The sequence below is a fragment of the Indicator indicator genome, chromosome 38, assembly GCF_027791375.1.
Source record: "Indicator indicator isolate 239-I01 chromosome 38, UM_Iind_1.1, whole genome shotgun sequence".
Classification (NCBI taxonomy): Eukaryota; Metazoa; Chordata; class Aves; order Piciformes; family Indicatoridae; genus Indicator; species Indicator indicator.
This window is the reverse complement of record NC_072047.1, coordinates 670,967-740,486: the sequence shown is the minus strand read 5'-3', so window position 1 is coordinate 740,486 and position 69,520 is coordinate 670,967. Positions and strand designations below refer to the sequence as shown.

The 69,520-nt window shown below is 54.4% G+C and overlaps 1 protein-coding gene across 1 annotated transcript; it reads right to left on the bottom strand.

Moving 5' to 3' along the window:
* Positions 1-13,533: 13,533 nt before the first annotated feature.
* Positions 13,534-55,443, bottom strand: GFRA2 (GDNF family receptor alpha 2). Its single transcript, XM_054396669.1, has 9 exons — positions 55,404-55,443; positions 47,634-47,948; positions 42,278-42,361; positions 36,368-36,716; positions 15,212-15,321; positions 14,962-15,102; positions 14,689-14,864; positions 13,862-13,915; positions 13,534-13,662 (listed from the first exon to the last, which is right to left on the bottom strand). Exons 1-9 carry the CDS (start codon positions 55,441-55,443, stop codon positions 13,534-13,536), a joined length of 1,398 nt encoding a protein of 465 aa, XP_054252644.1.
* Between the last annotated feature and the right edge of the window lie 14,077 nt (positions 55,444-69,520).

The following is a 69,520-nucleotide window of genomic DNA, read 5'->3' as shown; positions in this document are numbered from 1 at the left end:
ACCCCCAGGGTGCTGCTGACCTCAGCAACATCTGGACGATGCTGAAGTTCTCAGGCAAGAGGCTGCTCTGAGCACATCTGCCCGGGCACGTGGCTCTTCCAGGCAGCTGGAAAGCAGAGCCTGGCTCTCAGCACATGACTGGAAGCTGAGTGCATGGAAAAACCTAACCCTGAGGGTGCAGAGCAAGGACATGATCCTAAAGCTGCTGAGCTCATGTCCCATCCCCGCAGGGGACAGTGGTGAGAGCATGGAGGCTGCCCCAGACCCCACATCCCCACCAGCACCCTGGGAGGGGGGAGAGAGATACTGAGCTCCTCGTCCTGCCCTCCAGCCTCCCAAAACACTCCCCCCAAAGCCAGCCAGCAGCTTCCTCCCCTAACCTCTGGCAATCTGCTCGGGGAGGAGCGAGGCAGCCTGAGCTGTGCACCGAGCTCCCTTTCCCCTTTATATTACCCCAAGGACCCAGCTGCTATTATGGAGTCATTAAATTAATAACTCGGTAATGCAGGCAGATATATAAAACAATCTGCTCGGAGAACAAAAGAAATTACCACGTCCCAAACATTCCTAATTTAATTTAACAGCAAATTAAAGCAGCATACATAATTTCACCCTCCAAATGTCAATAGAGCTGCGGTAAACAGAGCCCAGCCCTGCTCCGGCAGGAGAAGGAGCCCTGGGGATGTCCCTTCAGCACCAGCCGCCGGCTGACTGCAGCAGGTCAGCTGCTCCCCCACCCCCACCCCGCACCTTTTAATCAGGCATGAGGGCGGGGGGCAAAGGGCTCTGCAGGGTGAGCAGGAGAGGAGGAAGGAGAGGAGTAAACAAAGTGGGAAGGAGAGGAGGAAGGAGGGGAGGCAAGAAAGTGGGAAGGAGAGGAGGAAGGAGGGGAGAAAGGGGAGGAGGAAAGAGGGAAGGAGATGAGAAAGGGGAGGAGGAAAGAAAGTGGGAAGGAGAGGAGGAAGGAGGGGAGAAAGGGGAGGAGGAAAGAGGGAAGGAGATGAGAAAGGGGAGGAGGAAAGAAAGTGGGAAGGAGAGGAGGAAGGAGGGGAGAAAGGGGAGGAGGAAAGAGGGAAGGAGATGAGAAAGGGGAGGAGGAAAGAAAGTGGGAAGGAGAGGAGGAAGGAGGGGAGAAAGGGGAGAAGGAGAGGAGAGGAGAGGAGAGGAGAGGAGAGGAGAGGAGAGGAGAGGAGAGGAGAGGAGAGGAGAGGAGAGGAGAGGAGAGGAGAGGAGAGGAGAGGAGAGGAGAGGAGAGGAGAGGAGAGGAGAGGAGAGGAGAGGAGAGGAGAGGAGAGGAGAGGAGAGGAGAGGAGAGGAGAGGAGAGGAGAGGAGAGGAGAGGAGAGGAGAGGAGAGGAGAGGAGAGGAGAGGAGGCTTGGTTGGTACCCAGTGGAGAGGGTCAATGGGGTGGTTTGAGGGTAGGATGCTGGCAGAGATGCAGAAGGACCACAAATAGAGGTAGGATTGGGGACAGGACACTCACAGACACATGGAGGGACCATGGACAGAGGTGGGAATGGCGATAGGATGCTGGAAGGGATCCCATCCCCCTCCAGATCCCATTTCTGCACCTTCCTCCTTCCTGAGCCATCCATCCATTGGAAACCCAACCCCGGGATTCACTCAGCCTGGCTCCTGTTTCACTTCTCTGTTTTCTTTTCATTTCCATTTATGCCACCTAATAATTTCCACACACACCACACCCCCCCCCTTCCTCCTCCTTCCTCTTTGCCTTTTGTTTGAAATTAATTTGTTGTAATTTAGGGGAAGGTAATTTTGATTGCTTTTGATTAAATTTAACAAGCGGGGGGGGGGGGGGGGGAGAAAAACAAACAAACAAACAAAAAAAAAAACAACAACAAAACAAGACAAAACCACCAACAAAAAGGCTGCAGCAAGCAGAGCAGCAGACATCAAAGCAAACAAATCCATTTTCTGGGCCTGTTTGTGCATAATTAATAACCACTGTCAGTGCTGGAACAGTGAATATATTTATTATCTTACAATGAAATAGGTGTTGGAGGGATTAATAAAACACAAGCAAGAACATGGGGTTGGGGGAAACCTCCTCCCCTCCTCCCCCCCCAGCCCAAAATCTAAGTGGAGGAGTTGGTGGCTTGTGTGCTAGATGAGATTTGGGGGAAGTGGAGAGGGCTGGAGGTGCTCTGCTAGGAGGACAGACTGGGAGGGTTGGGGTTGTGCAGTGAGGAGAAGGCTCCCAGGAGACCTTCTTGTGGCCTTCCAGGATCTGAAGGGGGCTCCAAGAAAGCTGGGGAGGGACTTTTGAGGGTGTCAGGGAGTGATAGGACTGAAGGGAATGGAGCAAAACTTGAATGGACAGATTGAGATTGTTAGGAAGAAATTCTTCCCCAGGAGGGTGGTGAGAGAGTGGCAGAGGTTGCCCAGGGAGGTGGTGGAAGCCTCATCCCTGGAGGTTTTTGCAGCCAGGCTGGAGGTGGCTGTGAGCAACCTGCTGTGGTGTGAGGTGTCCCTGCCCATGGCAGGGGGGTTGGGACTGGCTGAGCCTTGAGCTCCCTTCCAACCCTGACAAATCTCTGATTCTATGAAATGGGACAAAGTTTCCTTTGGAGCAGAAAGCAAACAGAATCCCAGCATGGATGGGGTTGGAAGGGACCTCTGGAGCTCATCCAGTCCAACCCCCTTGCTCCAGCAGGGCACCCACAGCAGCTTGCCCAGGAGCACAATGCCCAGGGGGGGTTGGAAGCTCTCCACACAAGGACACTCCACAACCTCTCTGGGCAGCCTGCTCCAGCCCTCCAGCACCCTCACACCAAGTAAGTTTCTCCTCCTGCTCAGATGGAGCCTCTTGGGCTCCACTTTGTGCCCTCTGCCCCTTGTGCTGACCCTGAGCACCACTGAGCAGAGTGTGGCCCCAGCCTCTTGCCCCCCACAGCTCCTTTAGCTCTTGCTGAGCATTGCTCAGCTCCCCTCTGGGGCTGCTCTTCTGCAGGTCTCATGAAGTTCAAGCAGGGCAAGTGGAGGGTCCTGCACCTGGGGCAGTACCAGGTGAGGAGGGACCTGCTGGGAAGCAGCTCCAAGGAGAAGGAGCTGGGAAGTGCTGGTGGACAAGCTCGAGATGAGCAGCAGCAGGAGCCTGGGACACAGCAGAGGGGGATGGACTGGTGACTGGGAACACTCTCAGTAGCTGTGGTTTTATGGCTTCCCATAAAGAGTTCTCCTCCCTCTCTCTGGGTTTTAATTACCTAGAAAATAAACCTCCACTCAATTTACAGCTCCTTTGGAGCCAGGAGCAAGGGCCCATGAATATTTAATGTGCTTACAAGTGGCACCAACTGGCCAGCACTTTCCTCTTTCCAGGGGTTGCCTTTGCTCTTAGCACATTTAGGCACCCCACATCTTCACCGTTTTCTCCTCCTTCCTCCCATAAAAATCTCTTAGTAGAAGGCAGCTAACTTCTGGCAAAGGCTGCAAGCCCTTAGAGCAGGGGAGAGGTAGGTTGGACATCAGGAGGAAGTTCTTCACTGTGAGAGTGGTGAGAATCTGGAACAGGTTGCCCAGGGAGGTCCTTAGGGCAGGACAGATTTAAGTTGGACATCAGGAGGAAGTTCTCCACTATGAGAGTGGTGAGAATCTGGAACAGGCTGCCCAGGGAGGTCCTTAGGGCAGGACAGATTTAAGCTGGACATCAGGAGGAAGTTCTCCACTATGAGAGTGGTGAGAATCTGGAACAGGCTGCCCAGGGAGGTCCTTAGGGCAGGGGAGATGTAGGTTGGACATCAGGAGGAAGTTCTTCACTGTGAGAGTGGTGAGAATCTGGAACAGGCTGCCCAGGGAGGTCCTTAGGGCAGGGGAGATGTAGGTTGGACATCAGGAGGAAGTTCTTCACTGTGAGAGTGGTGAGAATCTGGAAGAGGTTGCCCAGGGCTGTGGTTGAGGCCCTGGAGCCATTCAAAGTCAGACTTGTTGAGGCTCTGAGCCAGCCTAGCTGGAGGTGTCCCTGCTGACTGTAGGGGGGTTGAACAAGATGATCTTGGAAGGTCCCTTCCAACCCCAAGCCCAAAGCCCTGCTGGAAGCAGGAAGGATCTTCCCACCCTTCCCAGCCAGGCATGCAGAGACAGAGCTCTCCCTCTTGCCTTTGCTTCTTCAAACAGTTCAGCAGATGCTCAATCCCTCCCAGATTCCACCACTCCAGCCTGGCCTGCAAGAGGTTTTTCCACCCAGCTGCTGCAGGATGTGGTGGGGTGAGAGGGGGAAGCCAGCCAGCTCTGGGAGTTTGAGTAGCAGGACAGGGATTTGGGAAGGCAACAGCTTCACCAGTAGGATTTCTTGGGATAAATCATGGCTGCTGCTTCCCACCAGCTCGAGGCTGGGTGTCCAGGACCCACACAATGACTTTTCTGCCTCTTAGAAATGGAGGGGTGGAAGTCCTGGTGGAAAGGAGGAAGGGAGGAGGGAATGAGGTGGAAAGGAAAGAAGGGAGGAGGGAATGAGGTGGAAAGGAAAGAAGGGAGGAAGGAATGAGGTGGAAAGGAGGAAGGGAGGAAGGAGTGAGGAGGAAAGGAAGAAGGGAGGAGGGAATGAGGTGAAAAGGAGGAAGGGAGGAAGGAGTGAGGTGGAAAGGAGGAATGGAGGAGGGAGTGAGGAGGAAAGGAGGAAGGGAGGAAGGAGTGAGGAGGAAAGGAGCAAGGGAGGAGGGAATGAGGTGAAAAGGAGGAAGGGAGGAAGGAGTGAGGTGGAAAGGAGGAAGGGAGGAAGGAGTGAGGAGGAAAGGAGGAAGGGAGGAAGGAGTGAGGAGGAAAGGAGGAAGGGAGGAGGGAATGAGGTGAAAAGGAGGAAGGGAGGAGGGAATGAGGTGGAAAGGAGGAAGGGAGGAAGGAATGGGGTGGAAAGGAGGAAGGGAGGAAGGAATGGGGTGGAAAGGAGGAATGGAGGAGGGAATGAGGTGAAAAGGAGGAAGGGAGGAGGGAATGAGGTGGAAAGGAGGAATGGAGGAAGGAGTGAGGAGGAAAGGAGGAAGGGAGGAAGGAGTGAGGTGGAAAGGAGCAAGGGAGGAGAGAATGAGGTGAAAAGGAGGAAGGGAGGAAGGAGTGAGGTGGAAAGGAGGAATGGAGGAGGGAATGAGGTGGAAGGGAGGAAGGAATGAGGTGGAAAGGAGGAATGGAGGAAGGAGTGAGGAGGAAAGGGAGGAAGAAGTGAGGAGGAAAGGAGCAAGGGAGGAGGGAATGAGGTGGAAAGGAAAGAAGGGAGGAAGGAATGAGGTGGAAAGGAGCAAGGGAGGAGGGAATGAGGTGAAAAGGAGGAAGGAATGAGGTGAAAAGGAGGAAGGGAGGAAGGAGTGAGGAGAAAAGGAGGAATGGAGGAAGGAGTGAGGAGGAAAGGAGGAAGGGAGGAAGGAGTGAGGAGGAAAGGAGGAAGGGAATGAGGTAGAAAGGAGCAAGGGAGGAGGGAATGAGGTGGAAAGGAAGGGAGGGAGAGAGGAAGATGAACAAACAAACAACGACAACAACAACAACAAAAATCCCCAAAGCCATCCAAGTGGAGGCTACAAAACAGATTAAAGTTGTTATGGCAACTGGGGTGTGTGGGCAGCAGCACTCAGCTCCCAGCACACCCAATTAAAACCTGCGTCAGCCTCAGCAGCTAATTAAACCCCAGGGACTCCCAGCTGGGACAGGACACCTCCCTGCTGGGGATGCCCTTGGGGTCACCCTGCTCCAGAGAGAGCACACAATGGGTTTGGATGGAAAAGATCTCCAAGCTCACCCACTCCAAGCATTCTCTCACTCTGCCAAGGCTGGAGCTAAGCCATGGCCCTCAGCACCACAGCTCCACAGCTGTGAAACGCCTCCAGGGGTGGGGATGCAGCCACCCCCCTGGGCAGCCTGGGCCAGGCTTCCAGAACCCTTTCAGGGAAGAAGTTTCTTCTAATGGCCAACCTTAAACCTCCCCTGGAGCACCTTGAGGCCCTTTCTTCTTGTCCTGTCCCTTGTTCCTTGGAAAAGACCAACCCCCAGCTGGCTCCAACCTCCTCTCAGAGAGTTGTAGAGAGCCAGAAGGTCTCCCCCCAGCCTCCTCTTCTCCAGGCTGAAGACCTCCAGGTCCCTCAGCTGCTGTGTTGGTCTCTTCTCCCATGGAACAAGTGATAGGACATAAAGAAATGGTCTCAGGTTGTCCAGGAGAGGTTCAGCTTGGCCATGAGGAACAATTTCTTCCCCGTGAGGGTTGTCCAGGCCTGGCCCAGGCTGCCCAGGGCAGTGCTGGAGTCCCCATCCCTGGAAGGCTTTCAAAGCCCTGGAGCTGTGGTGCTGAGGGATGTGGTTCAGTGTTGCCCTGGCAGTGCTGGGTTGATGGTTGGACTCCCATCATCTGAAAGGTCTCTTCCAACCAAGACCATTCCATGACTCCATAGGACTCACCCACAGGTGTTCAACTCATCAGCCTCCTCCCAGGACTGGTAGAAAGCCAGAAGGTCTCCCTTGAGCCTCCTTTTGTCCATGCCTGGGGGGGATGTGGGTTTGCTCCCACCATGGGGGGGATGTGGGTTTGCTCCCAACCACCTCAGCTGCTGCTGGGCTACCACCACGGTGTCCTCCAGCATCACCCAGGCTCAGGGAAGGTTTCCCACAGCAGATCTGGGGTGGGAAATTCCAGAGCTGACCACCCCCACCACCTCCCCTTCTCCATGCCCTTGATTTTCTCCCAAAACCAGCAGGCAAGGTCACCAAAAGGACCCTGAGGCCACAGAGCCTGATGGGAACAGCAGAGCCTTTGTTCCCCCTCCTGCCCCTTGCCTGCACCACCAGCTGGGGGGAGGATGCTCTGCAAAATGAAGCCTTTATCCTGGGAGCCCTGGGAATGGGAATCTCTGGAGCTGGAGCACCCAGCCCCATCTGTCAGCCTGGCTCCAACCAAGACACCTTAACCAGTTCACTGCCAGCCTGGGGAGGGTTTTCCTTCCTGGGAGCTCTGGGAAGTTCAGCAGCTCCTGCTCCTCCAAGAAGAGGCAATGGAGAGCCTGGATGGTGATTCCCAGATTGCAACAGGTTGGAAGGGACCCTCCAAGCTCACCCCACTGCAGTCAGCAGGGATCTCCCCACCCAGATCAGGCTGCCCAGGGCCACATCAAGCCTGATCTTGAATACCTCCAGGGACAGAGCCCTCACTTCATCCCTGGACAGCCTGTCCCAGGATTTTCCCACTAAAACCTGCTTTTAGGGTTGGGTTTGGGTTTTGTTGGGTTTTTTTTTTTTGCTCCAGCAAAATCCATCAACAGCTTCTCCATGCGTGCAAGGAGCATTTGCAATCCGTGCTGCATCCACCTGTGACTTCCCAGCTCTCTCCTTAATCCTCTTTGACATCCCAGTTGCTGCTGCTGGTTCTATCCTGAATACAGAGGCAGGGAACTGGGTTTGGCTTCCCCCACCGAGGCTCATTAACAGATGCAAAGCTGCAGCACTCCAGCAGCCACCCAGGAATCATTCAGCAGGACGTGGGTGGGCAGGATGGAGCTCAGCAGGTGCTGAGCAGCTTTGCTCCTGCAGGTTTCTTGCCCAGGCTTTGGTTGTAACAGCAAAAGCTGGCAGCCACCTCAAGTGGAGCTCTCAAATGTTGGGGGTTCAAATGAAGCAGCTAAAGGCAGTGGGGTCCTGCCCTGAGGGAGCCTGATGGGTGTCCCACCTCACCCCCTGAGGGCTCCACGTCACCTCTCAGAGCTCCTGGAGGATGTTAGGAAGATGTTTGGACCTCAGGGAAAAGTTCTTCACTCTGAGGGTGGTGGGGTGCTGGAACAGGCTGCCCAGGGAGGTGGTGCAGCCTGGCTTGGATCAGCAAGAGCCTGGCCAGCAAGACCAGGGCAAGGATTGTTCCCCTGGACTGCAGTGGTGCCAGGGATGGGGCAGCTCCAACCTCTCTGAGCAGCCTGGGCCAGGCTCTCACCATCCTCAGTGCCAAAAGTTCTTTCTTCTGTCTGGTCTGAATCTTCCTCTTGGAGTTCAAACCATCACCCCTTGCCCTGTCCCACCAAGCCCTGATAAAAAGTCCCTCCCCAACTCTCTTCTCAGCCCCTTTCAGCACTGCAAGGCCACCAGGAGGTCTCCCTGGAGCCTTCTCTTCTCCAGGCTGACCAACCCCAACTCTCTCAGCCTGGCCTCACAGCAGAGGGCTTCCAGCCCTGCCAGCACTGCTGTGACCTCCCCTGGCCCTGCTCCAACAAGTCCCTGTCTGTGCTGTGCTGTGCTGTGCTGTGCTGAGCTGGCCCCAGCCCTGCAGGGGGAGGGTCTCAGCAGAGGGGAGCTGGGGGGCAGAATCCCCTGGCAGAGCTGCAAAGATTCCAGCACAAACCATCAGCATTTCTGCTGCTGCTGGTCAGATCCAACCCCTCTCTGCCAGAGCAACCTTGCCTCCAGGCAACAGCCCTGACGTTTGCAGCCAGCCTTGCTGAGAGACAGAGAACAGAGAGAACACAGAGAACTACTTTTTTTTTTTTTTTTTTAACCCCTCTCCTCCTACCAAGATGTCAGGAGCAGGGCTGGAAGGACCAAAGGAAAAAAAAAAAAAAAAGAAAAAAAAAAAAAAAAGGAAAAAAAAAAGCCAGGAATTAAAGATGATTTATTCCCTAGCTCCTTTATCTCAGGAAGAGGAGGATCTCTCTGGGAAAGCTTTAGCAGTTTCTTGCAATTATTGTTTTATACAACATCCCCTTCCCTATCAAACCAAAAAAAAAAAAAAAAAAAAGAAGGAGAAGAAAAAGAAGAAGAAGAAAAAGTGTTTTCAGCACTTTCTCAGATCAAGGAAGTAATTGAGTCAAAATGAAGTAGAAATTATCTCTGAAGTTAATTATCTAGCAGACATGGTTTATACTCAGTCATTTTTCACCCCCTTGCAGTAACTGGAGGCAGAGGCATTTTTCTTGCCTGTAATTAATGTGCCCAGAATGTCTTGGAGAAACCATCAGGGGTTAGGGTTTTGTGTGGGTTTTTTTCTTTGGGGGGGGGGGGGGGGTGGAGAAGAGTTTTTAGCCACCCAAAAGGAGAGGAGGGCAGAATAAGAGGAGGGCAGAATGAGCCCAGCCAGGCTTGAGCAGCTCCTGCAGCAAGGGCAGAAGGATGAGCTGGTCCCAAAGTTGAGGCTTGGGTTGGGATTTGCCTTCAGCAAGTGGAGTGAGGCCAGCACAGGGATCTCTGCTCCAAGCAGGAGCTTCTCTGTGCCAGGGGAAAGGAAACCTGAAGCTTTTGCCAGCCTGCTACAGAGCAGCATTTGGGTTTGCAGAGGCTGAAGCTGTGGCTGGCTTGCTGGCAGGCTATGTGTGCATGGCAAGAGGGCTCTGGGAGCTTCCAGCAAGCAGCAGTGGTTGCTGTCCTCAGGCCAAGGTTTCCAAGCACCTTCCCAAGCCAGGAGGACACAAGCAGCCTCCTTGACGCCTTCCCTTCCCTGTGGCCAGTTTCCACTGAGCAGATTTCTTTCCAGTGCTGCTGAAGGGACCCTTTCAGCTCCGTCCCTGATCCCAGAATCCCCAAATCCCAGCATGGTGTGGGCTGGAAGGGGCCTCTGGAGATGGTTTTGTGCAACCCAGAGCAGGCTCACCTGGAGCTGCTGCCTCTGCAGGAGAAGGCAACTGCCTCTGGTGGGATGTTGGCCTCTTCTGCCAAGTAACTGAGGACAGGATGAGAGGAAATGGCCACAAGTTGCACCAGGAGAGGTTTAGGTTGGATATTAAGAACAATTTCTTTGCTTCAAGAGTGGTCAGGGGTTGGAACAGGCTGTCCAGGGAGGTGGTGGAGTCCCCATCCCTGGAGGTGTTCAGGAAACATCCCTGGAGGTGTTCAGGAAACCTGTGGCCGTGGCACTTGGGGCCATGGTTTGGTGGCCATGGTGGTGCTGTGCTGCTGGTTGGATCTGATGATGAGCTCAGAGGCCTTTTCCCAACCTGGCTGATGCCATGATCCTGTGATGCACCTGCATGAGAGCAGGGCACTGCTGCAGGAACCTACCTGAGCTTCACCTGCACCTCCTCGTGCTGGAGCTGGCATTTTCCTTCCACACCCCTCCCTGTTCACATTCCTTTCCCAAAGGAGAAGACAAACCTTGAGGAAGCCAGGAAGATTCCCAACCTCCAGAGTGACAGAGCAGTGACCCCCAGCAGCGAGACACAGCCAGCCTCTCCCTCTGCCTTTCTCCTTGATTTAATTCCTTGCTCATTTACTGCAGTAATTACATCAGGGAAGTGGAAGGCAGGACACTGGGAGTCCCTCGGAAGCTGCTAATTGCCGCTGGAATGAGGCCATTCGGGTGGGAATGGAGAGAAAAGTGGAGACGGCGACGGCTGTGGCTCCTGCTGCTGCTGCTGCTCCTGCTTCTGCTGCTCCTGCTCCTGCTCCTGCTCCTGCTGCTGCTGCTGCTGCTGCTGCTGCTCCTGCGGCTCCTCCATCCCAGCTCCCTGCAGGGCTGTGCTGCAGCTGAGCCCCACACTGACCACTGCAGCCCAGGCAGGGGCTCGTTAACCACCTCCTTAATTAGCTCGGTGTGATCAGGGGGTGGCACTGAAACCACCTTTTGTTTTTTTCCATCGGGAAGGAGATAATAATCCCGTTTGAGGTGTAGGCAGGACAGGAAGGGTTCTTGGTCACTCCCTGAGCTCTTCTTCTTCTCCTGGGACAGGTCTTGGAGGCAGCTGGCTGCAGCTGGAGGAGTCCAAACATCCTTTTGCCTTCCTGCTCACAGGGATATAGGACCAGAGCCACCTCCCAAAGCACCTCCCCAGATGCTCACCTGCATGGAAGAGAAGGCTCCCAGCTTTCCTGCTTCCCTAAATCCTTTGAATCCCACAGGGTCATCCAAGGCTCCTGGACCTGTCAGAGTCTCCAGAGTTCCACTGAGGAAATTAAAGATAAGAAACTCAATCAGTTTGGGGTTTTTCCCCTTGTTGGAGACCTCTCAAACCTCCTGCTGGCTTCTCCTGTGGTGAGATCATCCCAGAGGACATGGATGGGTGGCTTGAGGAGATGTTTGGTGCCTCACTGGAATTGTTCCCATGGACCAAAAAGGAGCAGTTTCCTGCTTCCACTTTTTAAAATCCTTTTTCTCTCCCTGTTGGAACAGCATCAAATGAACTTCTGGGCCCAAGGATCAAGAGGTTTCTAAACTGGAGCATCCCAGCTCCATCCCCATCCTTGACCTGCAGCTCTGCTCCTCACCACGTGGCTGGCAAGAGGTTATTTTTGTGCCTTTTAAAATGAGCTGCAACTCAATGGGGGAGGGGAGAGGAGGGGAGAAAGAAAAAGGGAGGGGAGAGCTAAAAAAAAAAAATATATATATATTTTTTGTGAAGTGAAGCAGCTCAGGAAAGTTAATGAGGCCAAGGGAGCTGCTGATGGGAGTGCTGGAGGTGTCAGGAGTGCCCCCAGGTGATGACTTATTTAACAGAGGGTGAAGAAGGAGGAGGAGGAGGAAGGCAACACCTGCCCTGGGTGCTTATTAAAGAGCAAAGGAGAACATTGACTTAATGACAGAGGGCAATGGTGCCAGCTCAGCTCTTTTTCACCACCTTTTCCTGCTGGGAAAGCCTTCCCATGCCACTGCAGCTTCCTAGTTGGCAGAGAAGTGCCAAAGCCCAATGGGTTCTACCACAGGTGACCAAACCCCAAAGCAATGCAGCAAGAAAACCTCCTCTTCAAGACACCAACTGCCCTGAATCCTCTTTTTTTCCCCCCTTCTGTTGCAGTGAAGGGAAAGCCATGGAGGGGCCTGGACAAGGAGTGGCACAGGGAAGGGTTTAGTGCACTTGGGATGTGTGGTGTAGGTGTTCCTCAGGATTTTGGGAAGCTATGGAGGCTCCTTGCAGCATCTTGCTTCCATATCTGGTTAGAGAGGATAATGAGAAGGAAAATCCTCTGTTTGTAGGTAGTCCTGGTCCCACCTGCTTTGTAGCCCTTGGGAAGGGGCAAGTCCTGGAGCTGGGACTTCTAGGAGCCTCCAGGTCCGTAGAGCTTCTCAAGGCTGTGGCCAAGGTGGATTTTGGAGGCTGGTTTCTGTTCTTCTGGTCATGCTGAAGCTGTAACTAGCCAAAGCCCAGGAGATCATCTCCTCTGCCTGCATGCCCACATCCAGCACGTGGGATCCGTCCCTCCTGCAGCAGTTTGCAAGGCCCAGAGTTGCAGTGCTTCAGGGCAGGACTGTCCATGAAGCTCCAGGAGAAGCTGCACAAGGTCTCCAAACATCCCTGCAGCATGAGGTCTCCCCAAATCCAAATGAGATGAAGCTTGTCTCTGGCTGAGAGGAGCTGGAGACCCCCAGACTGGGGGAGTCTGGAGAACAGGACTGGTGAGGAGCAGCTGAGGGAGCTGAGGGTGTTCAACTTGGAGAAGAAGAGGCTGAGGGGAGGCTCTCTGGCAGCTCTCTGCAGCTCTCTGCAAGGAGGCTGGAGGCAGGTGAGGATTGCTCTCCCCTCCCTAGTCTCAGGTGACAGGAGAGGAAATAGCCTGAAACTGTGCCAAGGGAGATTTAAACTGGAGATGAGGAGAAACTTCTCTGCTGCAAGAGTGGTCAGGGATTGGCACAGGCTGCCCAGGGAGGTGGTGGAGTCCCCATCCCTGGAGGTGTTCAAGGAATGTGTGCCCATTGCCCTGGTTTAGGGGCCATGGTGGGACTGGGTTGCTGCTTGGACTGGATGACCTTGGAGGCCTTTTTCCAAAGCCAAACAACTCCATCACTGTAAGATTTCATGTATGCATATGGAAAAGGAAGAAACCAGAGAGGAAGACAGAGAGGTTTCCAACCCCTGAAGGATCTGGTCCCAATCCCAACCCAAATTCAACCAAAGGAAAGGAAAAACTCCCCCTTTCCCCCCTTCCCCCCCTCCTTGAAGTGCCAGCTGGCAAACACCAGGAGAGCCTCAGACCTTTGGAGCAGTAGTTTCTTTTTCTCTTCCATTTTTAAAACTCTTTGCCAACCACAGGAAAGAAAGAAAGAAAGAAAGAAAGGAAGAAAAAACAAGAAATCAACCCCCAAAAAAGCCCAATCATGTCAAGAGCTCAAGTGAGTCCCCTTGGAGGATGCAGAAGAGCTTCCCAACGCTGTGTGTCCATCCTCTGGGATGCTCCGATGCACAAAGCTCTCTCCATCCACCTGGCTACCCCCAGCTGACCCAGGGGGTGATGGCTCCTGGAAATAATCCTTCCCCAAAGCTCTGCTGGATGCTTGGTTTCCCTCCCTGGTGCTGCTGGCAGCTCAGGAATCTCCTGTGGCAGGAAGGTTTTTTTCCCCTCTCCTGAGTTGCTTTCGAAACCAAACCCAACGCAGCGCCAAGGGCGCTCCCCCTCCCCCCTCACAAAAAAAAAAAAAAGGATTCAAGGGGAAAAGAAAGGAAAAGAAGGAGAAAACCACCAAAGTTTCCCTGTGTGGGGAGGGTCCTCGTGCTGCCCAGCACGCCAGGGCTCAGCATTCCCAGGATTTCAGTCTTGGGGTCGTTCCCTTCTGGCAGCAGGAGCCAAGGTGCCAGGGAGTGTGGGTGCGGAGCGTCCCCATGCTGCTGGCTGCTGCTGTCCTCACCCCCTCTACAATGCCAGCAGCAGCAGGAGGAGGGGCACAAGGGGCAGGATCCTGCCTGCCCAGTGTCGGCTGCTGCCTCCTTTCTGGTCCACGAAGGTCTTCTGCTCTGGCATGATGTCTGTGGTCAGCTGGGTCTGCAGGGGAGGGCAGAGCAGGGAATCAGCAGGAGCATTCTGGGGGGGGGGAACCATCCAGCCTTGGAAAACAACCTCCAGGCAGTGGTTCCCAGCAGGGCTCTTCTCTGGCACATCCTTCCCAAGCTATTCCCACTGGGAAACAGCTCCCAACCCAGGGACCCTCCCTCCCTGGGCTCTTTCCTTCCCCCAGACCTACCTCTGAGTAGCATAGACTCTGCTCTTTGGACTTGTTTAGCTTGGGTCCATGCTCCTAGAGAGGAGAAAGGAGGAAGGTTGAGGGCAGGGATGTGACCCAAGAGTCCCCAAAATTCCCCTGGGAAACTCTGAGGAAAGCACTTCCCTGGGAGTGGCTGGAAAGCTGCTCAGCAGAGAAAGACCTGGGGGGGAAGCAGGTCCAGAGTGGCTGAAGATGAGCCAATGTGTGCCAGGGTGACCAGCAGGACCAGGGCAGGGCTTGCCCCTCCAGACTGGGCACTGGGGAGGCCACTCCTTGAGGACTGGCTTCAGTTTTGGACCCCTCACTCCAAGAAGGTCCAGAGAAGGGCAAAGAAACTGGGGAAGGGTCTGGAGAACAGGACTGGGGAGGAGCAGCTGAGGGACCTGGGGTTGAGAAAAGGAGGCTGAGGGGAGACCTTCTGGATCTCTACAGCTCTCTGAAAGGGAGTCAGGTGGGGGTTGGTCTCTTCTCCCAGGGTACAAGTGATAGGAGAATAGGAAACAGCCTCAAGTTGCCCCAGGAGAGGTTTAGGTTGGACATCAGAAGAAACTTCTTGACTGAAAGGGTTCTGGAAGCTTGGCCCAGGCTGCCCAGGGGGGTGGTTAAATCCCCATCCCTGGAGGTGTTTCAAAGCCAGAGAGATGTGGTGCTGAGGGCCATGGCTTAGCCCTGGCCTCGGCAGAGTGAGAGATTGGTTGGGCTCAGCACCAACACAGCAGCCAGCCTGAGATGCCTGCCCTGAGCAGGGCTTTGTGCTGCCCAGGACCTGCAGGTGGGTCCTGAGCAGTGCTCCCCTCAGGTCCTACCTGGAGAGAGGTGCAGGTGGTGATGATCCTGGGGTCATAGATGGTGTTGCTGTCGTTGATGTCATCTGGCAGCAGAGGGCTCTGCTCTGTCTTGGCTGGCAGGGTGACAGCCAGGGGGGGGCTCTTGGGGGAGAGGCTGACGTCGGTGCCGTTGCCAAAGGCTTGGATGGCATTTCCTGGGGGGGCAGGAGGGGGTTGGTATGGAGGGGGGAAGGGAGGGGAGGGGGGGAGCCGATAGGAGAGGGCGGGGGAGGGGGCAGGGAAGAGCCTTACGGAGACAAGGGTTTTCTGTGAAGTCCTGGAGGAACTTCTCACACTCCTCCTCCATATTGCCACTGCCTTTGCAGGAGCACCAGGGCGAGATGGTGATGCTGGTGGTGCTGGCATCAACGTAGTTGGGAGTCATGTCAAAGCCTGCCCCGGGGGTGGGGGAAGGAGAAGGGAGAAGGGTGAGTGGGGGTACAGCAGGAGAGGAGAGAGCTTTGCTCACCCCAGCGCCCCCAGACCCCCCACCAGCACTCACCAATGAGCCCTGCATAGGAGCCCAGGCATGCCTGGTAGTTGTCCCCAGGGCAGCTGGTGAGGGACTGGAAGGAGGCTTGGCAGTTGGTGTGGAAATCAGCCAGCCGGGACCTGGAGCAAAGGGGGAGAGGGAGAGGGGTGGGATTTAGCCACTGGATGGAAGGAAATGGCCTCAAGGTGCCCCAGGGCAGGTTCAGGTTGGCCATGAGGAAAGATTTCTTCCCCTGGAGGGTTGTCAAGGCTTGGCTCAGGCTGCCCAGGGCAGTGGTGGAGTCCCCGTCACAGAATCACAGAGGCACAGAGTACCAGAATCACAGTCACAGAGTCACAGAGTCACAGAGTCACAGGCACAAATTTACAGAGTCACAGGCACAGAATCACAGTCACAGAGTCACAGAGTCACAGAGTCACAGGCACAAATTTACAGAGTCACAGGCACAGAATCACAGTCACAGAATCACAGAGTCACAGAGTCAGAGTCACAAAGTCACAGTCAGAAAGTCACAGAGTCCCAGTCCCAGAGTCACAGTCACAGAGTCCCAGAGTCACAGAGTCCCAGAGTCACAGTCCCAGAATCACAGTCACAGAGTCACAGTCACAGAGTCACAGTCACAGAGTCACAGTCACAGAGTCACAGAATCACAGTCCCAGAGTCACAGAGTCGCAGTCACAGAATCGCAGTCACAGAGTCCCAGTCCCAGAGTCACAGAATCACAGTCCCAGAGTCACAGAGTCGCAGTCACAGAGTCACAGTCACAGAGTCACAGTCACAGAGTCACAGTCCCAGAATCACAGTCACAGAGTCACAGAGTCGCAGTCACAGAGTCACAGTCACAGAGTCACAGTCACAGAGTCACAGTCCCAGAATCACAGTCACAGAGTCACAGAGTCACAGTCACAGAGTCACAGTCACAGAGTCACAGTCCCAGAATCACAGTCCCAGAGTCACAGTCCCAGAGTCACAGTCCCAGAATCACAGTCCCAGAATCACAGTCACAGAGTCACAGTCACAGAGTCACAGTCACAGAGTCACAGTCACAGAATCACAGTCACAGAGTCACAGAGTCACAGTCACAGAGTCACAGAGTCACAGAGTCACAGAGTCACAGAGTCACAGTCACAGAGTCACAGTCACAGAGTCACAGTCACAGAGTCACAGAGTCACAGTCACAGAGTCACAGTCACAGAGTCACAGTCACAGAGTCACAGTCCCAGAATCACAGTCACAGAGTCACAGAGTCACAGTCACAGAGTCACAGAGTCACAGAGTCACAGAGTCACAGAGTCACAGTCAGAGTCACAGTCACAGAGTCACAGTCACAGAGTCACAGAGTCACAGTCACAGAGTCACAGTCACAGAGTCACAGTCACAGAGTCACAGTCCCAGAATCACAGTCACAGAGTCACAGAGTCACAGTCACAGAGTCACAGTCACAGAGTCACAGTCCCAGAATCACAGTCACAGAGTCACAGTCACAGAGTCACAGTCACAGTCACAGTCCCAGAATCACAGTCACAGAGTCACAGAGTCACAGTCACAGAGTCACAGTCACAGAGTCACAGTCCCAGAATCACAGTCACAGAGTCACAGTCACAGAGTCACAGTCCCAGAGTCACAGTCCCAGAATCACAGTCACAGAGTCACAGAGTCACAGTCACAGAGTCACAGTCACAGAGTCACAGTCACAGAGTCACAGAGTCACAGTCACAGAGTCACAGTCACAGAGTCACAGTCACAGAATCACAGTCACAGAGTCACAGTCACAGTCACAGAGTCACAGTCACAGAGTCACAGCCACAGAGTCACAGCCACAGTCACAGTCACAGAGTCACAGTCACAGAGTCACAGTCACAGTCACAGAGTCACAGAGTCACAGTCACAGAGTCACAGTCACAGAGTCACAGTCACAGAGTCACAGTCCCAGAATCACAGTCACAGAGTCACAGTCACAGAGTCACAGAGTCACAGTCACAGAGTCACAGTCACAGAGTCACAGTCCCAGAATCACAGTCACAGAGTCACAGAGTCACAGTCACAGAGTCACAGTCACAGAGTCACAGTCCCAGAATCACAGTCACAGAGTCACAGAATCACAGTCACAGAGTCACAGAGTCACAGTCACAGAGTCACAGTCACAGAGTCACAGAGTCACAGTCACAGAGTCACAGTCACAGAGTCACAGTCACAGAGTCACAGTCCCAGAATCACAGTCACAGAGTCACAGAGTCACAGAGTCACAGTCACAGAGTCACAGTCCAGAATCACAGTCACAGAGTCACAGTCACAGAGTCACAGTCACAGTCACAGTCCCAGAATCACAGTCACAGAGTCACAGAGTCACAGTCACAGAGTCACAGTCACAGAGTCACAGTCCCAGAATCACAGTCACAGAGTCACAGTCACAGAGTCACAGTCACAGTCACAGTCCCAGAATCACAGTCACAGAGTCACAGAATCACAGAGTCAGAGAGTCACAGAGTCACAGAGTCACAGTCACAGAGTCACAGTCCCAGAGTCACAGTCCCAGAATCACAGTCACAGAGTCACAGTCACAGTCACAGTCCCAGAATCACAGTCACAGAGTCACAGAATCACAGAGTCAGAGAGTCACAGAGTCACAGAGTCACAGTCACAGTGTCACAGAATCACAGAGTCACAGAGTCACAGTCACAGAATCACAGTCCCAGAGTCCCAGTCCCAGAGTCCCAGTCCCAGAGTCCCAGTCCCAGAGTCAACCACAGAATGAACCAGGCTGGAAGAGAGCTCTGAGCTCCCCAAGCCCAAGCCATCACCCAACCCTGTCAAATCAATCACACCATGGCACTGAGTGCCTCATCCAAGCTTTTCTCCCTGGAGGGGGTTCACAGCTGTGGAGATGTGGTGTTCAGGGCCACGGCTGGCTGCTGCCCTGGCAGTGCTGAGTTAAGGGTTGAAGCTCAAGGATCTCTTCCAACCCAACTCATTCCCTGATTCCCTGACAGGCAGATGGGCTGCAGCCCCCAGCCTGACTCAGCCATTAAGAGAGCAGAGATGGGGCCAAGCTGCTGCCACTGTGGGTGAGAGGACCTGGAGCTCCACAGCAGCAAACCTCACAGTCACAGAGAGTCACAGAATGCTAGGGCTTGGAGGGGACCTCTGGAGCTCAGCCAGCCCAACCCCCCAGCTCCAGCAGGGACACCCACAGCAGCTTGCCCAGGATCACAATGGCCAGGGGGGGTTGGAAGCTCTCCACACAAGGACACTCCACAACCTCTCTGGGCAGCTCTGTGACCCTCACAGTAAAGGAGTTCCTCATGTTGAGGTGGAACTTCCTCTGCTGTAGTCTACATCCATTGCCCCTTGGCCTATCCCAGGGCACAAGTGAGCAGAGCCTGTCCCTGTCCCTTCCTTCTTGACCCCCAGCCCTCAGCTATTGATAGACATTGATCAGATCCCCTCTCAGCCTCCTCCTCTCCAGACTACACAGCCCCAGGGCTCTCAGCCTCTCCTCATAAGGACCTGCAGCGAAGCAGCCAAGCTGCTGCCACTGTGGATGAGAGGACCTGGAGCTCCACAACAGAAAACCTCACAGAGTCACAGAAGGTTGGGAAGGGAGCTCTGGAGCTCAGCCCCTGCTCCATCAGGGCACCCACAGCAGCTTGCCTGGGAGCACAATGGAAACTCTGCAGAGGAGACTCCTCCAGAGAAGGAGACTCCTCCAGAGAAGGAGACTCCTCCAGAGAAAGAGGCTCCACAACCTCTCTGGGCAGCTCAGCTCCTTGTCTGTTGCCTTCTCTGCCCTCTCCAGAGTGAGAGCAGCAGGCATACATTATTTCTTTTGGCTTCCTTCTCTTCCTTCCTTCTTAATTAAATGTCATCTTTGTCCAAGCAGCGATTGAATCATCTGGCACTACCTGCCTGAAGCCATCAGGAGTGATGAAAATGGAGAGGACAAACTCTCTTATTTTACAGCTTCCTCTGTGTGTGTGTGTGTGTGTGTGTGTGTGTGTGTGTCTAAATGGGAGTGACGAGTTTGCAGAAGGGTTTGATGGAGTTCAATGGAACAAATGAAGAGGAGATGGAAGGCAGCAGGAGGGATCTGCAGTGTTAGCTCCGACATCCAGCTGACACTTTCCAGCCCTCCACTAAGGATTGGGATGGGATGGGATGGGATGGGATGGGATGGGATGGGATGGGATGGGATGGGATGGGATGGGATGGGATGGGATGGGATGGGATGGGGTGGGGTGGGGTGAAAGTGCCACCAAACCACATCCAGCACTGAGGAGAAGCAGAAATGTTGCTGCTGAGCCCACAGCCAGAGCCCAACTGCACTTGCATGGACCACATCCTGGGAAAAGAACATCATAGAGCACAGCTGCTTGGAGCTGGACCAGAGCACTGGATGCTCCAAGCAGGAATGCAGTGGCTTCCTGCAGACCTTCTGCTCTTTCCAGCCAGCCATGACTGGGACTCTTTCCAGGTCTTGGGGCTTCACAACCACCAATCTGAGCATCTTCTGTGGAGATGCTGAGCTTCTTGCTCAGCAATGTGCACTCATGGCCAGAAAAGGTCCTCTGGGGGCATGAAGAAGAGTGTGGCCAGCAGGGCAAGGGAGGGTCTCCTCCCCCTCTACTTTGATGAGACTTCATCTGGAGTCCTGGGTCCAGTTCTGGGCTCCCCAGTTCAAGAGGGACAGGGAACTGCTGGAGAGAGTCCAGAGGAGGCTGGGAAGCTGCTGAGGGGCCTGGAGCAGCTCTGGGAGGAGCAAAGGCTGAGAGCCCTGGGGCTGAGAGCCTGCAGAAGAGCAGCCCCAGAGGGGAGCTGAGCAATGCTCAGCAAGATCTAAAGGAGCTGTGGGGGGCAAGAGGCTGGGGCCAGACTCTGCTCACTGGTGCCCAGGGACAGGACAGGGGGCAAGGGGCACAAAGTGACACCCAGGAGGTTCCATCTGAAGAGGAGGAGAAATTTGTTGGCTGTGAGGGTGCTGGAGGGCTGGAGCAGGCTGCCCAGAGAGGTTGTGGAGTGTCCTTGTGTGGAGAGCTTCCAACCCCCCCTGGGCATTGTGCTCCTGGGCAAGCTGCTGTGGGTGCCCTGCTGGAGCAGGGGGCTTGGACTGGATGATCTCCAGAGCTCCCTTCCAACCCCCACCATGATTCTGTGATTCTTCTGAGGCTTTCTTTGTCCTCCAGCATCACCCTCCTGCAAGCTCAAGCCAGGGATGAGGCAAAAGCCACCCCTGCCCTTGGTACCTTCTTCTCCCTGCTGCCCACAGCTGGCTGTGCAGGTCACACTCACATCCTGCCTGCTACAGCCTGCCAGCACCACAAACTGGAGGAGTTTCCCACTCCCACCAGCAGCCTGACCCACTTCCAGCCTCCCAACAGGCTGCAAATTTCCAGGGCAAGGTCAACCTCTTCAGCTGGGTTACTGAAGCACTCCTAAGGAGGAGACAGGACCCCTGGGCACTGCTGCTGCTCTCCTGGACCTCAGGTGCTGATAAATAGCAACAACACAACTGGCAGCACCTCAGGGAGAGAAGCAAGGAGGAGGCTGTGAGGTGGCTGCTCCACAGAGTGGTGGAGCAGGATGGGTTTGGGCTGAAGCATTGATGCCAGGATTCTGCAGCTCCTCTGAGGCAGGGCTGAGGCATGCAACCAACTTTCTTCCCCTCCTTCTTCCTGGAAACAAAACTCACCCATCCCAGGAGGAAGTTCTTTTCACCAGGTCCAGGTTTCTTTTCCTCCAGTGGGATTTAGCCTGCTGGGAAGGAAAAATTCCCCAGGACCAGGTGAAAAAGGGGAGATGAGGGGGGTCCCACCTCACAGGTCAAGGGGGTTTGCTCCCCATTTGTAAGGTGGGAGCAGAAGGAAGAGCTCAGGGTGGATGTTGCAGGGGAGAAAAGCCTCAGTTCAGCTCTTTTCACACACAAATACTCTTTGGAGGAAGGTCCACAAGGGACAGGAGGAGAGGGAAGGGCCTCAGGTTGCACTAGAGGGGAGTCAGGTTGGGAGTTAGAAGAAGCAGATCTTGGAGGAGCAGCTGAGGGACCTGGAGGGTCAGCTGGAGAGGAAGAGGCTGTGAGGGAGACCAGGTTCAGGTCTGAATTTACTCAGCTGCCAGCCTAGCTCTGCCCAGCTCAGGTCTGACTTTCACCCAGCTGTCAGCCCAGCTCTGCCCAGCTCAGGTCTGGCTTTTGGAAGGCAGAGACTGCCCAGCTCCACCTGCTCCCTCAAGCTGCCAGCCAGTGATTTGGCAGTGAATCCTCCTGCCTTGGCTGCCTCTTTTTTCTTTTTTCCTTTTTTTTCCTTCTTTCTTTTTTCTTTCTTTCTTCTTTCTTTCTTTCTTTCTTTCTTTCTTTCTTCTTTCTTTCTTTCTTTCTTTCTTTCTTTCTTTCTTTCTTTCTTTCTTTCTTTCTTTCTTTCTTTCTTTCTTTCTTTCTTTCTTTCTTTCTTTCTTTCTTTCTTTCTTTCTTCTTTCTTTCTTTCTTTCTTTCTTTCTTTCTTTCTTTCTTTCTTTCTTTCTTTCTTTCTTTCTTTCTTTCTTTCTTTCTTTCTTTCTTTCTTTCTTTCTTTCTTTCTTTCTTCCTTCCTTCCTTTCTTCCTTCCTTTCCTCTTTCCTTCCTTCCTTCCTTCCTTCCTTCCTTCCTTCCTTCCTTCCTTCCTTCCTTCCTTCCTTCCTTCCTTCCTTCCTTCCTTCCTTCCTTCCTTCCTTCCTTCCTTCCTTCCTTCCTTCCTTCCTTTCCTCTTTCCTTCCTTCCTTCCTTCCTTCCTTCCTTCCTTCCTTCCTTCCTTCCTTCCTTCCTTCCTTCCTTCCTTCCTTCCTTCCTTCCTTCCTTCCTTCCTTCCTTCCTTCCTTTCCTCTTTCCTTCCTTCCTTCCTTCCTTCCTTCCTTCCTTCCTTCCTTCCTTCCTTCCTTCCTTCCTTCCTTCCTTCCTTCCTTCCTTCCTTCCTTCCTTCCTTCCTTCCTTCCTTCCTTCCTTCCTTCATTCCTTCCTTCCTTCCTTCCTTCCTTCCTTCCTTCCTTCCTTCCTTCCTTTCCTCTTTCCTTCCTTCCTTCCTTCCTTCCTTCCTTCCTTCCTTCCTTCCTTCCTTCCTTCCTTCCTTCCTTCCTTCCTTCCTTCCTTCCTTCCTTCCTTCCTTCCTTCCTTCCTTCCGTCCTTCCTTCCTTCCTTCCTTCCTTCCTTCCTTCCTTCCTTCCTTCCTTCCTTCCTTCCTTCCTTCCTTCCTTCCTTCCTTCCTTCCTTCCTTCCTTCCTTCCTTCTTTCCTCTTTCTTTCTTTCTTACTTTCTCTCTTTCTTTCTTTCTCTCTTTCTTTCCTTTTTTTTTTTTTTTTTTCTTTCCTCTTTATTGCCTGGGCACTTAAAAAGCAGAAATCTGAGATGTTATGGGCTGGCTCCCAACCAGCAGAGGTTTATTCCTGGCTGGAATCTCTGCAAACTCATTGTATACAACGGAAAGAGTGACATCTGGCTTGGATATTTGGGAAGGATTTACCAGCTGCCTTGTCGTGTATCATGAAAAGAAGAACATTTGCCTCAGAGGATGCTACATGCCAGGAGCAGAGCCCCAGGGAGCAACGTGACAAATCTGCCTGGTGCTCAGTGATGAACTTGCCACAGCTCTGGCAGGACTGCACCTCTCATCTGGGGAGAGGAGAAATCCTGTCAGAGGCTGGAGTTGGGATCTCCTGCTGAGGGGAGGAGGAAGGAGGCAGGGAACCAGGGGATGATGGAAATGTTTGGGTTGGAAAAGACCCTGAAGATCATCCAGTCCAACCTTTCTCTCACTCTGTCAAGGCTGGGGCTAAGCCATGGCCCTCAGCACCACATCTCAGAGGCTTTGAAACACCTCCAGGGATGAGGATTCAGCCACCTCCCTGGGCAGCCTGGGCCAGGCTTCCAGAACCCTTTCAGTCAAGAAGTTTCCTCTAATGTCCAACCTAAAACTCCCCTGGGGCAACTTGAGGCCATTTCCTATTCTCCTATCACTGAAGAGCAAAGACCATTCCCCACCTCACTCCAGGCTCCTTGCAGGGAGCTGTAGAGAGCCAGAAGGTCTCCCCTTAGTCTCCTTTCCTCCAGGCTGAACACTTCCAGGTCCTTCAGCTGCTCCTCCCCAGCCCTGTTCTCCAGACCCTTCCCCAGCTTCCTTGTCCTTCTCTGGACCTGCTCCAGCCTCTCAGTGTCCTTCTGGCAGTGAGGAGCCCAAAACTGAACCCAGCACTCAAGGTGTGACTTCAGCAGTGCCCAGTCCAGGGGCACAATCCCTGCTCCTTCTGGCCACACAATTGCTGCTCCATGCCAGGCTCAGAGGATGTTAGGGGTTGGAAGGGACCTCTGGAGATCTTCAAGTCCAACCTCCCCCTGCCAGAGCAGGATCAAGCAGCCTGGTGGCCTTCTTGCTCACAAGGACAGATGAGAAGTCCAAGCCTGGCACTAAACAACAACTCCCCCTGCCCCAAATCAAAGCAAATGGCCTCAGGCTTCTGACTATTCCAGGCAGAAGATCTCCAAGCTGTGGAGATTCCTCTTCACAGGCAATTTACAGGGACCAAGGGAAAAGAAATTAAATTTAAAAAAAGGCTTTAATAGACAGAAGCATCAAGAAGCAGCTTGGAAACATGCATCTGCCCTCCCCCTCCCCCTCTTCCAACCCTCCCACAGAGCAGAGGATGTTCAAGAAGCTGAGACAACAAGCAAGAAAAACTCAGCAAGACATCAAAAACCCACGGGCTTGCTGGGCAGCCTCCTCCCAACATTTGCTCTGCCTGCTCATCCTGCTGGGGATGAATGGTTTGGAAAGCTGGAAATGCTGAGATTAAGGGGGGAAAAAAAGCAAAAAAATGGCTTCAAACTCCAAACAAAGCTGCCAGGAGCCACAGGGATGAGGCTCAGCTATAGAAATGAGAGGGAAGATGGAGCCTAAGTTGATTTTTCTGGATGACCTTCTAGCAAAGGGTAGTGAGGAGTGGGGGAAGGGTGTGCTCGTGGCAGGGAGCTTGGAGTAGATCACAGAATCAGAGAATTGTCAGGGTTGGAAGGGAGCTCAAGGCTCAGCCAGTCCCAACCCCCCTGCCATGGGCAGGGACACCTCACACCACAGCAGGTTGCTCACAGCCACCTCCAGCCTGGCTGCAAACAGGGATGAGGCTTCCACCACCTCCCTGGGCAACCTGTGCCAGTCTCTCACCACCCTCCTGGGGAAGAATTTCTTCCTAACATCCAATCTGAACCTTCCCACTTCCAGTTTTGCTCCATTTCCCCCCCCAGTCCTATCACTCCCTGACACCCTCAAAAGTCCCTCCCCAGCTTTCTTGGAGCCCCCTTCAGATCCTGGAAGGCCACCAGAAGGTCTCCTGGGAGCCTTCTCTTCTCCAGCCTGCACAACCCCAACTCTCTCAGGCTGTCCTCAGAGCAGAGCAGCTCCAGCCCTCTGCTCATCCTCATGGCCCTTCCCTGGACACCTTCCTGCACCTCCAGATCCTTCTTGGAACAGAGGCTCCAGAACTGGACACAGAGCTCCAGCAGAGCTAAAGTGGTAAGAGGTGAGGTTGGGGGTGAAGAAACCAAGAGGACAAACAACCCCCAGCCCCAAGTGCTAAGCTGGGAGCTGTTAATGAAGTGCAGTTTCCCCTTCTGTATTTTCAGGACGTGGCATTTGGATTCCTCAGAGATAAAAGCAGTTGGGAGAGAGGGGGAAGGGGGGGAAAGAGGAGGAGGAAGAGGGTTGGTTTGGGTTTGCTTTTTTTTTTTTTTTTTTTTTTTGTGTGCGTGTGGTTTTTTTTTTATCCTCTTCCTTGTTCTTAAACCTTCTCATTACCCAGGAAGGGAAGAATTAAAGGCATGCATCATTTGATTTTAATTGAAGGACTGTTCTATTTCATTGAACTGCTAACTAAGCTGAACAGGAGATTGTGTTTACATAAGCAAAGCCTGAGTCAGTATGGACTTGCTGTCACATTAAGTCAATACTTATGAAGGCTCCTCTCGTTAATTATTCAGGGAGAATTGACTTATTATTCTGTTAAGAACATGCTTAGCCCTCAGCAAGGTGGCCCCAGAGCTGAGCCTGGCCCTTCAAGCTGCTTTCCAGTACCTGAAAGGAGGCTCCAAGGAAGCTGGGGAGGGACTTTTGGTAAGGGCTTGGAGTGTCAGGGTGAGAGGGAATGGATTTGAGATGGAAGAGGGGAGATGGAGGCTGGAGGTGAGGAAGAAATTCTTGCCAGTGAGGGTGGGGAGACCTTGGAACAGGTTGCCCAGGGAGGCTGTGGATGTCCCCTCCCTGGAGGTGCTCAAGGCCAGGCTGGATGAGACCTTGAGCAAGCTGGGCTGGTGGGAGGTGTCCCTGCCCGTGGCAGGGGGTTGGAACTGGATGAGCTTTGAGGTCCCTTCCAACCCAACCCATTCTGTGATTCTAGGATTCTACAGACTGCTGCCTGCAGAGTCCCCAGGCAGGGGTACCCAAAGGCTGCTGCTCCACTGATCCTCCCCCTCTGTCTCAACAATCCTGGGAAGGCAAAGCAGCCAATCCCTGCTGGCTGATGGCTGGATTTGGCCAAGAAGGCAAAACCCAGCAGCCTGGCTTGCTTCAGCCAGAGTGTGGCCAGCAGGAGCAGGGCAGGGATTGTCCCCCTGGACTAGGTTCAGTACTTGGTTCACTTTTGGGCCCCTCACTCCAAGAGGGACATTGAGGAGCTGGGGTGGGTTCAGCAAAGGACAAAAGGAACAAGTGACAGGAGGAGAGGACATGGCCTCAAGTTGCCCCAGGGGAGGCTGAGATTGGACATTAGCAGAAACTTCTTCCCTGAAAGGGTTCTCAAAGCCTGGCCCAGGCTGCCCAGGGGGTGGTTGAAACCCCATCCCTGGAGGGGTCTGCAAGCTGTGGAGATGTGGTGCTGAGGGCCATGGCTCAGTGCTGGGCTAGCAGTTGAACTCCATGATCTGAAAAGTCTTTTCCAGCCAAAACCATTCCATGAGCCTAGAAGATTTGGAGGCTTCCTTTGCTTACCCATCCCTGATCCAATCACCCACCCTGGGACCCCTCAGCCATGCCCTGTCCCTATCCAATCTCAGGCACTGCTCCTCTCAGCCAGCTCCCAGAGCTTCAATCCAGGAACATTTTTCCCCTTCCTCCTCCTCCTCCTCCTTCCTTCTAGCCCAGCTCCACGCACAGCTGAGCCACACTTCTGAGCAGCTCTCATTACACAGGGTAATGAGAAAGTTGAGCTGCTGCTCTGCTGTTTATCAAGGAAACATCCATTATCTGTGGCATTCTCTCTGTGCTCAACAAAAGGTTTGTGAAGACCAAGGCAGTGGCTTTAAAACAGACCCCAACTGCTCAATCAATACCACAGCCTGGAGCTGTTCCTTCCCTCCCACACACAACCCTCTCCCTCCAGCCAAGCATCCCTTGGGGATCCTGGAGTGGATCGAGCAAGGTTTCACCTCCCCAGGGTATCACTCCTGAATCACCAGAGAATCCCAGGATGGTGGAGTTGGGAAAGGACCTCTGGAGCTCCTCCAGTCCAAGCCCCCTGCTCCAGCAGGGCACCCACAGCAGCTTGCCCAGGAGCACAGTGCCCAGGGGGGGTTGGAAGCTCTCCACACAAGGACACTCCACAACCTCTCTGGGCAGCCTGCTCCAGGCCTCCAGCACCCTCACAACAAACAACTTTCTCCTCATGGAACCTCCTGGGTTCTACTTTGTGCCCCTTGTGCTGTCCCTGGGCACCAGTGAGCAGAGTCTGGCCCCAGCCTCTTGCCCCCCACAGCTCCTTTAGCTCTTGCTGAGCATTGCTCAGCTCCCCTCTGGGGCTGCTCTTCTGCAGGCTCTCAGCCCCAGGGCTCTCAGCCTTTGCTCCTCCCAGAGCTGCTCCAGGCCCCTCAGCAGCTTCCCAGCCTCCTCTGGACTCTCCCCAGCACTTCCCTTTGTTGAAGTGGGGAACCCAGAACTCCAGGACTCCAGGTGTGACCTGAGCAGAGGAGAGAAGAGACGGAGCAGAACCTCCCTTGCCCTGCTGACCACACTCTTCTTCATGCCCCCAGGACACCACTGGCCTCCAGTGCATGAGGGCACACTGCTGACTCACAGGGAACTTGTTGCCCCCTCAGCACCCCCAGCTCCTTCTCCTTGGAGCTGCTTCCCAGCAGGCCAGCCCCCACCTGCAGTGCTGCAGGAGGTGATACCACCCTGGCTGCAGGATTCTACACCTGCCCTGCTTGAACTTCAGGAGGATCCACTCTGCCCAACTCTCCAACACCTCAGCCCTAACTCAGAGGTGAGGAGGATTTTGCCCTGCTGGGGTGCAGCCCAGCACTGCCCTCAGGGCTCACAGGATCACAGAACTGTTGCAGCTGGGAGAGAGAGACCTTTGAGTCTCTTCCAACCATCAACCCCAAAGCCATCAGCTCCCAAAACCATCACCACCACTAAACCACCTCCCAAAATTCCACACCCACACATCCTGCAAGGAGCTGGGCAGGATCCAGCCTCGTTGTTGGTTGTTGTTGTTGTTGTTGGGGGTCTTTTGTTGTTGTTTTGTTGATCTTTTTTGTTGTTTTTTTTTTTTGTTGGTTTTGTTGTTGGGGTGGTGGTTTTTTTGTTGTTGTTCTTGTTTTGTTGGGTTTTGGTTGGGTTTTGTTGGTTTTGTTGTTGGGGATTTTTTTTTTTGTTTTTGTTTGTGGTGTTGGTTTTTTGTGTTGTTTTTTTTGGGTTTTTTTTTGGTTTTTTGTTGTTGTGGTTTTTTGTTGTGTTTTGTTTGTGGTTTTGTTGGTTTTGTTGTGGGTTGTTGTTTTTTTTGGTTTTGTTGTTGTGGTTTTTTGTTGTTGTTTTGTTGTGTTTTTTTTGTGGTTTTTTGTTTGTTTTGTTGTTGTTTTTGTTGGTTTTTTTTTTTGTTGTTTTGTTGTTGGGTTTTTTTGTTTGTTGTTTTGTTTGTTTTTTTTTTTGTTGTTTTTGTTGTTGGTTTTTTTTTGTTTTTGTTTTGTTGTTTTTTTTTGTTGGTTTTGTTGTTGGTTTTTTTTTTTTTTTTTTTGTTTTTTTTTTTTTTGTTGTTTTGTTGTTGGGGTTTTTTTGTTGTTGTTTTGTTGGGTTTTTTTTTCGTTGGTTTTGTTGTTGGGGTTTTTTTGTTGTTGTTTTGTTGGTTTTTTTTTTCGTTGGTTTTTTTGTTGGTTTTTTTGTTGTTTTTTTGTTGTTTTTTTTTTGTTGTTTTGTTTTGGTTTTTTTGTTTTTTTGTTGTTGTTTTTTTTTTGTTTTTTGTTGTTGTGGTTTTTTTGTTGTTGTTTTGTTGGTTTTTTTTTTTGTTGGTTTTGTTGTTGGGGTTTTTTTTTTTGTTGTTTTGTTTGGTTTTTTTTTTGTTGTTTTGTTGTTTGTTTTTTTGTTGTTGTTTTTTGTTTTTTTTTTTTGTTGGTTTTGTTGTTGTGGTTTTTTTGTTGTTGTTTTGTTGTTTTTTTTTTTGTTGTTTTTTGTTTTGGGTTTTTTTGTTGTTGTTTTGTTGTTTTTTTTTTTGTTGGTTTTGTTGTTGGGGTTTTTTTGTTGTTGTTTTGTTGTTTTTTTTTTTTGTTGGTTTTGTTGTTGGGGTTTTTTTGTTGTTGTTTTGTTGGTTTTTTTTTTTCGTTGGTTTTGTTGTTGGGGGTTTTTTGTTGTTGTTTTGTTGTTTTTTTTTTGTTGGTTTTGTTGTTGGGGTTTTTTTGTTGTTGTTTTGTTGGTTTTGTTGTTGGGGTTTTTTTTGTTATTGTTTTGTTGGGGTTTTTTTTTCATTGGTTTTGTTGTTGGGGTTTTTTTGTTGTTGTTTTGTTGGGTTTTTTTTTTCGTTGGTTTTGTTGTTGGGTTTTTTTTGTTGTTGTTTTGTTGGGTTTTGTGGGTTTTTTATAGGTTTTGTGGTTTCTTTTATTGTTTTTTGGGGGGTTTATTGGGGGTTTTTTGCTGGTTTGTTGTTGGTGGGTTTTGTTGCTGTTTTGTTGTTGTTTTCTTGTGGGTTTTTGTGGGTTTTGTAGTTGGAGGTTTTTTGGTTGTTTTGGGGTTTTTTCGGTTTTTTTTTGGGCGGGGGTTGTTGGTTTTGTTGTTGGGGGTTTTTGGTTGTTGCTTTGTTGGTTTGTTGGGGGTTTTTTTGTTGGTTTTGTTGTTGTTGGGTTTTTTTGTTGGTTTTGTTGGTGTTGGGGTTTTTTGGTTGTTGTTTTGTTGGTTTGTTGGGGGTTTTTTGTTGGTTTTGTTGTGGAGTTTTTTTGTTGGGTTTTTTTCTGTGGGTTTTGTTGTTGGAGTTTTTTTGGTTGTTTTGTTGGTTTTTTGTCAGGCTTTTTGTGGGGTTTTTTTGTTGGTGGTGGTGTTGGTGGTGGGGTTTTTTTTGGTTGTTGTTTTGTTGGGGGTTTTGTTGTTCTTTTGTTGTGGTGGTAGTGGTTTCTTTTGTTGTTGTTTTGTGGGGGTTTTTTTTGTTGGTTTTGTTGTTGTTGGACGTTTTTCGTTGTTTTTTCGGGTTTTTTCTGGGTTTTGTTGCTGGGGGGATTTTTTGTTGTTTTGTTGTTTTTTTTGTTAGGGTTTTTTGTTGGTTTTGTCGTGGTGGTGGTGGTTTCTTCTGTTGCTTTTTTTTTTGTTGGGTTTTTTGATGGTTTTGTTGTTGTTGGGGTTTTTTTGTTTGTTTGTTTGTTGGTTTTTTGTGGTTGTTTTCTTGTTTTGTTGGCTTTGTTGTTGTGGTATGGTTTTTTTGTTTTTGTTTTTTTTGTTTTGTTGGGGTTTTTTTGCTGGTTTTGTTGTTGTTATTGGGGGCTTCTTTTGTTGTCGCTTTGTTGTTTTTGTTGTTTTGTTGGTTTTTTTTTTTCCCCAGTTACAAACCGAGGGGGAGAAAACTGAGGGAAATAAAGCATCAGCCTGGTTGGGGATGCTGAGGAGCTGCAGCCAGTGGAGGCTGGGCAATTCTTCAGCAGCACCAGCCTCACTGAAGCATGTAAGACCAGATTATTTGTGTTCCTGACTTGCTGATGCAAGATGAAAAATACAGCAAACTGCAGCTGCTGAAATCAGCTCTTTTTTTTTTTCTCTCTCTCTGTGTGTGTGTGTGTCCTCTCCCCTTCCCTTCCCTTTCCCCTTAGCTGAGGTTTTGATGTTCTGGGAGCTAAAACCTGTCCCTTGCAATCAGACACAAAAGCTCAGGGACTTTGTCAGGCTCCTCCATCGAGGTAGGAAAAAGCTTCCTGGGATGAAAAGGTGCCCAAATTGCAGGCAAGCTGAGGTAGGTGGAGTGGCGCTGGGAGAGCTGGGCAAAGGGGGTTGGGGTAGCTCAGCAGGGATCTGCAGCAGGGTCAAGGGTGTTGGGATTGTTTCCAGGGCAAAAGGTAGGATTTCAGGCCCAAAAGAGAGGTCCTGTGTGGGGAAAGAGAGAAAGAGAGAAGGAAAGGGGGGAAAGAAGGAGGAAATAAAAAGGAGGTGAAAGAAGGGGAGAAAAAAGCTCAGCAAGAGCTAAAGGGTGGGGGCAAGAAGCTGGGACCAGACTCTTGTCAGGGGTGCCCAGGGACAGCACAAGGGGAGATGGACACAAACTGGAACCCAGGAGGATCCTTCTGAACATGAGGAGAAAGTTGTTTGGTGTGAGGGTGCTGGAGGCCTGGAGCAGGCTGCCCAGAGAGGTTGTGGAGTCTCCTGCACTGCAGAGCTTCCAAACCCCACCTGGATGTGTTGCTGTGTGACCTGATCCAGGTGATCCTGCTGGAGCTCCAAACCCCACCTGGATGTGTTCCTGATCCAGGTGATCCTGCTGGAGCTCCAAACCCCACCTGGATGTGTTCCTGATCCAGGTGATCCTGCTGGAGCTCCAAACTCCACCTGGATGTGTTCCTGATCCAGGTGATCCTGCTGGAGCTCCAACCCCACCTGGATGTATTCCTGATCCAGGTGATCCTGCTGGAGCTCCAGCCCCACCTGGATGTATTCCTGATCCAGGTGATCCTGCTGGAGCTCCAACCCCACCTGGATGTGTTCCTGATCCAGGTGATCCTGCTGGAGCTCCAAACTCCACCTGGATGTGTTCCTGTGTGACCTGATCCAGGGGATCCTGCTGGAGCTCCAAACTCCACCTGGATGTATTCCTGATCCAGGGGATCCTACTGGAGCTCCAAACCCCACCTGGATGTATTCCTGATCCAGGTGATCCTGCTGGAGCTCCAACCCCACCTGGATGTATTCCTGATCCAGGTGATCCTGCTGGAGCTCCAACCCCACCTGGATGTGTTCCTGATCCAGGTGATCCTGCTGGAGCTCCAAACTCCACCTGGATGTGTTCCTGTGTGACCTGATCCAGGTGATCCTGCTGGAGCTCCAAACTCCACCTGGATGTGTTCCTGATCCAGGTGATCCTGCTGGAGCTCCAAACCCCACCTGGATGTGTTCCTGATCCAGGTGATCCTGCTCTGGCAGGGATCTTGGACTGGCTGATCTCCAGAGGTCCCTCCCAGTGCCCCCCAGGCTGGGGTACAGTCTATGGTACAGACTGAGTGCTCCTCCTTGCCAGGAGCTGAGGCCATGCAGGGGAGCACAGCAGCTTGAGGGCTTTATCCTCTCCCTTTTGTGCCCTCAGCAGAGCACTGCAGAATGGAGATGCTGCACAGCACCAGCTTCCTCCAACCATGGAGACCCTCAGGTCATCCAGACCCTGCTCCATGCCAAGATGTTGGTTAATATACCCCAGGGCAAAGCATCCAGGAAGCAGCCACCTGCAGAACTGTTCTTGGGCAGGATGCAAGAGCTGCTGGCTTTGATCTTTGACTCTTGGACTTGATCTTAGAGATCTTTTCCAACCTTAGGGATTCTCTGATCACCCCAGCTTTTGCACCAGTGATGGGACCAGCAGCTGCTCAACCTCTAGTTAACCACAGCCCTGAGAAGCTGGAAAGCAGCAGCAGAAGAAAGCTCTGGGAACTTCCAGGAGGACTCCACCTCCATGCTGGACCATTCATCTGGTTGCCCTCAACATCTCTTCTTTTAGGATCATAGACTCATAGGATGTTAGGGGCTGGAAGGGACCTTCCAAGACCATCAAGTCCAACTCCCCCCTGCCAGAGCAACATGACCTCAGGGTGATGACCTCAGGGTGGGTTGTGTCCTGCACCCCGGGGTGAGGGGCAGCTCCCAGCACTCAGCTCAGCACTACTCATGCTGAGATGGCAGCAAAAACCTCCCTGTGAAGTCCTTTCCCATTAGAGAAGCCTTCACCATTCATTAGGCGTTCAGCCAGGAGGCTTAATTAGGCTCTGAGCCCATGCAGGAGCATCAGCTCAGCTCCTGCCACCTCTGCCTTGGGAAGCAGCTCCATGATCTGCTTCAGAGTTCAGTGCCTTGCCAGTCCTGCCCACAGATCAGGAGGGTGAGCAGCAGTTCCTGAGGAACACAGAGATGGGAGGTCCCATGGCAGAGCCCAGCAGAGGCACAGGAGGGGTTCAAAGACTCTCAGACTCATTTGGCTTCAAAGCTCTTCCAGAGAAGGTTGCTCAGAGTCCTAAACATCCTGACCTGCAATGGTGCCAGGGATGGGGCAGCCCCCACCTCATCCAGCCTGGCCTTAAACACCTCCAGGGATGGGGCTTCAACCACCTCCCTGCACAACCCATTCCAGGCTCTCACCACTCTCATGGGGAAGAACTTCTTCCTCATGTCCAGCCTGAATCTCCCCACTTCCAGCTTTATTCCATTCCCCCCAGTCCTATCACTCCCTGATAGCCTAAAAAGTCCCTCCCCAGCTTTCTTGGAGCCCCCTTCAGATCCTGCAAGGCCACAAGAAGGTCTCCTCAGAGCCTTCTCTTCTCCATACTGAGCAGCCCCAACTCTCTCAGTCTGTCTTCACCTCTTCATGGTGGAATTTCACTCCTGCAGCAAAAGGCTTTTAATTAACACTTGGCAGCTCCATGGCCTCTCCAGTGTGCCCCTCCACCACCAAAATTATGCTGCCAGTGCAGGTTACTCCCTTCCATGAGTGGCTGAGAGACTTGGGATTGTTTAGTCTGGAGAAGAGGAGGTTGAGAGGAGACCTTCTGTCTCTCTACACTCCATGAAAGGAAGTCTGGGGAAGAGGAGGTTGAGGGGAGACCTTCTGGTTCTCTACAACTCCCTGAAAGGGAGTCTGGGGAAGAGGAGGCTGAGGGGAGACCTTCTGGCTCTCTACAACTCCCTGAAAGGGAGTCTGGGGAAGAGGAGGCTGAGGGGAGACCTTCTGGCTCTCTACAACTCCCTGAAAGGAGGCTGGAGCCAGGTGGGGGTTGGGCTCTTCTCCCTGGTATCAGGGGAGAAAAGGGAGAACAAGATGGAAATGGCCTGAAATTGTGCCAGGGGAGATTGAAGTTGGAGATTAGGGAAAATTTCTTTGCTGCAAGAGTGGTCAGGGGTTGGCACAGGCTGCCCAGGGAGGTGGTGGAGTCCCCACCCCCGGAGGCCATGGCACTTGGGGCCAGGGTTTGGTGGCCATGGTGGTGCTGGGTTGCTGGCTGGACTGGATGATCTTGGAGGTCCTTTCCAAGCCAAACAAAGCTGTGATCCTGTGATGCATCCACAGCACTGAGTGTCTGCAGGAGCTCTGGCTCTGATGATGGAGAGGTGCAAACACTCCTTGGGCTGCCACTCGGCACAGCCCCCTGGTATCTTTTATTCATGGACCTTGCCTCCTTGTATTGCTTTTTGATAAAGAGCCACATTCCCTCCATCTCCAACCCACTGCTGGCAGCCAGAGGAAAGCTTGAAGCTCTCTCTTATTTATTTATTTCACCATCAAGCTCTGGGGAACTTCATCACCTTGATGGCATAAAGACCCTCCTCCTCCTCCTCCGAGCAAACGTGTTCTTTATGAGGCTGAGCCAGCCTCTGGAGGGTGACAGGAGGGGGTTGGTTTTGGTGTGTGAATAATGAGTTTCATAACAGCAGAAGCTCAGCTTTGCTCCTTTTGCCACAGGGAACACAGCAGATTTCACCAGCCATGAAGTTTCACAGAATCACAACATGGTAGGGGGTCAGAAGGGACCCCTGGATACCATCTTGTCCTATCCCTCTGCCAAGGCAGGGCCAACTAGAGAAGGCCACACAGGGAAACATCCAGGTGGGTTTGGAGTGTCTCCAGAGATGGAGAATCCATCACCTTTCTGGGCAGCCATGGCCTGAAGTCCCAAGTCAATAGACTTGAAATAGGATTGTGCAAGGGGAGACCATTCCAAACCCAGCCACAACCCCCAGCAGCCAAACCCCAAAGTCCTATGTCCTGAAGAAGCAGGCAACAAACTCTGAACAGGGTTCCACAACAAGAGACCATCCCAAACCTGACCACAACCCTCAGCAGCCAAACCCCAAAGTCCTATGTCCTGAAGAAGCAGGCAACAAACTCTGAACAGGGTTCCACAACAAGAGACCATCCCAAACCTGACCACAACCCCCAGCAGCCAAACCCCAAAGTCCTATGTCCTGAAGAAACAGGCAACAAACTCAGAACAGGGTCCTACAACGAGAGACCATCCCAAACCTGACCACAACCCCCAGCAGCCACACTCTGAAGCCCCATATCATGAAGATGCAGCCAACAAACTCAGAACAGGGTCCCACAACAAGAATCCATCCCAAACCTGGCCACAACCCCCAGCAGCCAAACCCCAAAGTCCTATGTCCTGAAGAAACAGGCAACAAACTCAGAACAGGGTCCTACAATGAGAGACCATCTCAAACCCAGCCACAACCCCCAGCAGCCACACTCTGAAGTCTCACATCATGAGGGAGCAGCCAACAAACTCAGAATAGGGTCCCACAACAAGAGACCATCCCAAACCCAGCCACAAGCCCCAGCAGCCATACCCTGAAGCCCCATATCATGAGGGAGCAGCCAACAAACTCAGAACAGGGTCCCACAACAAGAGACCATCCCAAACCCAGCCACAACCCCCAGCAGCCACACTCTGAAGTCTCACATCATGAGGATGCAGCCAACAAACTCAGAACAGGGTCCCACAACAAGAGACCATCCCAAACCCAGCCACAAGCCCCAGCAGCCATACCCTGAAGCCCCATATCATGAGGGAGCAGCCAACAAACTCAGAACAGGGTCCCATAACAAGAGACCATCCCAAACCCAGACAGAACCCCCAGCAGCCATACCCTGAAGCCCCATATCATGAGGGAGCAGCCAACAAACTCAGAACAGGGTCCCACAACAAGAGACCATCCCAAACCCAGCCACAACCCCCAGCAGCCACACTCTGAAGTCTCACATCATGAGGATGCAGCCAACAAACTCAGAATAGGGTCCCACAACAAGAGACCATCCCAAACCCAGCCACAAGCCCCAGCAGCCACACTCTGAAGTCTCACATCATGAGGATGCAGCCAACAAACTCAGAACAGGGTCCTACAACGAGAGACCATCCCAAACCCAGCCACAACCCCCAGCAGCCACACTCTGAAGTCTCACATCATGAGGGAGCAGCCAACAAACTCAGAATAGGGTCCCACAACAAGAGACCATCCCAAACCCAGCCACAAGCCCCAGCAGCCATACCCTGAAGCCCCATATCATGAGGGAGCAGCCAACAAACTCAGAACAGGGTCCCATAACAAGAGACCATCCCAAACCCAGACAGAACCCCCAGCAGCCATACCCTGAAGCCCCATATCATGAGGGAGCAGCCAACAAACTCAGAACAGGGTCCCATAACAAGAGACCATCCCAAACCCAGCCACAACCCCCAGCAGCCACACTCTGAAGTCTCACATCATGAGGATGCAGCCAACAAACTCAGAACAGGGTCCCATAACAAGAGACCATCCCAAACCCAGACAGAACCCCCAGCAGCCATTCCTTTAAGTCTCACATCATGAGGATGCAGCCAACAAACTCAGAATAGGGTCCCACAACAAGAGACCATCCCAAACCCAGCCAGAACCCCCAGCAGCCATTCCTTTAAGTCTCACATGATGAGGAAGGGGCCAACAAACTCAGAACAGGGTCCCACAACAAGAGACCATCCCAAACCCAGCCACAACCCCCAGCAGCCACACTCTGAAGCCCCATATCATGAGGGAGCAGCCAACAAACCCAGAACAGGGTCCCACAAGACGACACCATCCCAAACCCGGCCACACCCCCTCCAGGTCCCCCCCTTCCAGCGCCGCCAAGCGCCGGGAGCAGCCCGGGGCCGGGGGGTGAGCCCCGCGCCTCCCTTACCGGCAGAGGTGATCTGCCCTGCAGGTGCTGCGCAGGTCCAAGCAGTTGGGCTTCTCCTTGTCCTCGTAGGAGCAGGAGGGGACGATGGTTTGCCTCCTGCGCTCGGCGCAGGCCTGGTCCCTGCAGGAGCAGAAGAGCAGGCGGTAGGTGTACTCGCTGGGCACTCGGTCGAAGAACTGCCGCAGGGCTTTGTGGCACTTGCGGCGGCTGCAGTGCTCGCCGGGGGACAGCTCCCGGCTGCAGGTGGAGATGTAGCCGGAGCGCAGCCGCTTGCAGTTGTCGTTCAGGTTGCAGGCTTTGGCCGCGTCCAGGCAGTGGTTGCTCTTGGAGGTGGCGGCCGGCTCCATTCCTGCCCGCAGAGGGAGAGGGAGAAGGAGGTGAGAGAGGTGGAGGGGAGGGGGAGATGGGGAAGGGGCGTTGAGCTGGGGGAGAGGCTGGAAGCATGGGAGAGGTGAGGGAGGATCTGAGGATGATGGGATCATAGAGTCACAGAATCATGGGATCATAGAGTCATGGGATCATAGGATCGTGGGATCATAGAGTCATAGAATCATGGGATCATAGAGTCATGGGATCATGGGATCATAGGATCATGGGATCATAGAGTCATAGAATCATGGGATCATAGAGTCATGGAATCATGGGATCATAGAGTCATGGGATCATAAGATCATAGGATCGTAGGATCAAGGGATCATAGGACCACAAGATCATAGGATCATGGCATCATAGATCATAGGATCACAGGATCACAGGGTCATGGAATCATAGGATCACAGGATCATAGGCTCATGGGACCATGGGATCATAGGATCATGTGATCACAGAATCACAAGATCATGGGACCATGGGACCATAGAATCACAGGATCACAGGATCACAGGATCACAGTATCATAGGATCATTAAAGTTGGAAAAGACCTCCAAGATCATCAAGTCCAACCATCAGCCCAACCCCCCCATGCCCCCACAGTGCCATGGCCACACATTTCTTGAACCTCTCCAGGGATGGGGACTCCACTACCTCCCTGGACATCCTGTGCCAGTCCCTGACCACTCTGGCAGTGAAGATTTTTTTTTTTTCTAATCTCCACCCTAAGCCTCCCCTGGGGCAGAGAATGGTTTGGGGGTTGGAAGGGACCTTCAAGATCATCGAGTTCCAACTCCTTGCCATGCTGTGGGGTTGAGATGCCCTCAACCTGGGGGAAGTTCACAGAGATATAGAATGGTTTGGAAGGAACATTGAAGACCATCTAGTTCCAATCCCTTGCCATGCTGTGGGGTTGAGATGCCCTCAAGCTGGGGAGATGCCACAGGGAAGGGGACTGGCATTGCTCTCCCCCCTGGCATCTCTGGCACAGCCCTGCTGGCCATGGGGAGGGGGCTGGATGCCCTGCTGTGGTTGCCCTGCTCTTCATCTCCCTCTTCCTGTCGGATTTGGAGGCCCTCCTCCAGCACAGAAGGGGTTAACTGAGAGGGGCCCTGGTCAAGCAGCCCTCAGTGCATAATTCATGGCATGAATTTGCAAGATTTTTTCTTCCTCTTGTCAATTATTCAAAGAATAATTATTAATTATTCAGCCTGCTCCCAAGCTGAACAATCTGCCCAGCTCCACAGGGCCTCCCCTGGCCCCAGGTCCTCTCCTGGGCTTCTCCACCACCAAGTCATCCTCAACCAGCCCTACTCAACTGGGCTGAGCAGGGACAAGAAGGACAAAGCTACCACTGGAGCTGGGCACCAGCCAGAGCCTTCAGGCACTGCAGGAGTCCCAACCAGCAGCAAAGAAAGAGGGAGGGAGAAGATGGAGGAAGCCAAACCAGCACCACATGAGCCCCAGGCTGAGTTCTCCTTTCCCTGGTGTTTGTCAGAGTGCTGGATCACCCTTGGCAGCCCAGGTGCTATTTTAGAAGCCACCTGACTGCACCAACCAGCTCATCCTGAAGTTCTAAACCCTCCCTCCCCCTCCATGGTTTCCTTCATTGGCTCCCAGCTCCTGCCAGGGCAGGAGGAGGAGTCTCTAACAGACTCTGCTCATGAGCAGGGTTGGAAGGGACCTTCAAAGGTCATCTTGGCCAACTCCCCTGCAGTCAGCAGGGACATCTCCAGCTAAATCAGGTTGCTCATCAAGCCTGACCTTGAATGTTTCCAGGGATGGAGCCTCAACCACCTCCCTGGACAGCCTATTCTGGTGTCTCCTCACCCTCATGGTGCACAACGTCCTCTTCATGTCCAACCTAAATCTCCCCTGCTCCAGTTTCAAGCCGTTGCCCCACGTCCTACCACTCCAAGCCCTTCTGAACAGTCCCTCCCCAGCCCTCCTGTAGGTCCCTTTCAGATGTTGAAATGCAGCTCTAAGGTCCCCTTGGAGCTTCCCCAGCCTGAACAGCCCCAACTCTCCCAAGCCTATCCCCACAGCAGAGGTCCTCCAGGCCTCTGATCATCTTTGTGGCCTCCTCTGGACAGCTCCATCACATCCATGCCCTGCTTGTGTTGGGGACCCCAGAGGAGGACACAGCTCTCCAGGTGAGGTCTGACTAGAGCAGAGGAGAGGAGCAGGATCCTCTCTCTCTTGCCCTGCTGGCCACACAGCCCAGGACAGAGTTTGCCTTCGGGGCTGCCAGTGTCCATCACTGCCTCATGCCCAGCAGCACCTCCAAGTCCTTCTCTGCAGGGCTGCTCTCCATCTCCTCCCCCTCCAGCCTGGATTGATATTGAGGGCTGCTCCTGAGCCTCCTGAGCCTCTCCTGCCCTGCCTGAGACCTGCAGGGACCTGGCTGCATTTTAACGGAGCTGACTCCTGACAGCTCCAAGGTCTGGGGAGCTCATTAACAAAGCACCAGCATGAAACATTCATGAGGGAGGAAGGAAACAGAGGCCAAGAGGACAGAGCCTGGAGACCCTCTGCCACCAGCTGCCCTCTCTGCCTTGGCCTCTTGGTGCACGGTGCAGAGGAAGAGGAGGATTGATGAGGGAGGCAGCACTGCCTGCTGGCTGCAGGGCTCTGGTGCCCACCCACTTCTTGGGTGCTGCTGCCCATGTGAGCAGAAACACAGCCTGGGGCTGGTGGTGGTGGGCTGGGGGTTGGGCTGGAGGAGCTTGGGGTGTCCTCTGCAGAAGGGGACCTGATTTTCCCACAACCTTCCGCAGCTGGGTGGGAAGCTGGGAGCTGCCAGCCTGGCACTGGGGTCCCAGTTAAAATGCAAAGCTGGAAGCCCACCCTGGTGCCATCCCATGCAAACTCAACCCACATCCCAGCTTTGGGATGCACAAGGGAGGGTCTGAAGCCCCCAAGGACTTGTCTGCACCTCCTTGCTTCCTGGCCTGATCCCAAACAGGGCTCCACGAGGAGCAGGGAGGAGGATTCCTCCTACCATCCATAAGCTCCAGCCTTGCACGAGAGGGATGGAGAAAGGGTGGAAGAAGCACAGAGGCCACCCTGATGGCTACAGCACACCTCTGGAGTGCAACAGGAACCAATTTCTTTCCTGTGAGGGTGCTGGAGGCCTGGAGCAGGCTTCCCAGAGAGGTTTTGGAGTCTCTTTGTGTGGAGAGCTTCCAGCCCCCCCCTGGATGTGATCCTGTGTGGCCTGCCCTGGGTGACTCTGCTCTGGCAGGGGGGGTTGGAATGGATGATCTCTGGAGGTCCCTTCCCACCTCCACCATTCTGTGCCTCTTCTCCCCCTTCCCCCAAGCCTGAGTTTGCCAGGCAAGGTCTCTGCTCCTCCTGCTTTGCTTGTGTGAATAAATCAACCCAGGAGCATTCAATCCCCCACTCCAGGCACTTTGCTTTGCAGACTTCCCAGCAGCTTAAACACTTCCTTGATGCTAATGGAAATCCAAAAAGGAGTGTGGGAGACAGGAGGGGGTGGCATTGTCATCCCCAACCAGTGCTAACCCTCCCTGCAGGGAGCCTGGCAGACTCCCTTCAGGAGCTAAAACGACAGCAAGGGGAGGTGGCAGCATCACAGCCCTCCTCTGAGGTGTCCCTAGGTCAGCTGGGGGGGAGTCAGGGCAAAGCTGTGCAACCCAGGGAGGGGACACAGCATCTGAGGTGTCCCCAAGTGATCTGAGGGGGATCAGGATCAAGCTGCACAGCCCAGGGTTGGGGGACACAGCATCTGAGGTGTCCCCAAGTGGTCTGAGGGGGATCAGGATCAAGCTGCACAGCCCAGGGTGGGGACACAGCATCTGAGGTGTCCCCAGGTCATCTGAGGAGGTCAGGATAAAACTGCACAGCCCAGGGAGGGGGCACAGCATGTGAGGTGTCCCCAAGTCATCTGAGGAGGGTTAGGATAAAACTCCACAGCCCAGGGTTGGGAGACACAGCATGTGAGGTGTCCCCAGGTGGTCTGAGGGGGTCAGGATCAAGCTGCACAGCCCAGGGAGGGGACACAGCATCTGAGGTGTCCCCAAGTGGTCTGAGGGGGATCAGGATCAAGCTGCACAGCCCAGGGAGGGGACACAGCATCTGAGGTGTCCCCAAGTCATCTGAGGAGGGTTAGGATAAAACTCCACAGCCCAGGGTGGGGGACACAGCATCTGAGGTGTCCCCAGGTGGTCTGAGGGGGTCAGGATCAAGCTGCACAGCCCAGGGAGGGGGCACAGCATCGTTGTGAGGCCTCTGAGGTGCTTTGTGTACCCCAATGAGGTTTGGGGAGCCCCAAAACGGCTGTGGGTGGGTTTTGGGGAAAAGGATTAAGAGGAGAAGGAGGCAGGAGAAGGCAAGGAGCTGCTGACCTAATTTGGAAAAGGGGGGGGTGGGGGGTGGGGGGGTGGCAGCAGGGAAGGTTGTCATGGAAATAAGATGGCAAAAAAAAAAAGGTCCTGAGGATGGTGAGGGAGTTTGGCTTCTTGAGAGGAGGATGTGGAGGCTGAGAGGTGCTCCAAAAGGCTCAGCATCCTGCTCCCAGCACCATCCCAGAGCTCAGCTGGAGCTTGGTTGTCCTGGGGAGGGGACAGCAAGCAGGACTCATCCTCCTTCAGCCTCCTCAAGTCTTCCAGAAGACAAAAACAATGCTTTATACCAAGTGATGGATGGGCAGCAGGAGGGGCTGGCCCCCCACAGAGGGTCTGCAGCCCTCCCCAGAGCCCAGGCTGTGCCCTACGTGGTGGCACTTGGCTGCAGGAGGGGACATCAGCAAGGGGATTGCTCCAGCCTGCTTCAGCTACCTGCCATAAGCTTGAGCTTGGAGGCAGCTGAGTGCAAAGGGTAAAAAAAAAACCTCAAAACCTCAATCAGAGCCTGGGGAGAAGTTCCTAACAAGTTCTAATCCTCCTGGAGAGATCTGGAGCAGAGAGAATCTGTCCCAAAGTGCATCAAAAACCTCAATCAGAGCCTGGGGGAAGAAGCTGCTGCCTGTGGCTCTGCCAACACTGCTGGGCAGGGGCTCCCAGCCACCTCCCACCTCACCCAGGGCTCCCAACAACCTCTAATCCTCCTGGAATGATCTGGAGCAGAGAGGATCTGTCCCAAAGTGCATCAAAAACCTCAATCAGAGCCTGGGGGAAGAAGCTGCTGCCTGTGGCTCTGCCAACGCTGCTGGGCAGGGGCTCCCAGCCACCTCCCACCTCACCCAGGGCTCCTAACAAGCTCTAACCCTTCTGGAATGATCTGGAGCAGAAAAGATCTGTCCCAAAGTACCTCAAACCCCAGCAGCCCATCAGGTTCAAGCAATCCCAAGGGATCTTGGCCAACTTGTGGCATCAGCTGTAGGGAGATGGGAGGAGAGTCAGGCAGGAGAGTGCCAAGAGGAGCTGGAGGACCGAGCCACGGAGGAAGGAGAGGAGCTGCAGGTTTGCCTCTCCAGGCAGCTCAGTAGCAGCAGGGCCACATTGGCAGGCAAGAGAAAAACCAAGCAGCAGCAGGAGCAGCAGGAGCAGCAGCAGCAGCAGAATGTTGCTTTTTATTACCTGAGAAAATTGAAGCCAGTCTGAATATATCAGAGAGACGAGAGGTGACCGGCTCGTAGGGGGAGGCTTCATAAAACTCTTCTCCTAGAGTGGGAGGAAAGAAAAAGGAAGAGAAAAATACCCCCAAAAAACCACCCCCAACCCACAGAGATTTACCTCAGCCCTCAGCAAGGCTCCAGCCAGGCACTGGCACTCCCCCTCCCCCCCCTCAACAAGTGTGGCGATGAGGAGTGAGGGAAGGAAAACCCCAACCAAACCAAACCAAAGCAAAGCATTTAAATCACTGCCTGGCAACCCAAAAATGAGCTCAGTTTTGGAGCAAAGCAGCCTTAATTCTTCCCTCTCGGGGAGTTTGTGGTTGGGTTGAGCATTTAGTGTGGAGAAAAGGAGGTTGAGGGGAGAGCTTCTGGCTCTCTGCAGCTCCCTGAAAGGAGGTTGGAGCCAGCTGGGGGTTGGGCTCTTCTCCCAAGGAACAAGAGGAAAGGGCTTCAAGTTACCCCAGAGGAGTTTAGGGTGGATATGAGGAACAATTTCTTGGCTGCAAGAGTGGTCAGGGATTGGCACAGGCTTCCCAGGGAGGTGGTGGAGTCCCCAGCCCTGGAGGGGTTCAAGAACCCTGTGGTCATGGCCCTTGGGGCCAGGGTTTGGTGGCCATGGTGGGGTTGGGTTGCTGCTTGGGTTGGATGATTTCCCAACCTTCTTGATTCTAAGCCTCTGTGAGTGGAGTCTGGCAGCAGCTGTGTTCAAGCTGAGCTCAGGAGCTGAGGGGATTTTGGGTTTAGAAGTCAGTGTTTGGTGCCTGCAGAGCCTGAGGCAGCTGCAGGCTGCAGGGGTTGGGCTCTGGCCTCACCACGGAATTGTTTTGGTGTTCTTGCAGCAAACCTGAAGCAAATAAACCTCACTGCAAAGAAATTTTGCTGATGCCCTTGGGGGAAATGGAAATACTGTGCTGGGGGGGGATACAGACCTTCATCTTTTGAGCATCACAGCACCACAGAATCACAGAATGGGTTGGGCTGGAAGGGACCTCAAAGCTCAGCCAGTTCCAATGCCCTGCCATGGGCAGGGAGACCTCCCACCAGCCCAGCTTGCTCAAGGCCTCATCCAGCCTGGTCCTGAACACCTCCAGGGAGGGGACATCCACAGCCTTCCTGGGCAACCTGCTCCAGTCTCTCACCGCCCTCACTGCAAAGAATTTCTTCCTCATCTCCAGCCTCAATCTGCCCTCCTCAAGCTCCAATCCATTCCTCTCATCCTATCACTCCCAGCCCTTGTCACAAGTCCCTCCCCAGCTCTCCTGGGGCCCCTTCAGGTACTGAAAGGCTGCTCTGAAGTCTCCCTGGAGACTTCCCTTCTCCAGGCTGAGCAGCTCACTGGCTGACCATTCCCACCACTGCTCCTGCTGCTGCTCCAGAGGCTCACCCATCCCAGTCCAAACTTCCCAGAGGGAATGTGAGCACAGTCCCCAGGCTGGGAGCAAACCCCCTGGTCTCCCATCACTGCAGGTGTTTGTGCTGCTGTACCACCAGAAAAGGCTGATTCCTCGTGACCTCTCAGGGGAGGAAATGCTCTCCCCAAACCCCAGCAGCCACAGGAAGAAACAAAACAGAAACCCAGCACAATAATTTACCTATCAAAATAAAAATCAATGGCTGGACTTGGGGGAAAGGGAAAAAAAAAAAAGGAAGGCAAACAGCAAAACAAACTCAGTCAGAGGCTGCCCAGCAGCCCAGGGCATCGATCTCCACTATGCCTGGCAGCCCTTTTGGCAGGATCCTTGCCCACACTGGGTGCCCTCACTGGGGGTGAGCCTGGGTTGTCCTCAAGATGGAGGCCAGCAGCCCTCAGCCCACTCCATGTCCTTCCCAGGCAGCATTTATCCCCCAGGAGCCACTTGAAAGGCTGTGCTGCAAACAAGCTCCTTAAGAGGTGAGGAGCCATGTGGAAGGCTTTGCTCCTCAGCCCAGCAGCTCCTCAGCATCATTCCTTGGAAACCTGGGAGGGCAGAGCTGGGTGGCCAGCTTGGGAGAGTCCAGTGGGATGTCTCCAGCTGTTGTGGGCTTTCAGCCCATCACAGAATCCCAGAGGGGTAGGGGTCAGAAGGGACCTCTGGAGAGGAGCCAGAGGAGGAGCACCCAGGGCAGGTTGCACAGAGTGGTGTCCAGAAGGGTTTGGAATGACTCCAGAGAAGGAGACTTCACCACCTCCCTGGGCAGCCTGCTTCAAGGCTTTACCACCCTCAAAATGAAGAAGTTCCTCCTCCTGCTCAGATGGAGCCTCCTGTGGTCAGCTTTGTGCCCACTGCCCCTTGTCCCGTCCCTGGACACTGCTGAGCGAAGCCTGGCCCCAGCCTCCTGCCCCCCACCCTTGAAGCATTGAGCAGCATTGAGCAGATCCCCCCTGCAGGCTAAAAAGCCTCAAGTCCCTCAGCCTCTCCTCACCCCAGAGATCTTCCAGCCCCTTCCTCATCCTCAGAGCCCTTTTGCTGTGCCCCACACACCGCATCCCTCAGGGAGGTGACGTGGGTGGGACCAAAGGCATCTCCTGCTGCTGTGGCTCACCCTGGGGATGGAAGCAGACTTTGGGCAGGCTGTGAACTTCTCCTGCTCCAGACCAACCCCCTCCCCCTCTTTCCCCCACCTCTCTGGCCAGGATTCCTGATGACAAACAGCACCTTGGTGAGAGTGCCTTGAGGAAGCACTTGAGGACCTCCCAGGCTCTCGTTTTGCTGCTGCAATAAATAATTAAATCCTCTCCGAATCCTGCTGCTTGCCAGGAAAATTACCCAGCATTAAAAAGGGCAGTGGACTTTTTTCTTGAGCTCACTGAGATGCAATTAACCTCTGGGAAGGAGGTGGGAGGGAAAGCAGCACCTCCTTAATGACAGGGATAGGTTTGTTCCTGCAGCTGAGGGGCTGGATGGGATGGGCACCAAGCAGCATCCTCACCAACAAAAACAACCAAAAAAACCCAAACCAAATCACCAGCTCAGGGTCTGCCTTGGGCTCCTCCTCAGTTTCACACTCCCTGGGTGATGCACATTAAAGCTGGGAGCTGCTGGAGCTTCCCCAAAGCTTCTGCTTCCTCCTTCAGACTCGGCATAATCATTCTCTTCCCACCTCCTCCAGGTACAGGTCCTGGAGTACTCCTCAAGCATCCTTCATTCACGTTTGCCAAGGCCTCTGAAACAGCTGAATGAAGGCTGCTAATGAGGGGGAGAGAACAATTAAGCAGCAATTCCTGCTCTGGGCTGCTCCGTGGCTTTGCTAGCCCTGTGCTGACCTGGATTTGAAGACAATTTCTCCCAGGGGTGGGCTGCAAGCTCAAGTGCAGCTCCCCATATCCTCACCACTGCCAGCAAAGCCTTCCCAGCACCACCAGCATCTCCCCTGGCCCCAATCCCAGTGCAGGAGGGAGGTCAGAGACCTGTGCCCTCCGCAGGAACAGGGCTGCCAGGGATGGAGTCTCCATCCAGCTGCTAAAGGAGGCTTTCAGCTGGGGTAAGGAAACAGCAGAGGAACCCAGGAGGGTGGTGAGGCACTGAAACAGGTTGCCCAGAGAAGTTCTGGAGAATCCAAGCCTGGAAGTGTTCATTCAAAGCCTTGAGCAACCTGGGCTGGTGGGAGGTGTCCCTGCCCATGGCAGCGGGGGGTGGGAACTGGATGAGCTTTAAGGTCCCTTCCAACCCAAACCATTCAGTGACTCTATGAAACCATTGGAGGAAGCAGAGCCAAGCTGCCAACACACTTAGTGCCAGGGGTGGCCCAAGGCCCACTGCCATGGTGGGCATGGGCCCTTGTGAGGAGGATGCCACAGCTCAGGGGCTCTGGGGCAGGTGGTTTTGCACAAGCTGAAGCTGAACTGAAGAGCTGCCATGAGCAGAGGCAGTCCTGAGCCCATTCAAGGCATTTCCTCTCCTCAACTGATGCCCCTCTCCAGTCTGGGCACTGGCAGAGCTGTGCAGGGCTGGCAGGAGGAGGCAGAGCCCACAAGACAACGAAGCAAACCTCACCAGCTCTAGCAGCAGCCCCATCTGAGCTCCTCACAGCCAATTCCTTCCTCTGAGCCCAGTATCATCTCTCTTTGCAGCCCTGGACCAGCCACAGCAGCCCTTGGGGCAGCCCCAGTGCTGGTGATGCCCTTGCAAGAGGGGCAAAGGGGCAGGGTGGGGAGCAGGGGGATGAGGGACAGGGATGGGAGCAGAGGGCCAAGGGGCAGGGGAGGGGAGGGGGGTAAACTCTCTGCCTTCCCCTGCCTGCAGGCAGTAGATAATCCTGCCTTCAATGAGCAAAGCAGCCCCCAGGCCAGTAAAATCCAATTTCAATTACCTGCAGTGCTCCAGCCTCTGATTTACTCCTTCAGCAGGCTGCAGCTGCAGCAGGCTCTGGTGCCTCACCTCTGCAAGGCAAGAGCCCTGCAAGCCCTCCCTGCTGCTCCCCAGCTCACAAACCCCACCAGAGCAAGGGCTGAGGGGGCAACAAGGTGCTCAGCACCCCCAAGGGGTCCCCACAGATGGAACTGGGGCAAAGCTGTGCCCAAGTGGGATCCCGAGTTCCAGGTGGGATCCCAAGTTCCAGGGCACTGCTCAGCCCACATTTCCTAAAGCACCCAGAGGCCCTCAGAGCTTCCCAAGCTCCAGGTGAGATCCCAAACTGAAGGGCACTGCTCAGCCCACAATTCCTAATGCACCCAGGTGCACTCAGAGCTTCCCAAGCTCCAGGTGGAATCCCACACTCCAGGTGTGATCCCAAGCTCCAGGGCACTGCTCAGCCCACATTTCCTAAAGCACCCAGCTGCCCTCAGAGCTTCCCAAGCTCCAGGTGAGATCCCAAGCTCCAGGTGAGATCCCAAGCTCCAGGGCACTGCTCAGCCCACATTTCCTAAAGCACCCAGCTGCCCTCAGAGCTTCCCAAGCTCCAGGTGGGATTCCAAGCTCCATGGGCACTGCTCAGCTCACATTTCCTAATGCACCCAGGTACACTCAGAGCTTCCCAAGCTCCAGGTGAGATCCCAAGCTCCAGGGCACTGCTCAGCCCACACTTCCTAATGCACCCAGCTGCCCTCAGAGCTTCCCAAGTGCCAGGTGGGATCCCAAGCTGAAGGGCACTGCTCAGCCCACACTTCCTAAAGCACCCAGGTACACTCAGAGCTCCCCAAGCTCCAGGTGGGATCCCAAGCTCCAGGTGAGATCCCAAACTCCATGGGCACTGCTCAGCCCACACTTCCTAAAGCAACCCAGCTGCCCTCAGAGCTCCCCAAGCTCCAGGTGGGCCCAAGACCATTCAGCCCTCCCCCCTCCCTCTCTCCTCCTCACCTCCCACCCCCATTGCAAGCCGGCAGAGCCTTCGCCGCCTACCTTCGGTCAGCCCCAGGTGTATGCTCCAGTAGATCTGCAGGCACTGCAGCTCCTTCTTCATCCCCCTCTTGCAGCGGCAGTCGTAGAGGGGACTCTCCTGCAGCACCTCCAGGGCTGCCTGGCACTCCTTGTTGGCCAGCATGGTGTTCCTGTCCCTGCCAGCCAGGCACTGGCGCAGTGTGCGGTACCGGGAGCTGCAGCCGGGCTCGGCGGCGCACAGCTCGTTGGCTCGCACGCAGTCCACGGCCCCTCGCCACCCGTGGGGGTCCTGCCCCCCCGGGGATGGGGGCCCAGCCAGGGAGTGGAGGATCTCATCTGGGTGAGGGGGAAAGGGAAGAGAGGAAGGGCAAGAGGAAGAGCAGAGAGAGAGAGAGAGAGAGAGGTGAGGGAGGCTGAGCGGCCTCCGGCATCGTCTCCCCCCCCGCCCAGTGTGGGAGGTTTAGGCTGTGCCTTGGAAATTTCCTACAGATCTTGGCTAGAAAAGTAGTGAAAGGTCAATAGATCAGCAGTGGGTGTAAAAAAAGGCAGATTAACGATAGTTCTAAGCAATCTAATTGGTGAGGGGTAAGGGGAAGAGAGGAAGGGCAAGGAGAAGAGAGAGGAAGAGCAGAGAGAGAGAGGTGAGGGAGGTTAAGTGACCTCCGGCATTGCCTCTCCACCACCCAATGTGGGAGGTTTAGGCTGTGCCTTGGAAATTTTCTACAGATCTTGGATAGAAAAGTAGTGAAATCAATAGATCAACACTGGGTGTAAAAAAAGGCAAATTAATGATAGTTCAGAACAATCTAGTTGGTGAGGGGAAAAGGGAAGAGGAGAAGGGCAAGAGGAAGAGCAGAAAGAGAGGTGAGGGAGGTTGAGTGACCTCCGGCATCGTCTCCCCCCTGCCCAGTGTGGGAGGTTTAGGCTGTGCCTTGGAAATTTCCTACAGATCTTGGATAGAAAAGTAGTGAAAGGTCAATAGATCAGCAGTGGGTGTAAAAAAAGGCAAATTAACGATAGTTCTAAACAATCTAATTGGTGAGGGGAAAGGGGAAGAGAGGAAGGGCAGAGAAAGAGAGGAGAGGGAAGCTAAGCAAGGTGGGGGAAAAACCTCTGGCATTGCCTTCCCCCCCCAGTGTGGGAGTTTTAGGCTGTGCCTTGAAAATTTTCCACAGATCTTGAATAGAAAAGTAGTGAAAGGTCAATAGATCAGCACTGGGTGTAAGAAAGCCAAATCAATTGTTCTAAACAATCCAGTTGGGGAGATATCTACCACAACAATTAGTTTGGGAAACAATCTCTCTCTCTCTCTACCTCTCTCTCTCTCTCTCTCTTTTGGCTTCTTTGCTCTGGAAGACACTAACTGAATCAACCAGGTTGGAAGTCACCTCCAAGATCATCAAGTCCAACAGATCACCCAACCCTAACCAATCAACCAGCCCATGGCACTAAGTGCCTCCTCCAGTCCTTTCTTAAACACCTTCAGGGACCTCACCCCCTCCCTGGGCAGCCCATTCCAAAGGGCAATCACACAGCAGCCTGGGCCCCAGGTGTGGTCCTCAACTCATCTCTGGCCCTCAGAGAGGGAGAACATCCTTCCATCATGCCTAAACCAAGCCTAGCTGTGTCTCCAGACGTGGTCCTCAGCTGGTCCCTGGCCTTAAAACCACCTCTGGGCTACTCTAGAGGGAGAACATCCTTCTGTCACACCTAAGCCAAGCCAGGATATGTCTCCAGTCATGGTCCTCAACTGGTCCCTGGCCTTAAAACCAGCTTTGGGCTGCTCCAGAGAGGGAGAACATCCTTCCATCATGTCTAAACCAAGCCCAGCTGTGTCTCCAGACATGGTCCTCAACTGCTCCCTGGCTTTAAAGCCACCTTTGGGCTGCTCCAGAGAGGGAGAACATCCTTCCATCATGCCTAAACCAAGCCCAGCTGTGTCTCCAGTCATGATCCTCAACTCATCTTTATCCTTAAAGCCACCTTTGGGCTGCTCCAGAGAGGGAGAACATCCTTCCATCCTATCTAAACCAAGCCAAGATGTGTCCTCAGCCATAACCCCACCAGGAGCTGCCAAGTACAGCAAAATCCAGCTGTGGGGGGTAGCCAGAGGAGCAAGGTGGCCATGCACAGCCCTGCCCACCTCACCAAGCTGGGCCATGCTCTTCCTTGGGCCCTGAGGAGAGGGGAAAATGCTCAGGGCACAGGCAGCAACCCCAAGGAGTGGGGTGGATGAAGGATTAAGCCAACACTTCAGCTCCTGGAGCACCATGAGACTCTCTGTTTCTTGTTAAACCCAGCAAATAAACAACCCCAGCCTGTCCCAGCCCTGCTGCCTGGGGACATGAACCTCCATGCATGACCTCTCCAGAGTCCAGGGAAGCAGAAAGCTCCTCCAAACTCCCTGGCTCGTTGCTGTTTGGTTTTTCTTTGCCTGCTCACCCTTTTTAGGGCATCTGACTCATGGGGTTTGGAGCACTCTGGGCTTGGCAGGGTCACAAGTCGGCTGCAGCTCGCTGCAAACTCTCCCCCTCAGGGCTGGCCTCCTGCATGGCTCCATTCTAGCCACCCCTTGAGGGTGGCAACCCTCCAGCTCCCCCTGCTCCTTGCACAGCAATCACCCAACTCCTTCGACCCTGCCTTGGCAAGCAGCTCCAAGCACTCCCTGTGCCACCCTCAGCTCCTCTCCTGCTGTTTCTGTCCTTTTCTCCTTTCCTTTTGCTTTCTGAAACCAGATCCTTGCCCAGCCAACCCCAGGCACAGCCCCTGCCCCAGCCCCTCGTGGCTGTGTGGGGAAGAGGGACAGGCAGCACTGGCATGGCTGCTGCCCCCCAATGCCTGCCCAGTGGGCAGGACTCTGCCATTCCTGACCCCCTCCCCCATCTGCCAGGGCAAGCAAAGATGGGCACCATGAGACCTGCTGGGCACCCTTGGCTGAGGGACCTCAAACTTCATGCCACAGCCACAGCAGCTGCTGCCCTGTGCCCCTGGCCAGCAGCTTCCCCTCGCTGCCACCTCCCATGGGCATCACAAACCTCCACCTCCAGCTCCCAGCCCCTTTCCAACCCCTGGCCATTCAGCTGGCTATGGCAGGGGGACAGTGACACCTACAGGCATGTGACAAGGGCCACCCGTGTCACCCCCACACCCTCCAGGACCCTCATGAAGCTCCCAGGCTGAAGAGGGGGAGGGTCTCAGCCCCAGCATCAGCTCCACCACGCAGACAGCAGCAGGCAGGCAGAGCTTGTCCAGTGCTCACCACCCTGAGGTGGGCATCCATCCATCCATCCACCAATCCATCCACCATCCATCCATCCATCCATCCATCCACCCATCCATCCACTCATCCATCCACTCATCCATCCATCCATCCATCCATCCATCCATCCATCCATCCATCCATCCATCCATCCATCCATCCATCCATCCATCCATCCATCCATCCATCCATCCATCCATCCATCATCCATCCATCCACTCCATCCATCCATCCATCCATCCATCCATCCATCCATCCATCCATCCACCATCCATCCATCATCCATCCATCCATCCATCCATCCATTCATCCACCCATCCATCCATCCACTCATCCATCCATCCATCCATCCATCCATCCATCCACCCATCCATCCACTCATCCATCCATCCATCCATCCATCCATCCATCCATCCACCCATCCATCCACTCATCCATCCATCCATCCATCCATCCATCCATCCATCCATCCATCCACCAATCCATCCATCCATCCATCCATCCATCCATCCATCTACCTATCCATTCATCCACACATCCATCCATCCATCCATCCATCCACCAATCCATCCATCCATCCACTCATCCATCCACTCATCCATACATCCATCCATCCATCCATCCATCCACTCATCCATCCATCCATCCATCCATCCATCCATCCATCCATCCATCCATCCATCCATCCATTCATCCATCCATCCATCCACTCATCCATCCACTCATCCATCCACTCATCCATCCATCCATCCATCCACCCATCCATCCATCTACCTATCCATTCATCCACACATCCATCCATTCATCCATCCATCCATCCCTCCCTCCCTCCCCTGCAGGTGGCCTTGCATGCCTCTGCCCAGCTCAGCCAGTCAGGACATGCTCCTCCTGGGGCACAGGAGGTGCTTGAGGCTTGGACAGGACCCTGGGATGGGGGTGGATGAGCAGGACAGGCAGAAGCCCGGGGTGGAAACATCTCCAGTGGCCATGGGCAGGCCAAGGGGCAGCTCCCATCCTCCTGGTCTTCAGCTGATGCCCCCAAACAAACACCCTTGGGCTTGGAGAGGTCTGGAGGTAGCCAGGAGCAGGTGCAGAGCCTCCAGACCCACGTTAGATCCAGTTTGGGGTGGCAGATGTCCCTTGGGAAGGCCTTCTTTGGCCTTGCAGGATTATATTCCACACAGGGGAGGCAGGCAGGGTCCATGAGTGGGGCAGGCACACTCCTGGGCTGCTGGTGGCTGTCCCCAGATGCTCCTCAGGGCAAAAATTGCAGCTCCTCACTATGAGATGGGCAATGCCTTGGTGTTTTGAGTGGAAAGGGGACAGCTCTTCACCTTGACACACTGGGAAACCCCAGCCCCAGGCATCCAGAGCAGGAGCTGGGACAACCTGCTCCTGCTGCAGGCATTGCTGGCTCTAGGACAATCATTTCCCAGGCATGGAGAGCCATCCCACAGCTCCACCAAGTGCCATTGCTCCTCATCCAGCTCAGCAGCAGATCCCTCTGGTGCAGCTCCTGAGGGAGCCCAGGTCCCAGCTCCAGCTGAGCCTTCTCCAGCTGATGCCATGAAGCCTCTTCCCAAAACACCATCCAAAGCCTCTCCTTTGGCCATGCTCCAGGCTCCACACTGGCTCCACAGGCCTCCCAGGCACGGAGCAGAGGTGCTGATGGGCAGGTAGGGAAGGAAGACAACCTTCCCCTTGATGCAAAAGATTCTGATCCACAGGGAACATCCTCAGGAGGGGTCCCAGCACCTTCCTGGCACAGCCCAGTGCTGGGGTGGGTGCTCACTCGTGCTGTGATGGGAAGCCCTCCAGTAAATCCAACCACTGGAAAGCTGGCAGGGATGAGTGGTGGTGAGCTGGCCCCATCCTCCTGGCTTTTCCCACCTTTCTTCCATGGTTTTGGAGAGATCAGGAGGCTCTGTGTCCCCTCAGCAACCCCAGGAGGCTGCCTGCAGCATCGTGCTCCACGTCTGAGCCGGGAGTGCCAGCACAAAGCCTCCTGCTGGAGGAGGAAGGGCAGAGGAAGCCCTTCCCTGGGGTTCACAGCTTGCACAGGACATCTCAGCCCCCCCAGAAAAAAATCCAGACTGACTGCTTGGTCAGTATTTTTTCCTGGGGTTCTCTTACCACCTCTGACTAAAGCTCCACAAAACCCCTTACAGAGGTGCGCGGTGAGGAATTGGGATGCAGAAGGGAAAGGTGAGGAATTGGGATGCAGAAGGGAAAGGTGAGGAATTTGCATGCAGACAGGGCTATTTTTCTTTTTTTTTCTTTTTTTTTCCCCTACCCAAAAGAAACCTCCTGGCAGATCCACCCTCACTGAATTCCTGTCAATAAAACATCTCGGAGAATTCCAACCCTCAGCAGGCTCCAGGGTGTCGGAGCACAGCAAGGATTTGCAGGCAGATGCGGAAGCAGCCAGCAGGCTGCTGCCCCACGTTCCCCTCTTGCTCCCACAGCTTTTTCCCCCAGCTCCACCAGTCTGTGTTGGCTCTTTTCTAGCTGCTAGGACACATTTCCTTCCACTGGTCCTGCCAGAGACCTTTGGACACAGGCAGCTTTCAAGGTAAATATTTACCCTCAGCGCTCAGCTCCAAAATGAAGCTGCTCAGGAACGTGCAGCCTGGCCCAGGAGATCTCTTTCCTCCCAACCCAAAAGGCTTTTGGGGCTCAGCAGAAAGCAGAACCCAGATGTGAAGTTCTTGGTTTCCACCACGCCTGGCCCCACTCTTCTGGGCTCTACAACCACGGTGGGGCCGCTCTGGAAAGCAGCAGGATGAGGTCCCCCACTCCATCATCCCATCCCTAATGCTCAGTCTTGGGGTGTAGCTTCCCTGCAATCACTGCTTGGGGTGTTGCAGCTCCTCTGGCTGTGGGAGTGGGGGGAGATGCAGCCTCCCCACCCTGCTTCCCCACCCTGCACCCACAAAACCTTTGGGGCACCCAGGAAAAGGAGCAGAGGGTCTGGGTGTCGTGCAAGGGCAAAGGGACCAGGGGTTGGGTGCCTGAGGTGGGGCACCCTGGAGGTCCTTGTCCTGCTGCACCTCACTCATGAGACATCCAGCAGCCAGCTGCACCCCCAGCCAGCACGGATAGCCCTTCCTGCCCCCTGCCCAGATGTCTTCTCCTGACTGGTGTCCCCCACTTTGCCCACCCCCAAGCATCCCTCCTTGCTCTCCCTGTCTCAGAAGCCAGGATTGATCCCCCCCCTGTCCTGACACTCCCCAGCACACTCTGCCACTGAGAGGTCATGGAGAAGAGCATCCCCAAATCGGGGCTCAGCCCCCCCAGTGCTCTGTACCGTGTCTCACCCTCCACAAAGGCACCTGAGGCACCACTGGCACCACATCCCCTCCCACCACCGGCTGGGGATCGTGCTAGGGAGCAGGGCAGAGGAGGAGCCCCTCACCCCCATCCCATCCAGTGAGCAGAGCCCTCTTTGGGGTGTCCAGCACCCCACCTAAGGTGGTCCCTCTCCTGCACCCCCAGCCCCACCCCACGGGATGCTCTGGAGGTGGGGGGATGTTTGCTTTGCCAACCTTCAAGTCTCCCTGGGCAGCTCCCAGTCCCTTCTCCCTGTGCTCCGAGTCTGGGCTGATGTTCCTCCAGCCCAGGCGAGCTCAGCAGTTTTTTTGGGTGCTGGCTGCTGGCTGCTGCAGTGCTGGGGACCCCGCACGCACCAAATGGGGTTGGGGGGTGCTGTGGTGACAGCATTGGACCCGACAAAGCCATGGTCCTGCCTGCATCCAGCCTGGCAGGAGAGGGAGGGTTTCCTTTTCACCCCAAACCCACCAAGGTCTCGGACTTCTCCCCCTTAAAATTTTCCCAATCTCTGGAGGAGGCTGCCCTGGAAATGCTGAGCAGAGGCAGAGCTCCATCAGCTGAAGCCCCACGCACGAACTGTCGCGGAGGGGACAGCAAATCCCCCCCCCCCCCCCCCCCCCCACATGCCACCAGCTCAACTTTCCGAACGGATTCTTCATTCCCAAGCACGGGGGGCGGGACTGAAGGGGTGGGGGAGGCTTAGCAGCGGCTGGGGGACACTGGAAGGTGCTGGGGGACACTGGGAGCGGGGAATGGGGATAATAAAAGGGGTAAAATATGCTCCAAAATGCAAATCCCTTTACAAGGAGGGAGGGGATGAAGAAGGGAAGAGATCGAAGCCGAGCAGGGGTTTGCTGTCGCACGCTGCTACTCGATCCCTGCCCGCTCCATTTGGATCGCGATAGTGCGATAGCCCGGGGCGGGGGCTGCCCCGATGGGGGCGGATGGGGCTTGTGTGTGGTGTGTGTCGTCCCCTCCACCCTCGCTAACCCCCAGGTTTTGAGTTGAAAAGAAGAAAAAATCAAGTTTTGAAGCCTTGCCCTAGCCGTGTCCTGATGCTGAGCGACCCCCGGGAGGGCAGCGCCGGTGCCTTTCGCCCAGGGGAGGGGAGATGCCACCACTGCCATGCCACCCAGCTTGGCACGGGCGACAAGAGCCCACCCTACCTGCTGGTTTTCCACCCCTCCCCGGGGATCACTCACCGACGAAGAGGACGATGCAGAAGGCGTTTGCCAAGATCATGTTAGGAAATCCTCTCGATCCTCCACGTGCGCCAAAAAAATCCCCCCCCCCCCCAAAAAAAAAACAAACCCCCCCAAAAAAACCCAAAAGGATACCAAAAAATTAATTCCCAAGGTAGATCCTAAATCCAAAGGGACTGTCAAAAAGAGAGATGGGGGATGTTTGGGATGGGGATTGGGGGGGATGCTCCGCCCGGCGCGGAGCCGGGTCCTCAGCTCTTCGCTTCCCGCATCCCCGCCCGGGCTCCCGGCGGCTTCTGCCGAGGCTCTGGATGCCGGGGCGGGGAGCAGGGAAGAAGGGGAAGGGAGGGAGGGCCGGGGGGAGTGAGAGGGGGGCGGTAGGGAAATAGGGAGGGGGTAGGCTGCTCTTCGCCGAGCCCCGGGACCGCCCGGTCCCTCCCCGCCCTTCCCCGCCCCTCCGCCGGGTCCCCGGAGCCGCGCACCGCGGAGGGCAGCGCAGCCGCGGATGATGCCCTTCCACCGCCCTTCCGTCGGGGCAGGGGGCTGCGTGCAGACCCCCATCCATCCCTCCCATCCACCCTTCCACCCTCACGCAGAACCAAAGGCGAGACCCCGCTCCGCTCCCCCCACACGGGACCCGAGAAGCAGCCCTGCCCCACCCCAAGCTCTGGTCTGACGGTGGGGGTGGGAGAGGGGGACCCGTTGGAGTGTGGGGGTGTGGGGAGCTTGTCCTTGAAGGAGTGAAATGATGCTGGGTTGGGGGGGGGAAGCCAAAGGAGACCTACCAAATAGGGACCTGCCAAATGGGGAGCTACCCACTCACATCTGTGCTTCCTGCTGCAGGGGAGGGGGGGGGGGGGGATGGGTGTTGCACACACACACGTGTGAACACACACACGCGTGTGCACACATGAGCACACACAGACCGACACACACCAGCCAAGGGATTTATTCATTCCCCCCCTCCCCACGCCCCCTTCTGAGGCTTCCCAGGCAGCACCACCTTGGCTCAGCCTCTCCCAGAACCCACCCAGCAGCCCCCAGAGCTGGGAATGGAGGTCACCATTCCCCTTATCCCCTCTGCAGCTCCCAGGTCCTTGCTAAGGGGCAGGGTTCTTGCTGTAAAGCCATGGAGCAGCTCTTTCAGCCTCTTTCTCCTCCTCCTCATCCTCCCAGCCCTGTATAAGGTGCAGAAAACTCTCTCCTCTCGTTTGTCCCTGATTTGGGGTCAGGACCCTTCAAACACCAGCGATGGGAGGGGGGTTCCTGGCCCAGGACCCAGAAAGGTGGTGAGGAACAGGGTGGAGGACCTCCTGTTCTGCTCACCTCCATCTGATCAAAGGCCTTGGGGCAGGAGTGGGGGCCAGGGGGAGCAGCCCCACTGTGCTGAGCCCCATTAGGCAGCCTGGGGGGTCATAGGGGGCATGATGTGAGCTTCCCCCTACTCACATCACCTTGTCCCTGGGGCAAGGGGCTGTGAGAGATTGGCTCTCAGGGGGGATCACCCTGGGCTTGGAGCAAAGATTCCAGCAGAGAGATGAAGGGAAAGGGGAGGGTGGATGACAAAGAGAGCAATCTGCACTGCTGAGCCTTCCCATTTAACAACATCCTTCCCTGTCCTGTTCTCCCCTTGCTCTTGGCTTGAAAAAACAGAAGGAGCAGAGAGGCTGTGGCTGAGCAGGATGTTACTGTGCTTCTGGAGACCCTAAATGGAGACAGCAGAGAGGAGCAGCCTCCTCTGCTGCCCAGAATTGCTGGGTTTGGGTTTGGCCTTGGAATTCTTCCTTGTGTTGAGTGTTAACTCCTCTCCCTGCCATTAAATCACCCCAAAATTGCCAATCTTGACCCAAAGAAACCTCTGCTCCTCTCACCCTTTCGTGGGTCCCAGCAGCAGGAACAGCTCCAGTCCACTGCCAGGTAGCTTCTGCCTCATGAAGGCAAACACCTGCTTGAATAAATACCTGCTTGAATAAATACCTGCTTGAATAAATAGCTGCTTGAATAAATAGCTGATTTAATAGATAGCTGATTTAATAGATAGCTGATTTAATAGATAGCTGATTTAATAGATAGCTGATTTAATAAATAGCTGCTTTAATGATACAGAAATAGCTGCTTTAATACAGAAATAGCTGCTTCAATAAATAAATTCCTGCTTTGATGCCATCTCAGAGCTGAGCAGAGGGAAAGGATTTCCTTGGCCAGAAGAGGGAACTGCTCTCCTCTCTCCTCTCTTCTCTCTGCTCTTCAGCCTCACCACCATCTCCCTCTCCTGCCTTCCCAGGCTCACAACTGGGGGATGTCAGAGGAGAAGGATCACTCAGCCCCCTGCCAAGGTGACATCTAAAGGCTTTTGTCATCGAGGCTGCTCCCTGGAGGGAGAGTCACAGCTTCAAAATTTTTCCTGGATTTCATGTCCTTGGTGTGCAGAGAGGCCACCAGAGACCCTCAGTCTTGTCCCCCCCCACCCCACCCCAGAGGCTGCTGCTGCTTTACACACAATGCCAGGTTGGAAGGAACCCCAGAGGTCCAACCCTGCTTTTAGCAGAGGCATCTTTGGGCTTCCCACTACGCTTTGGCCCCAGGTGATGCAGGAGCTCTCTGGGACCATTTTCCCCACCTGTTTCCACTGGTGATCCCCAGCCAACCCCATCCCAACCCCTCCAGAACTCCTCATGTCCCTTCCCTGCCCTCATCCTCATCCCTGTCCCCTAGGAGGGGCTCTGGGAACACTTTTGCCACACTCAGCCAGAGTTGATCTGCTGGGCAAAGCACCCAACCAGTGCTGGGGACCACTGGATCCTACAGGATGTAATTAACTGAGCTAAAGCAGCAGCACATTTCAGGTTGGATCAGATGCTCCTTGGTGTCCACTCCAAGCAGTCAGCTCTTCCACCAGCAGCTTTTTGGGAGGGATTTCCCCTTCTGCACCCCCAGCAGCACAAAGAGAGCTCTGTCTGGAGCCAAGCTCTGCAGCCATTGCTGAACTGCTGGTCCTGGCTGGGGAGATGGGGAGGGAGGAGGATGAGAGGCAGAGGTCTTGTAGACCAAGAGAGACCTGCAGGAGACCAGGGAAGAGTGAACACCAAGACAACCCTCCTAGGCTTGGAAAAGGGGAAAACCACCACAGCAATCCCAACAACTATGCCACAGCCCTGGGCAAAGCCTCTGTGTGCAAGGGCAAAGCTCGTGGCCAAAACCACTTACCCAACACAGCAGCTGGACTGCTGCCAGCTGCCTGCCCCTCTGCCAGCTGGTCCAGCGCCTCCTGCTGCCTCCAGTGGGGCTGGGAATGCTTGGGGGGAGGGGAAGGGGTGGCTGGCAGGCACAGGGTGCTGCTCCTCTCTTTCAAATTGGAATCAGGGAATTGTTTCTGTTGGAAAAGGCTTCCAAGAGCATCCAGTCCCACCAGCAACCCAGCACCACCATGGCCACCAAACCATGGCCCAAATTGCCATGGCCACAGGTTTCTTGAACACTTCCAGCAATGGGGACTCCACCACCTCCCTGGGCAGCCTGTGCCAGTGTCTGACATCCTTCAGATTCTCAGAGGAGGCCATGAGGGTGGTCCCAGGGCAGGAGCACCTCTGCTGTGAGGACACGTAGGGAGACTTGAGGTTGTTCAGGCTGGAGAAGAGAAGGCTCCAGGGAGACCTTAGAGCAACCTCCCAGGATTTGGAGGGGGCTGCAGGAGAGCTGGAGATGGACTTTGTACAAAGGCAGGATGAGGAGTGATGGCTTCAGGCTGGAAGAAGCTGGATTGAGATTGGACATCAGGAAGAAATTCTTCCCCATGAGGGTGGGGAGGCACTGGAAGAGGTTGCCCAGGGAGGTTGTGGATGTCCCCTCCCTGGAGGTGTTCAAGGCCAGGCTGGATGAGGCCTTGAGCAACCTGGGCTGGTGGGAGGTGTCCCTGCTTGTGGCAGGGGGTTTGGAACTGGATGAGCTTTGAGGTCCCTTCCACCCCAACCCAATCCATGATTCTATGACTCCACTTCCACAGGATCCCAATTTGTGCAGCAGCAAGGAGGAGACTCTTCCACAGGGTCAGGACAACTCTCCTCCAGGTCAGCTTTGTTTCTGCACAGAGCCTGCTCAAGGTGAGCAGCAGCTCCCTCCCCTCCCTCCCCTGAAGTCCTATTAATGGGAGTTGGATTTGCTCACCCTCCTGACTTCTAGACTTTAATTCTGCAAAGCATTAGCACATTAATGGAGTCAAGGGTGCTGGAGTGATGGATTAGGCATTACCAGGGTAATCCAGGGGTAGGGGGAGGAGGGGAACAACCTCCCAGCTTCCCCCAGCACTTCTTGTCTTCTTCAGGTCCTGACAGCTATGAGAGGAGAAACTCCTCAGGCAGAGAGAGGGTCGCTGAGGGGCTGTGGGTTTGGGTTGGGTTCCTGCCAGGCTTGGGGGTGTGCAGCCAGGAGGATGAGGACATATCCCACCCCAGATGCCGCCCAAGGACGCTGGTTCCCTCCCTCTGCTGGTTCCCCTGGCTCTGCACTCCCAAGAAACTCAGTATTTTAGGGATCAGAAGCAATTAGGGTCCCACATAGAGGTTTTTGGGGGCAGCTCTGGGGGTTTACAGCTTCCCCTGTGGCTCCCAGGGGTGGCTGGAAGGCAGGACCTGGCTTCTGCTCCCAGTCCCCGGGGCTCCTGCAGGCTGGGCACAGAGCAGGACAGAGAAATCCTCTCCCTGAGCTGCAGCTCAGTTTGCAGAGCCCACCTCGGGCTTGGAAGTTCTCGGCTCAGACAATTTTCTTCTGCAAAACCCCTGCTGGTGGCACGGGGCAGCAGCGGGGCGAGGCTGCATGGCTCCTGACTCTGCAAACAGCTGCAGCCAGCTGCATGTCTGCTGCTGCAACCTCCACCCTGCAACCTCCCCCCTCCCCCAGGCGCTGCATCTGCCCAGGGGGAGCCCACTTCAGGCTGTCCTCCAAGAGCCGATCTGCAGGGGGCTGAGTTCCCCGATGCCATCAGGGCTCACCCTGGCACACGGTCACCCTTTTTGCTCCCTCTGGGGATCTCCTTGAGGATCGCATCGGCAGGAGTGCTGCCAGCAGCCAGCTCGTAGCCGCCGGCTATGGAGTCCTTACGGCACCCCGACGCTGATGGCCCCCGACAGCTCCACGCAGAGCAGAGGCTATTTTTGCCCTCGCTGCTCTTTTCCCAGCTGATTCCTCTCCCTCTTTAACCTCTGCCGAGCAAAACAAGCCCCTCCCCTGCCTGCCTCCCCATCGACCATCGTCCTGGGCTGCACAGGGAGCAAGAAGTGGCAGCTGCAGAGGCACTGAAAGGAGCTCAGTCGATACCAAACCAACTTTGACCTCTCTGAATAAACTCAGGGCTGGCTGCCAGGTCCTGAAGCTGCTGGAGCACGGAGCAGCAGTGGCCAGCTCAGCCAGGAGCTCATCCTCTATCCCACCCATGGTCCTCCATCCCACCCATAGTCCTCCATCCCATCCATGGTCCTCTATCCCACCCATGGTTCTCCATCCCACCCATGGTCCTCCATCCCACCCATGGTCCTCTATCCCACCCATGGTCCTCCATCCCACCCATGGTCCTCCATCCCACCCATGGTCCTCCATCCCACCCATGGTCCTCTATCCCACCCATGGTTCTCCATCCCACCCATGGTTCTCCATCCCACCCATGGTCCTCTATCCCACCCATGGTTCTCCATCCCACCCATTGTCCTCTATCCCACCCATGGTCCTCTATCCCATCCATGTTCCTCCATCTCATCCATGGTCCTCCATCCCATCCATGGTCTTCTGTCCCACCCATGGTCCTCTATCCCACCCATGGTCCTCCATCCCACCCATGGTCCTCCATCCCATCCATGGCAGGGGGGTTGGAGCTAGATGATCCTTGAGGTCCCTTCCAACCTTGACAATTCTATGGGTCTATGATCCTCTTGCTCATGAGAGCTCCTTGGCTCCTTGTCCTAACCCTAACCCTGATCCATCCCATTCCCAACTCTGTCCTGCCCTAGAGAAAGGGAAGACATAACTCTCAGGCTGACAGCCAGTTCCAAGCAGCAGGAAGAAGAATTCCCACTCTGGCAGGGACTTCCAAGCCAGGTTATCCCCCAAACACAACCTAAACCTCGAGGAGGATGGGATGGCAGCATGGCTGGGGACAGGGGACAAGCCCCAAGGGACATATCCCAGGGCTGGAGAGACAAACTGGGGCAGGTGCCACTGCTAATGACATTTGCAAACCTTTTCCCACCACTGCTGGGTTGCTGCCACATCCCAGGGGATGCCTTAGCCCTTCCCTTCCTCTCCAGGATTTCTTGTGGGGGTTTGGTTTTTTTTTTTTTCTCCTTGGGAGCTGGCAGAGCAGTTCAGCTGGTGGCACTCAGAGGGGACAAGCAGCCCAGGCAGCTCAGTTTGGGCTGTGTGGAGCTGAGCTGTCAGCTCTCCTGCTCACACACTCATCACCCTCCACAGCCCCAAACTGCAGCTGACATTTCAGTAACCCTCCCCTCCCCCCCAGCACCTGAACCAGAGACTGAGCTGGAAGCAAAGTGGTTTGGGGGGTTTGGCTTCTGGAAGAACATATTCGGGGTTGGTTCACTCTCTCCTTAGTGTCCCTCCCAGCCCTGGAGCACCACAGGGTGGATTTAGTGGAGGCATCACCCCAGGGTTTTAGGAGACTCCTCAGGGATGGAGTGGCAGAGCCTGCCAGGGGCAAACAGCAGCCTGGGCCCAGCATGAGACTTGGGGAGGCAGGGGAAGGGCTCAGGGGGGCAGGTGAAGGACTTGGGGAGGCAGGGGAAGGGCTCAGGGGGGCAGGTGAAGGACTTGGGGAGGCAGGGGAAGGGCTCAGGGGTGCAGGTGAAGGAGTCAGGGATGCAGGTGAAGGATCAGGGATGTAGGTGAAGGGCTCAGGGATGCAGATAAAGGAGTCAGGGATGCAGATGAAGGAGTCAGGGATGCAGATGAAGGACTTGGGGATGCAGATAAGGAGTCAGGGTTGCAGGTGAAGGATCAGGGATGCAGGTGAAGGACTTGGGGGTGCAGGTGAAGGAGTCAGGGATGCAGGTGAAGGATCAGGGATGCAGGTGAAGGACTTGGGGGTGCAGGTGAAGGAGTCAGGGATGCAGGTGAAGGATCAGGGATGCAGGTGAAGGATCAGGGATGCAGATGGAGGACCCAGGGATGCAGATGGAGGACCCAGGGATGCAGATAAGGAGTCAGGGTTGCAGGTGAAGGATCAGGGATGCAGGTGAAGGATCAGGGATGCAGGTGAAGGACTTGGGGGTGCAGGTGAAGGAGTCAGGGATGCAGGTGAAGGATCAGGGATGCAGGTGAAGGATCAGGGATGCAGATGGAGGACCCAGGGATGCAGATGAAGGACTTGGGGATGCATATTAGGAGTCAGGGATGCAGGTGAAGGACTCAGGGATGCAAATGAAGGACTCAGGGATGTAGGTGAAGGGCTCAGGGATGCAGATAAAGGAGCCAGGGATGCAGATGAAGGACTTGGGGATGCAGATAAGGAGTCAGGGTTGCAGGTGAAGGATCAGGGATGCAGATAGAAGACTCAGGGATGCAGGTGAAGGATCAGAGATGCAGATAAAGGACTCAGGGATGCAGGTAAAGGACTTAGGGATGCAGGTGAAGGGCTCAGGGATGCAGGTGAAGGATCAGGGATGCAGATGGAGGACTCAGGGATGCAGGTGAAGGGCTCAGGGATGCAGATGAAGGACTTGGGGATGCAGATAAGGAGTCAGGGTTGCAGGTGAAGGATCAGGGATGCAGGTGAAGGATCAGGGATGCAGATAGAAGACTCAGGGATGCAGGTGAAGGATCAGAGATGCAGATAAAGGACTCAGGAATGCAGGTAAAGGACTTAGGGATGCAGGTGAAGGGCTCAGGGATGCAGGTGAAGGACTTGGGGATGTAGGTGAAGGACTTGGGGATGCAGATAAAGGAGTCAGGGATGCAGGTGAAGGATCAGGGATGCAGATGGAGGACTCAGGGATGCAGAGAGAGGACTCAGAGGTGCAGATAAAGGAGTCAGAGATGCAGGTGAAGGATCAGAGATGCAGGTGAAGGAATCAGGGATGCAGATGGAGGACACAGTGGTGCAGATAGAGGGCTCAAAGATGCAGGCAAGGGCAGAGAGGAGGAAAAGAGCTCTTCAGCTGCTCTGGGAATGAGGTGGGGAAGAGCAGGGTAATGAGGGCTGGTTCCAGTGTCACACACTCAGCCCCTAATCAAGCAGTGAAGCAAATCGAGTTTGGCTAAAAGCTCAGGAGCCCAGGCTGGGCAGCCCCCTCCTGCCCCTGCTCCCCTGGAATGAGATTTCCATCCACTCCCTGGACACTAAATGAGTAATTGCTGTGCTCTGCAGGGGCAGGGAGCTCTGGTGTGGCTGCAGCAGCTGTGGATGATGCTTCCCATGCCTTGAGTGCTCCAGTGGCTTAGCAGGAGCTGGGGCCAGTGTCAGGAAGCAGCAGGAAATTCCAATATAGCAGCAGGCAGGGCAGGCAGGGCAGGCAGGGCAGGCAGGGCTGGCAGGGCTGGCAGGGAAGAGCTCCTTGCACCCTTGGGATGCCTCTGGTCTTCTTTCCTCTGCCTCCTCTCCCTGGCACCCCACTGGCAGCTGCCACACTGGCAACCAACCCTCTTTGGCCACCTGGCAGGAGAACATCTGACCCCACTCTGGCATGCAGGAGTGGTCCAGATGTTTCTGCATGCTCCTTGGATGCCAGGCTGCCCATCCCATGCAGACAGGGATGGCTGCTCCCCACCAGTGTCTGCCAGCCCTCCCACCTTGCCAGCAGCCTGGCACTGAGTGGCAAGCACCCTGTTGTGGGTGCTGAGTTGAGAAAGCAGTGAAGGAACCCCAGAGGATGCACAAAGCACTGAAGGAACCCCAGAGGATGCACAAAACACTGAAGGAACCCCAGAGGGTGCACAAAGCACTGAAGGAACCCCAGAGGATGCACAAAACACTGAAGGAACCCCAGAGGATGCACAAAACACTGAAGGAACCCCAGAGGGTGCACAAAGCACTGAAGGAACCCCAGAGGATGCACAAAACACTGAAGGAACCCCAGAGGCTGCACAAAGCACTGAGGGAACCCCAGAGGGTGCACAAAGCACTGAAGGAACCCCAGAGGATGCACAAAGCACTGAAGGAACCCCAGAGGATGCACAAAGCACTGAAGGAACCCCAGAGGATGCACAAAACACTGAAAGAACCCCAGAGGGTGCACAAAACACTGAAAGAACCCCAGAGGATGCACAAAGCAGTGAGGGAACCCCAGAGGATGCACAAAGCACTTTGGGAACCCCAGAGGATGCACAAAGCACTGAAGGAACCCCAGAGGATGCACAAAGCACTGAAGGAACCCCAGAGGATGCACAAAACACTGAAAGAACCCCAGAGGATGCACAAAGCACTGAAGGAACCCCAGAGGATGCACAAAGCACTTTGGGAACCCCAGAGGATGCACAAAGCACTGAAGGAACCCCAGAGGATGCACAAAGCAGTGAGGGAACCCCAGAGGATGCACAAAGCACTGAAGGAACCCCAGAGGATGCACAAAGCACTGAAGGAACCCCAGAGGATGCACAAAGCACTGAAGGAACCCCAGAGGATGCACAAAGCACTGAAGGAACCCCAGAGGATGCACAAAGCACTGAAGGAACCCCAGAGGATGCACAAAGCAGTGAGGGAACCCCAGAGGGTGCACAAAGCACTGAAGGAACCCCAGAGGATGCACAAAGCACTGAAGGAACCCCAGAGGATGCACAAAGCACTGAAGGAACCCCAGAGGGTGCACAAAGCACTGAGGGAACCCCAGAGGATGCACAAAGCACTGAAGGAACCCCAGAGGATGCACAAAGCACTGAGGGAACCCCAGAGGATGCACAAAGCACTGAAGGAACCCCAGAGGCTGCACAAAGCACTGAAGGAACCCCAGAGGGTGCACAAAGCACTGAAGGAACCCCAGGGGGTGCACAAAGCACTTTGGGAACCCCAGAGGGTGCACAAAACACTGAAGGAACCCCAGAGGATGCACAAAGCACTGAAGGAACCCCAGAGGATGCACAAAGCAGTGAGGGAACCCCAGAGGGTGCACAAAGCACTGAAGGAACCCCAGAGGGTGCACAAAGCACTGAAAGAACCCCAGAGGATGCACAAAGCACTGAAAGAACCCCAGAGGATGCACAAAGCACTGAAGGAACCCCAGAGGATGCACAAAGCACTGAGGGAACCCCAGAGGATGCACAAAGCACTTTGGGAACCCCAGAGGGTGCACAAAGCACTGAAGGAACCCCAGAGGATGCACAAAGCACTGAAGGAACCCCAGAGGGTGCACAAAGCACTGAAGGAACCCCAGAGGATGCACAAAGCACTGAAGGAACCCCAGAGGATGCACAAAGCACTGAAGGAACCCCAGAGGGTGCACAAAGCACTGAAGGAACCCCAGAGGATGCACAAAGCACTGAAGGAACCCCAGAGGATGCACAAAGCACTGAAGGAACCCCAGAGGGTGCACAAAACACTGAAGGAACCCCAGAGGATGCACAAAACACTGAGGGAACCCCAGAGGATGCACAAAGCACTGAAGGAACCCCAGAGGATGCACAAAGCACTGAAGGAACCCCAGAGGATGCACAAAGCACTGAAGGAACCCCAGAGGGTGCACAAAGCACTGAAGGAACCCCAGAGGATGCACAAAGCACTGAAAGAACCCCAGAGGATGCACAAAGCAGTGAGGGAACCCCAGAGGATGCACAAAGCACTGAAGGAACCCCAGAGGATGCACAAAGCAGTGAGGGAACCCCAGAGGGTGCACAAAGCACTGAGGGAACCCCAGAGGATGCACAAAGCACTGAAGGAACCCCAGAGGATGCACAAAGCAGTGAGGGAACCCCAGAGGGTGCACAAAGCACTGAAGGAACCCCAGAGGATGCACAAAGCAGTGAGGGAACCCCAGAGGATGCACAAAGCACTGAGGGAACCCCAGAGGGTGCACAAAGCACTGAAAGAACCCCAGAGGGTGCACAAAGCACTGAAGGAACCCCAGAGGGTGCACAAAGCACTGAGGGAACCCCAGAGGATGCACAAAGCACTGAAGGAACCCCAGAGGATGCACAAAGCACTGAGGGAACCCCAGAGGATGCACAAAGCACTGAAGGAACCCCAGAGGGTGCACAAAGCACTGAAGGAACCCCAGAGGGTGCACAAAGCACTGAGGGAACCCCAGAGGGTGCACAAAGCAGTGAGGGAACCCCAGAGGATGCACAAAGCACTTTGGGAACCCCAGAGGATGCACAAAGCACTGAAGGAACCCCAGAGGATGCACAAAGCAGTGAGGGAACCCCAGAGGGTGCACAAAGCACTTGGGAACCCCAGAGGATGCACAAAGCACTGAAGGAACCCCAGAGGATGCACAAAGCAGTGAGGGAACCCCAGAGGGTGCACAAAGCACTGAGGGAACCCCAGAGGCTGCACAAAGCACTGAAGGAACCCCAGAGGATGCACAAAGCACTGAAGGAACCCCAGAGGATGCACAAAGCACTTAAGGAACCCCAGAGGATGCACAAAGCACTGAGGGAACCCCAGAGGGTGCACAAAGCAGTGAGGGAACCCCAGAGGCTGCACAAAGCACTGAAGGAACCCCAGAGGATGCACAAAGCACTGAAGGAACCCCAGAGGATGCACAAAGCACTTTGGGAACCCCAGAGGGTGCACAAAGCACTGAAGGAACCCCAGAGGGTGCACAAAGCACTGAAGGAACCCCAGAGGATGCACAAAGCACTGAAGGAACCCCAGAGGATGCACAAAACACTGAAGGAACCCCAGAGGGTGCACAAAGCACTGAGGGAACCCCAGAGGATGCACAAAGCACTGAAGGAACTCCAGAGGATGCACAAAGCAGTGAGGGAACCCCAGAGGATGCACAAAACACTGAAGGAACCCCAGAGGGTGCACAAAGCACTGAAGGAACCCCAGAGGCTGCACAAAGCACTGAAGGAACCCCAGAGGATGCACAAAGCACTGAGGGAACCCCAGAGGGTGCACAAAGCACTGAAGGAACCCCAGAGGGTGCACAAAGCACTGAGGGAACCCCAGAGGATGCACAAAGCACTTTGGGAACCCCAGAGGGTGCACAAAGCACTGAAGGAACCCCAGAGGATGCACAAAACACTGAAGGAACCCCAGAGGCTGCACAAAGCACTGAGGGAACCCCAGAGGGTGCACAAAGCACTGAAGGAACCCCAGAGGATGCACAAAGCACTGAAGGAACCCCAGAGGATGCACAAAGCACTGAAGGAACCCCAGAGGATGCACAAAACACTGAAAGAACCCCAGAGGGTGCACAAAACACTGAAAGAACCCCAGAGGATGCACAAAGCAGTGAGGGAACCCCAGAGGATGCACAAAGCACTTTGGGAACCCCAGAGGATGCACAAAGCACTGAAGGAACCCCAGAGGATGCACAAAGCACTGAAGGAACCCCAGAGGATGCACAAAACACTGAAAGAACCCCAGAGGATGCACAAAGCACTGAAGGAACCCCAGAGGATGCACAAAGCACTTTGGGAACCCCAGAGGATGCACAAAGCACTGAAGGAACCCCAGAGGATGCACAAAGCAGTGAGGGAACCCCAGAGGATGCACAAAGCACTGAAGGAACCCCAGAGGATGCACAAAGCACTGAAGGAACCCCAGAGGAAGCACAAAGCACTGAGGGAACCCCAGAGGATGCACAAAGCACTGAAGGAACCCCAGAGGATGCACAAAGCACTGAAGGAACCCCAGAGGATGCACAAAGCAGTGAGGGAACCCCAGAGGGTGCACAAAGCACTGAAGGAACCCCAGAGGATGCACAAAGCACTGAAGGAACCCCAGAGGATGCACAAAGCACTGAAGGAACCCCAGAGGGTGCACAAAGCACTGAGGGAACCCCAGAGGATGCACAAAGCACTGAAGGAACCCCAGAGGATGCACAAAGCACTGAGGGAACCCCAGAGGATGCACAAAGCACTGAAGGAACCCCAGAGGCTGCACAAAGCACTGAAGGAACCCCAGGGGGTGCACAAAGCACTTTGGGAACCCCAGAGGGTGCACAAAACACTGAAGGAACCCCAGAGGATGCACAAAGCACTGAAGGAACCCCAGAGGATGCACAAAGCAGTGAGGGAACCCCAGAGGGTGCACAAAGCACTGAAGGAACCCCAGAGGGTGCACAAAGCACTGAAAGAACCCCAGAGGATGCACAAAGCACTGAAAGGAACCCCAGAGGATGCACAAAGCACTGAAGGAACCCCAGAGGATGCACAAAGCACTGAGGGAACCCCAGAGGATGCACAAAGCACTTTGGGAACCCCAGAGGGTGCACAAAGCACTGAAGGAACCCCAGAGGATGCACAAAGCACTGAAGGAACCCCAGAGGGTGCACAAAGCACTGAAGGAACCCCAGAGGATGCACAAAGCACTGAAGGAACCCCAGAGGATGCACAAAGCACTGAAGGAACCCCAGAGGGTGCACAAAGCACTGAAGGAACCCCAGAGGATGCACAAAGCACTGAAGGAACCCCAGAGGATGCACAAAGCACTGAAGGAACCCCAGAGGGTGCACAAAACACTGAAGGAACCCCAGAGGATGCACAAAACACTGAGGGAACCCCAGAGGATGCACAAAGCACTGAAGGAACCCCAGAGGATGCACAAAGCACTGAAGGAACCCCAGAGGATGCACAAAGCACTGAAGGAACCCCAGAGGGTGCACAAAGCACTGAAGGAACCCCAGAGGATGCACAAAGCACTGAAAGAACCCCAGAGGATGCACAAAGCAGTGAGGGAACCCCAGAGGATGCACAAAGCACTGAAGGAACCCCAGAGGATGCACAAAGCAGTGAGGGAACCCCAGAGGGTGCACAAAGCACTGAGGGAACCCCAGAGGATGCACAAAGCACTGAAGGAACCCCAGAGGATGCACAAAGCACTGAGGGAACCCCAGAGGGTGCACAAAGCACTGAAAGAACCCCAGAGGGTGCACAAAGCACTGAAGGAACCCCAGAGGGTGCACAAAGCACTGAGGGAACCCCAGAGGATGCACAAAGCACTGAAGGAACCCCAG

What these genes read in the sequence shown, in the direction of transcription:
- GFRA2 (XM_054396669.1), bottom strand. Translation starts at nt 55,443, where the DNA reads ATGATCTTGGCAAACGCCTTCTGCATCGTCCTCTTCGTCG. An exon ending in CTGCATCGTCCTCTTCGTCG is followed by an intron (nt 47,949 to 55,403) that starts GTGAGTGATCCC and finishes CCCCTCACCCAG; the next exon opens with ATGAGATCCTCCACTCCCTG. An exon ending in AGGGCAGATCACCTCTGCCG is followed by an intron (nt 15,322 to 36,367) that starts GTAAGGGAGGCG and finishes CCTTTGCTCCAG; the next exon opens with GTCCCGGCTGGCTGATTTCC.